General features: G+C 44.8%; 7 protein-coding genes and 1 non-coding gene across 12 annotated transcripts in view; 3 read left to right on the top strand and 5 right to left on the bottom strand.

Annotated features, from left to right (window-relative positions):
* Positions 1-12,552: 12,552 nt before the first annotated feature.
* LOC101779855 lies at positions 12,553-19,382 on the bottom strand. Of its 2 annotated transcripts, none has more exons than XM_004983517.4 (5): positions 18,662-19,382; positions 17,599-17,967; positions 15,390-17,517; positions 13,206-15,314; positions 12,553-13,114 (listed from the first exon to the last, which is right to left on the bottom strand). In XM_004983517.4, exons 1-4 carry the CDS (start codon positions 18,905-18,907, stop codon positions 13,255-13,257), a joined length of 4,803 nt encoding a protein of 1,600 aa, XP_004983574.1. In that variant the 5' UTR covers positions 18,908-19,382; the 3' UTR covers positions 12,553-13,114; positions 13,206-13,254. The 2 variants fall into 2 exon arrangements, with proteins under 2 accessions (XP_004983574.1, XP_022679064.1); XM_022823329.1 differs by having other exon boundaries at positions 18,708-19,382.
* An 11,823-nt stretch (positions 19,383-31,205) lies between these two features.
* On the bottom strand, positions 31,206-38,646 carry LOC101779192. The gene is made up of 5 exons (XM_004983516.4): positions 37,954-38,646; positions 36,260-36,628; positions 34,010-36,182; positions 31,801-33,928; positions 31,206-31,707 (listed from the first exon to the last, which is right to left on the bottom strand). Exons 1-4 carry the CDS (start codon positions 38,194-38,196, stop codon positions 31,848-31,850), a joined length of 4,866 nt encoding a protein of 1,621 aa, XP_004983573.1. The 5' UTR covers positions 38,197-38,646; the 3' UTR covers positions 31,206-31,707; positions 31,801-31,847.
* A 6,220-nt stretch (positions 38,647-44,866) lies between these two features.
* LOC101778784 (uncharacterized sugar kinase slr0537) lies at positions 44,867-48,799 on the top strand. Its single transcript, XM_004983514.3, has 5 exons — positions 44,867-45,289; positions 45,688-45,953; positions 46,068-46,185; positions 47,535-47,743; positions 48,114-48,799. Exons 1-5 carry the CDS (start codon positions 44,966-44,968, stop codon positions 48,541-48,543), a joined length of 1,347 nt encoding a protein of 448 aa, XP_004983571.1. The 5' UTR covers positions 44,867-44,965; the 3' UTR covers positions 48,544-48,799.
* A 1,017-nt stretch (positions 48,800-49,816) lies between these two features.
* Positions 49,817-52,018, top strand: LOC101778383 (uncharacterized protein At2g38710). Its single transcript, XM_004983513.3, has 5 exons — positions 49,817-50,093; positions 50,673-50,792; positions 50,951-51,065; positions 51,196-51,289; positions 51,529-52,018. The coding sequence occupies exons 1-5, from the start codon at positions 49,990-49,992 to the stop codon at positions 51,747-51,749; spliced, it is 654 nt and encodes a 217-aa protein (XP_004983570.1). The 5' UTR covers positions 49,817-49,989; the 3' UTR covers positions 51,750-52,018.
* A 92-nt stretch (positions 52,019-52,110) lies between these two features.
* LOC101760306 lies at positions 52,111-56,529 on the bottom strand. Of its 2 annotated transcripts, XM_022823581.1 has the most exons (5): positions 56,033-56,529; positions 55,782-55,868; positions 53,345-54,446; positions 52,292-52,378; positions 52,111-52,199 (listed from the first exon to the last, which is right to left on the bottom strand). In XM_022823581.1, the coding sequence occupies exons 1-3, from the start codon at positions 56,450-56,452 to the stop codon at positions 54,306-54,308; spliced, it is 648 nt and encodes a 215-aa protein (XP_022679316.1). In that variant the 5' UTR covers positions 56,453-56,529; the 3' UTR covers positions 52,111-52,199; positions 52,292-52,378; positions 53,345-54,305. The 2 variants fall into 2 exon arrangements, with proteins under 2 accessions (XP_022679316.1, XP_022679315.1); XM_022823580.1 differs by lacking the exons at positions 52,111-52,199; positions 52,292-52,378 and adding an exon at positions 52,408-53,091.
* An 8,657-nt stretch (positions 56,530-65,186) lies between these two features.
* On the top strand, positions 65,187-66,204 carry LOC101776342 (abscisic acid receptor PYR1). Its single transcript, XM_004983507.3, has one exon. The coding sequence runs from the start codon at positions 65,307-65,309 to the stop codon at positions 65,928-65,930; it is 624 nt and encodes a 207-aa protein (XP_004983564.1). The 5' UTR covers positions 65,187-65,306; the 3' UTR covers positions 65,931-66,204.
* Positions 66,205-68,210: 2,006 nt separating this feature from the next.
* On the bottom strand, positions 68,211-68,298 carry TRNAM-CAU. The gene is given in 2 exon segments: positions 68,211-68,246; positions 68,261-68,298. It is a non-coding gene; the product is annotated as a tRNA-Met (tRNA).
* A 267-nt stretch (positions 68,299-68,565) lies between these two features.
* LOC101776743 (mitochondrial carnitine/acylcarnitine carrier-like protein) overlaps positions 68,566-69,531 on the bottom strand; it is a 4,926-nt gene continuing 3,960 nt past the window's right edge. For all 3 annotated transcript variants that reach the window (XM_004983508.3, XM_004983509.3, XM_004983511.3), the window contains exon 3: positions 68,566-69,301. In XM_004983508.3, coding sequence (XP_004983565.1) covers positions 68,749-69,301 — 553 coding nt within the window. In that variant the 3' untranslated portion in view covers positions 68,566-68,748. The remainder of the gene's footprint in view (positions 69,302-69,531) is intronic.

Below are 69,531 nucleotides of genomic sequence, written 5' to 3'. Positions count from 1 at the left end.
TTTCTTTGGGACTTCGGGATCTCTTGTCATTCAGAACCAAAGAGAGGAGCTCGCAGGTCCTCCTCCCCTCTCTAGGAGTACTTGCTTGTCCTAAGCGTTAGTACTACTGGTAGTGCCAGTATTTCGAACCCGTACATGCATGGCATGCAGTCAGCACCTCCGCACACACTCGCTAGTCGCTCCACGCAAATGCAACGCTCAGATCTCACGCTCAGGTCGAAATTAAGGTGGTAATTATGTGTAGCAGGGAGTACTTTGCGCAGCTGATACCGGTTTTTACGCGCAAGATTTGGGCGATCCGTGGCAGCACTTGGTCTTGAATCCACACCTTCCTGCTTCCTGTTTCCACGAGCTCATGCTGTACGTACCCGAGCAGGGCGAGCGGCCCAGGCCCAGCGTAAATGCGTGCGGCTGCTAGCTCCATCCATATCCTGATATCCATGATCCATCCATCGTTTTATTACTCACGCCACAGGCCGTGTGCCATGTGGCGTGAGTGCGTGCCCGCCCGCCCGCCGCGCGTAAATGCCGTTGCCTTTCGCGCCGGTACAGTCGTACAGGTAGATGCACAGGGTACGTACCAGAGGCAGCCGTATGTAGGGCACGCCTGCATCCATGGCTGCCGGCATGTACGCCTGAATGTTCAATGCATGTGTGTAGTATACGGCGCCAGGGCCCGTGCTGATCGGCACTTCGTCATGGTATGTACTGCGCATGCATGCTCGATCTGTTACGCTGCAGCTGCCTGCCATTGCGTGTGCCTAACCCCAGGGTGAACGACGCTGGCATGATTGGTATCCTTCACAAGGCTGAGGCGCCATGCTCATTGCTAAAGTCGCGGAACTAGGATTTGGAGGTTGGTATTCCCATTTCTCAAGTTGATTTTTTATTCAAAAATATAAGAAGAAACGTTGTACAACAAAATAATTAAAGGATAAGTTGTTCAAATTAAAAAGTATTTCAACTGAAAAACTACAAAATTTTGAAGAAAATTACATTCCCACAAGGATTCCAAAACTTTATTTTCTTCTTCATTTTTCAAAGTTCTCCATCATCATAGCCTACAATGTTACATTTGAAACATACACACCACCAAGCAATTATTTCATGCGGTCGCGATCTGATGATCAGTCTTGACAGGTCTGGTACCGATCTGTTGCTAGCTTGCCGCCATGCGCACGAGGTGTGAGAGCATCTTCAGCGAATTACTCATTCTCCATCACCAAATACATTTTCTCTCTCCCTCATCAATAAGGTCGGAGAAAGCTTTATTAGCAAGGATTCTACACAAGGAAAATAGAGTTCATGTATCTTAATATTTCCTTTGTTTAGTTAAGATTTCAATAGTTAGCTAGTCATGTTTGGTTCGTACTCTGTTAGTTTGAGTGTATAAATATGTACCTGTAGAGCTTGTCAAGGATTATCTCTCAATCAATCAATCAATCAATACAACTTTTCAGTGCTCCGCCGCCAACTCTTAGGAGTAGGAGTAATGTAGCTTCTCGACGAGTTTTTTTCTAGCGTGCAGGGTTGTATCAATTTCAATCTCAGGTGAGCTTATAAGTATCGTCACCTGATCATTACGATCTCTATCAGAACTTTCTAAGTTAAGTCTTATATTCTGATGTTCGGTCATGTGGCTAGTTATCGAGTTAACTTAGATTGCAAGTAGAACTTTCTAGGCTTTGTCCAATATTCTCCTTGTCTTAAACGTTTCTCACAGTTATCGAGTTGTTTGGTTTTATTAAGTTGCATCGTATCGATCTCTTAGTTTTATCAAGCACACACAGTTATCGAATGGCTTAGATCTGGTTAAGTAATTTTCATCAGCTCCTTAACATTGTTTAAGCGTTCACCAGTTATCTGATCGTATCGGCTAGGTAGATCTTGCATGTTTTTATTGCTTTATATATGCTAGGTCTGATAGATCTTTACCCCTGCCCCTCGTATTGCTAGCCGTCGGATCCCTAACGTCATAACGCTACTGTTGAGAGCCAATGCATCAGCTGGGTATCATCCGTATCTCACAGAAGCGTGGTGGCGTCATTGAGCCGATAGGGGCGCATGCGAGGCCTTGCTGCCACAAGCTTGTTTGTTAGGTTGATGGGCTAAAGTTAATGCCCTCTCACCGTGTTACCTTGTCTAAGTGCAATTATATGGTCATGACATTGAAGGTTCCATTAGCTTAATTAGCTCATAAGTGGTAGGCAAGAGGTCCTTGTTGCTATGTTCTAATTTTTTAGGTTAATAGATTGACGTCAATGCCCTCTCATTCGTGTTACCTTGTCTAAGTTCAATTACACTTATCAAGACATTGACTAGTTGTGTTAGTCTATCTGATGTGCACATGGTTGGTGGTTGGTAGGCCTGTTCAATGGTGGTTTAACGCGGTTTAGGGTGGTTTCCTAAACCAAACTGTACGTTTGCGGGTTAGCCAGATTGGTTTGATGGGCTATGCGGTTTAGAACCAAAGGTAAAGCAGATTGTCGCGAGCGCTCGAGATCGCGACGTCTACACCATCGGAAGTTAAAGAAGGGCGACATCCACGATCTCTATCTCACAAGGAATTGAACTACCAGCGCTTGTGCGGCCTCCACGAGTTCGCCGTGCGAAAATTGAAGTCATGCCGCCAGATGGCTAGTGGCCTTAGCATCTTCGGCGGCAACGGCAGGAACAATCTCACTGCAGAAACAAATGACAGCATGCCCATCCTCCCAGGTACAACTTTGCTTGCATGCTTGTTCGACGACCTTGCTTAGTTGCCAATGCAAGAGGCAATGCAACGAAAGAAAGGAATAGATAAAAAATAGGAGAAAACATGCACTAATTTACAGGATGTGATGGGTTGCGAGCTTTATGAGAGACTCTTGTTGCTGTAGCTTGAGCATCTACCACTTCGCTTGCTAGACTATGGGGCGGTGCCGTAGCTGCCTTGGTTGCTGATGAGTTCAGCGAGGGACTTTCTCAGCGGGTTCACTAGTTTCAGACCGCGGTTTAGCCCAACCCAGTGAGAATCGCATAGCCAGTTTCTACGGTCTAGTTTGCCGGTTTGGACGGGTTGGCACCAAACCGGTGAACAAGCCTTATTGGTTGGCAAGGGCTCTCTTTCATGGTTGTTGTTTTACATTGCTTCTATCTTAGCCCGTCGGCTCATACAACCGATGGCATACGCCATTAATGCTTCTATTTATTTACCCTGCATGATTACATTGAATATATCTTAATAGTGTTTATTCAAAGAACGCCTACCTATGAGCTCGAAGGCTTCGTTTCCTACCAGCTCATGAATTTTATGATTACCTTGTCAATTGCATGTCAAATTGATTGGCACGCAGCGCACCTACAAGAGCTGATTTGGAGCCTGCACTGGAGTTAAGCAGATCTCCCAGGTCCTCCGTGTTGTTCAATGCAGAAGCCTGAAGTCCAAATTTTACGTCAACACGGCCAGGAGTACCCCTCTGACTAGCCCCACGTGACCACCTCATCCACACGCATCTACCCGTGCTATGCTGCCCAACTTCGGCGAGCCACCGGCGTTGCTCCGGCCAACCCCTGGCCTTTCCAACCACCCCAACAGCTGTGTCTAGCCCTTCTGGTCATGCCCGTGTCCTCGGCACGGCCTCAGAACCCTCCCAAGGCTAGTTTCCCTTTCAACCATGCCGCCGCCACTACTCTGGCGAGCAACACCGGGCACCGCGAGCCTCGACTCACCCCAAGACATACCATATCCGCTCCGCTGCGTAGCCCTAAATTCCTAGCCCCAGGTCCCACCGCGAATACCGCACTGTACCGGCCAGCGACGAGGACTCCGGCGAGCTCCTCTGCTCCGCCGCCATGCCTGGCTCCCATCTTGGGCAGCGCCCTAACGTGGTGCCTATGTGACAGCCACATTGGCACCAGCCTCGCGTATCATCTGCACTATCCCATCACCCCACTGCCCCATCAGCACCCTTCGCCACTCGGTGCACCCGGTCTAGTAAACCACACACACCGGCACTCTGGTCCACAAGTCCATGCGCTAGTCCATGGCACAGTGGCACTTATGCGCGCCCCACTGACCATGTTGACTTGTCCCCACTTGTCAGCCTCACAACCGATCTAAAGATGTTAGGTACACCCCACTAAATGCACACAAAATATTAATCTGCACATTCCCTTTATCCAAAAATTCAACAAAAATTTATAAAAATACTAGATAGATTTCTAGGCCTATTAAAACCATCCCATATTCTTTTACACACTATTAAGGTCTTAAACCAATTAAAACTATTATCAGCCATTAGGAAAGCCCCATAAGTGTACCCTAAATTCCTTGTTTTACATTTCTTAACTCCAACAATACCCAATAAGTTCCCAAAAATACTAGAATCTATTCTAAGCACATTCATAAGCTCACATCCCAAAACCCATGTCATATGACCCTAGAAAAAAAAGCTACTTAAATAAATCCATATAAATCCTATTTCCTTTATTCTAGAAATCAGATAAACCTCCCAAAATATTTGTCAAAGCCCTAAGAAACTCTTAGAAGGCACCCAAACCCCATAGCATGAAAACCACCATCAATTCATATCCTAACCTATGAGTTCACACTTAGAAACCCACATGAAACATAGGAAAAATCACTTCAAATATTCACACTTAGAAACCCACATGAAACATAGGAAAAGTCACAAGAAGCTTAGGAAAAGCCATCTTAGTCCTATCCTCTAACCCAACCTCCTTCATAACCCTCCTTGAATTATTTTCAATGAGCTTTGGAATACTTTCGATTGATGATTCATTGCATGTCTATTTCCTTATTTAATTTGCATTAAGCTCTATCGAGAACACGACTTCTTAACTCGGAATTAGGCATCCGCATAAAAATTCAATTTCATCACCCGACAAGCAAGGCAAGTCTTAACACCAACCCCTTGATCATGCTTTCATCCTATATTTTGTAATGCTAAAATTCACCAAGATGATAATATGATGTTGCATAGTCTCATAAACCCTTAAATATAAGGTTAGGCATACCCCTAGGGGCAAACTTCTTTCTCCTCCTCCTTGCTATAAACCCTAAGGAAAAGCCTTGTACCCAAGGCTTATTAGACTTCATATTTTCTACTTCCAATATTATCTTTCAGAGAATACACAAATGGTGTGAGTTTAGGTAAAGGAAACAACTATAAAACTTGACTAGCAACCAGCTAAGGAGGAATGCGAGGTAAGTTGGGTAGCCTCACAGGGAGCTCCTATCCAACGTTATCTCGATCATATAAGGACCAGTTCATTGAGGTAATCTTTCCAGTGTATATGTGCAACCATACGAGCTAAAAAGGTACAGCCTTCGGGAGTGCCTATTTATGTGAGGACTTGATTCACACCCCACTACTGAGTCTAGTAAACCATCTGAAGCGTCCCCACATAAGTAGAGACTAAATGTGATCCAATTTATCAGTCCCAGGAGGCTGATAACACATTTATTCAACAGATAGTTCAGAAACCGTACAGCTCCCGAAGGAGCGGGCGGGCAAGCCACACCCAAAGCAAGACTAAAGCGATAACAACACAAATCCAAGTTGCAGTCCAGTCGGACTCCGGGCTGCAATCGGAGCTAAGCGTCAGCGGAAGCATCCTGCAAAAGGGCCAACACCACAGGCAGCGTTGGGTGCAGACGCAACCTCCTACTCGAAGTCCTCGGCGACGAAGTCCGGATCCTCCTCTGAAGTAACAACACAAGGGTGAGTACAAAAGTACTCAGCAAGTCCAACCCCATCCACGGAGGGGGATACAACAAGAATATGCATATGAATAATCAAGGAATAAGCTATGGTTTATTTGCAGTAAAGCTGAATTTTTAGACACATGCGGGGTTCCATTTCAAAGAAATTTAATGAAAAACATTTTAGCAAACAACATATCAAGTGGGGTTGATCCTACACAAAGGATCCAAGTTTTATCGCTACCGGATTCCCCGTCCGCCGTAGCGCACGGCACACCTGCCGGACACTTCCAAAATTCCACACACCCACACACGCAGTAACATACCAGTCCTCCCCAAAAGCTAGTTGTGTGACCGAGCCGTAACTCGTCCAATGCCGTGGACACGGCTACCTGGATAGGTTTTAACTCTGCAGAGGTTGTACACTTTACCCACAAGTAGGGTACCGTATCGCGATCACCTTAGTGTCGGTACGGATCCTATCAAAGCCATTACCCACCTTAGCCAACACTGACTAGTCAACACGGAAGCGCTCAAGGGGTTAGCAACCCATCCACGGGGCCGAAACCGGGACCTAAGTCACCAAGAGCTTAGTCCTTTTCCAAGGCCTCCCGTTGCTCACCAGCACGCCTGAAGCCTAGCAGTTTAGCTAGTGGGATTTATGCTAAGCCGTTGCCCATACAACGGTCGAGTGGTTGCACGATGATGGAATTAGGCGGGATGACACATCAACTCGGTCCTTAGCCACGACAAGATGGATATCTCCCACTTTGCTCAACCACTGAGGTACGAGCCCAACAACCCGGCGTTCCACACAAGAAACACCCATCCATCTCATCCACCACCTCTCTTTACACCCGAAAACCCAACTCCTCAGTTAAACATACTCACACATTATTTTCCGAGTAAACAGGTGTAGTCATGTTTGAATTTGGATAATGAATTCCTAAGCATTCTAGCAGTATTTATCATCTAAACAGAGCAACTCATATTTAGAGATAAATATGGGACAACAAGGAATAGTCATAACAATCAAGGGGTGGCTATCCAACCATGTCTTGCGATAAAACAATATGCATTTTATAAAACAGGCCAATAGGTTGTGTCTGGAAAACTGGGTATTAAATATGCATCAAAGGGTGAGATTGGACTTGCCGTTCTCAAAGCCTTCCGGGAGCTCCTGCTCGCGGTACTGGTCCTCGGGCTCGGGCTCGCGGTCGAATTCCTCCTCGCGCTCCTCCTCGGGTACTCCGCGATCTACGGCACACACAAACGAGCACACAATAAATAAAAAATAAAAGGATTTTACCCGTTGAGCTCCGAACAGGAAATATGAACGGAAAATAGGTAGGAAGGGTATTTTCGTGGGATTTTGATATGCCTCGGCGGAAACATATGAGAGGAGGCTGTGGTCGAATTTGGGGTGGATTGGAGGAAATTTGGCGCATGAAATGACGGGTTAACGGAGTATTAGGGGCTTTAATACGGGGTTTAGGACTGAACCGCGAGAGCAGGGGCCTATCTGTAATTATTTTTGGAATGGTGGGAGGACTTATTCGCGAATCAGGAAAATTGGTGGGTTGGATCGCGAGGAGAGGGATTTACCCCTTCTTCTTCCTGGAGACAACAGAAGGTTAAGAGAAGGATGGCCGTCGGCGCTCTGGTGATGGTGGTGGAGGAAGGCAAGGTGCTCGTGGTGAGGGTGTGGAGGTGAAGGCTCGGCTCCCCCCCTTTTATAGGCGGCGCACGGGCGGGCGAGGGCCGAGGTAATGATGGCGGCCGGACTTTTGGCCGGTGGCGTGCCGGGGTGGTGAAGCTCGTGGACGGCGTGGCGGCGTGGTCGACGAGGCCACAGGGGCGGCGACCGGTGACCGGCGACACGACGCGACGCACCGAGCCAAGCGCTAGACTCCAAGGCGCGAGCGGGCGTGGCACGGGCGACGTGACGCGGCGCGGGCGCGCACGCGGCCCGACACGGCGCGCGGCCCGGCGCGCGTGCCGCGTGGGTGGGGGCGCCTGGCGCGTGGCGCAAGTGGGCAGGGGGGGTTGCCAGGGAAGTAAAGGAGGAGAGAGAAGAAAGAGGAAGGGAGGGGAGGAAGAAAGAGAAGGAAAAGGGAGAAGGGAAAGAAAGAGGAAGAAAAAGGAAGAAGGAAGAGAAAGAGGAGGAAAGGGAGGGGAAAAAGATGGCGGAAAATGCGGGATTTGACTGTGCGCGGTGATGGACTTGACGGGTACGCGGCGAAAATTATGGGGAGCTGGAAATGGAGAGTTGACGGGCCGGGGCTAGGACGGCGGGTCCGACGGAAGGGAAAGGATTTGACGGAGCTCGGCGGTCGGAAAAATTTTGGAAAGTATTTTTAACGGGTGATTTAACTGGGTGTATTTTACGGGCGTTACACCATCCCAAGGGGCCACGGTGCGCAATGGATAGACTCAAGTAGGACCTTTGCATAGTCCCAGGTCTGGTCAGCATGGGTCATTGGTTGAGGTCTGGAGGATCTATTTAATATCATGTTATGATGTGTCTTTTCCCCGGGTTGTCCCTGAGTGGACGTTGAATGGCCCCTGCTTAAGCTCCAGTGTTTTCTGTGGATGGAGCTAGAGGATGTCGTCCAGAGATGGACACCGGCGGGTATGGGTCTCGTAGGGTAGTACCGTCAAATGCCTTGGAATGGGCTACCTGATCGTATGGGTAAAGTGTATGAGCTCTGCAAAGTTAAACAATCTATTCAAATAGCCGAGGTTCTTGGTCATGAACTCACATGGTCGAAGCTCTCTTTGATTAGTCACACCCTTCTTAGTAATAGTAGAGATAAAGGATATAGGGTAGATGCCCGTACTTCTAAAATAAGTAGGATCCTAACGATCGCTGCCTCTAAAATATGGGAACTGGCAGGGGAGGCTTTGTTTCCCTCCTCCAGGGCCAAAACAACATCATCATTATCATAACTTCCTTTTAAAAGCCCAAACAGTGTTACACCTTGCATATAAATAACTTTCTGCATAAAACCGCCACCTTTCCTCAATTTACCTTACATGCCATTAATTTTTATATGTTAAAATACTTGCTAAGTACTTCTAGCAAAAGTATTCAATCTTGCTTGTTTGCCAGGTTTTCTAAGTAGCCAACTTTCATCTTTTCGATGCATATTGATTGCTGCTTGATTTTCCCTAAAGGTGATGATGACACCATCATAACTCCCTCTATTTTCTCTTCTTACTTTGATAATCATTCTGAATAACGCTGATGCCAGATGCTGATCTAGGGCATGGCATTGTATTGCTTAAGTGTGGACGCCCGAGGGGCGGTCCCCACAAAAGAAATAAAGGAAAAGACTCTAAACAGTAATAATATACAAAAAGGGTCTATAAGTTTTTCAAGATAAAATAACAAAGTGCTCCCTCAATATTATTTAAAGCATACAACATGTTGCAAAATTTGTTAGAGCAATGGTGCAATGTTACTTGATGGTTTCAATTGAAGAGCACAATATAGACCGTCATCTTAATGTAAATAAAAAATAAAAAAATGGGTTGCCTCCTGCAAAGTGCTTTAGTTACAGTCATATAGCTAGACTCCTAACCTTGCTGATGTTCATGCGAAGCCATGCTCCTTTGTGTGAGAATCCAAAGTGTCCATGTAGCTTGATGTCATCTTTTGTAATTCGTCATGGTCGCTTCTAACATCTCCATGTGTTGCGTGTTGCCTGCTTGTGTGTTCATGTGTCAATGCTTCGAAGATTTTTATTTTGTTCTAAGCTTTTGAATTTGATCATGTACGCTTAGTGAAAGTATTGCCCAAGCTCCTCTTCATTGTTGTTATCTTCATCTCCTCCGTCATGTTCTCATCACCTTGCTACTACCTCTTCATTGTGGATTTCCCCCTACGTCTAAAATAGAACATATACCAAAATATAGCTCTAATGAAAAGTTGATGAAATTATCTTTCCAATGAGTGGCCATTCATCTAAAATGGAGTTCAAATGAGAGAGTGATGCCCGTTTTATTTTAGCACTGCGTACTGTCCATAACTGATTTCAGGACGCGCGACGTTTGATGATTTAGCCATAACTTCTTGTAGGAATCTCTGATTGCCTTGCTTCTTGATTCGTTGGAACGTAAACTTCATGGGGATCTTGGAACGTAGACTTCATGGGGCTTCTTGATTCTGTGTGTTTTCTTCGGAGGTCACGCAAAAATTTTGATGACAAGAACAGCTTCTTGTGAATTGATCGGGAGATGATGATGATCTTGATCTTGTGGTCTTTGGGGCATTATGTCACGCACCCTTTGGCTTCAAGGTGATCACCATTTATGTGCCATTGAGTAGCATGGTGGCAATGATGCGTCTTCTGCATAATTCTTGCTTTAGCCAAGGTGCCGGGATCAGAGGAGGCTCCTGCGCTTTGTGATGAGGATCTTAGCAGTTTCCTTCCTTGGTTGCATCACTCAATTAGAAGCAATTGAGCATCCCACTGGAGAAGATTGGTAGTGTCATGGTGCTTCTGATCTTGTTGCCTCCAGTCTTGATCAACTCCAAATCATCATCTTCTGTGCAAAGAGGCCCTCCAATCATCCCTAACACCTGTTACTTGAACAAACAATTCTCCAAGAAACATTAGCTTTAAAAATAATTTACACAGTGGCATACCTTGTTTATCATCATTTGTATTGTCTTCATTAGTGTAGACTCGATAGCAGATGCTTCGCCACTAACAAAGTTAGCATCTACTGCTAAAAAGCTGAACCTTATGTTGTTATAATCGTATTAGAGTGAATCTGAACTTGATGATGCCCATCATCTAGTGTCTAGTATTTACCTGCTTTCAAGGACGCAAACTAGAAAAAAATGATATGTGCAATAGAAAAATTAGGGTTAGTCCAAAAAATTAGATAGATTGCCCCAGGGTTCGAGTTGTCGATCCCCGGCAACGGCGCCAGAAAAGCTTGCTGACAGCAATTAGCGCACCAATTTGTGAACCGCAAGCGCACGGATCATCTTAGCTTTTCCCTTAGAGTATTCATCCAAGGTTTATCAATTCGTGGATCGACAGCGAACTGACTAGGGTTTCCCATCTAATCTAACGGAGCAATCCTATTATGAAGCATCGATTGCATATAAAGGCAAACTTGTTGTAAAGATCGAAAGCATGAATAAGTGTAGATCACATCCACAAATATATATGATATAACACCACTAAGGGTAGCAAGAGTCTATTATCTTCTAGTTGTAGTTCTAGCCAATGAACAAGCACATCATGCATCTCATCCAAAGTAATATTTAAACTACTACCTCCGGTCAACCTCCCGACAACCCCCACCCTACATGGAAGCAGACCTCGTCATGATCCCCCCTATCGGCGCAGGCAGTTTAAGGGCACGAACAGATGAACATGTCTAGCTATCATGAAGGATCGACATACTAGATCTAATCACCATGATCACATAAAGCATGTTATGTAGCCTAAACTATAGCATTAGACTAAGGAACAAGCATATTCATGATAGATAGAAAGCATAAAAGGAGGCATTGAGTGACTAACAGATCGAATGACATGAAGAACATTGCTCACATAATAGATGTATTAGATCATCACCTCCGAGTGCATACCATCGATAATCTACTACTAGCTCTCTTGAACTCCACCATGGCACAACCGCGTTGGGAGGCTATGGCGGCTAGGGTTTGGCCTAAGCCATCTCCTAAACAACTCCAAAGACTTGCGGCGACCGTCAGCTCCCTCTGTGAATGCCCTAGGTTTTGTCGAGTTCCGGTGGATGGATTTTGCTTGCCGACGGAAAACGGGGATATTTATAGTTCAGAGGTGCCGTGGGGGCGAAGGGCACCCTGAACCGATCCAGAAAAAGGCCATGCCTGTCGGCTTGGGCCTCTTTGGGCCGATCAGCTCAGCCCTACAGGCCTCCGATGCCCAAGCACTTCATACTAAAGTTGTAGATTTTTTTGAGGCATACAATTTTCCATGTAAATTCGCTCCAATCGGAGTTCGGATAAGGAAGATATGGCCCGTACAAGTTCAGCTCCTCCTGCGGGTCTGTAGTTCAATGTTCGCATTTGGGCCTTCCAATGTCTAAAGTCCGGGTCTAAATCCAACTTGTAGAAAAACTCTTCATTTATGTCGTATTTCCTGTAGATTTTGCAATATGGTTCAAAACACAACACATATGCGAATATGAGGTTATTTCAGGTGCTAAGTGACATGTTAGTATAAGAATATGCGTGGAAACAACTATCAAAATTAACATTTTCACTGGGCGGTACGCCTGACCGCTCATAACCACGCGCTAGCTCCCAACCACGTGGTCAGCGACGGAGGAACGCCTAGGGTCAGTATGGCCATGGCCTAGGCGTTGTTCTCTACACTGTAGATAACTGTAGCAATGAAGGCCCAATCCAGCTAGTCCATCAACTCCACTGAGTGGCCCTAAGCGTTAATCAAGCCTAGCTCTGCCCCTGCGCGTGATGTTGCAGGGAAGACGCAGGCCATCAAAAAGTCTTGAGAGTACTAATTAGCGTGCCCTACTTACTTAGTTAACTAGCGTAGTACGCCTTCTACTTGGATTGCCCTGCAGCTTAGCCTGCTGTCTGCGAGAACCGCCTGCGGGTATCTCCTGCCTCTCCAATTCTCCACCACCCGGGCTGCAGTACCCAGAACTTGCAGTACAATAGCTGATGCCACTAGATAATAGAATTTCCAACATCTAAAAAACAAACGAGGGCATTAGATGAGGACAACAAAGCCAGCCAAAGGCATTAAGACAGGCAGCCGAAAATTCACCATGAAGCCAAATTGAAACAGGGCCTCTGGGGATCACAGAAGAAAAAGTGGATGTAAACCAGATGTTTATAAACCTGATAACAAGGAAACGGTGACATATTATAACTTGCTGATCTGTTTGAATTCTTATACATACAGCTGCAGCGCAACACAAGATACATGACGGCGCAGCGATATGCTACTTGTCGCTCCATAGTGTTGAAATGTCAGCTAAAGCCAGGTCACATCTAAATTGTTATGTAAAGCTGATGAATGTGCTCTCAAGACTTTTATCAAGAACAAACAGAGCGGGCTAATTACAGTGGCTCCCAGATCTTTGAAGAGGCTGGGCTGGGCTCAGGGTCACAAAGATTCCACCTCCAAAGCCACACCCTCCTGAGTAAATTAGAACCAAAAGCCTAACAGCTAAAGAAAAATCTAGCAAAGCAACTGCTCAAGTCGAGGAAAATTGTTTCAATGAGAGCATGAAATGTGATGAACATTTACAACAATTACAGCAGAGTGTTTGTTTCCTCACACAATCCTGCATCATCATCATCGTTGGGATGAATCCATGGGAGTATAGTCCAGCAAGGGAAGAATACACCACCTGTTATACGTCCAGCTACCTCTGCAAATAAAAGCACATTCCTTAAATATCACAAAAGAAAGTGAGTAAGAAATCAAAACAGGTCTTCTAAAGTCCGAAAAAAAGCACGTACATCCACACACGTGACATAAGTCAGTGTAAAGTGATCTCCTCCAGAGTCCTCATTGCCATGATAATTGCTTGTATGTAGATCTTTCTGTGTCCCAACTGCCATCAGGTTCCTTTCTTTTTGTTCCTACACCTGACATTTGGTAAATTCTTGCTTGCTCCTCTGCAAAGGCATGTGGGGGTGTGATCAAATTTTGCCTGGCAGGTAAAGGAAGCCGTTCATCCTTCCCTTCTATATCTATACTTCCAGGGCCAGAATTAAGATCTAGGACCTGACTGTCCCATTTACGAGTACTGTCGCGTCCACTGCTGCTGCTACCTTCAGCAAGATTTATTGCATACTGCCTTGAGTGCTGTGCAGCTAATGCACCTGTTGGCCCAACAAGCGATGGAGAAATGGCAGGAAAATACGGCACTCCTGATGGAACAGAGTTGGGAAATGTTGTTGACCCAATTGAAAATCCTGGCGTTTGAAGGTGAACACTGGGAGGAAAAGGGAATCCTGCATATGGATATCCAGGTGGGTGAAAAACCACCGTTGGTGATGTTGAAATAACAGGAGCCCTGCTGGGATCGCCTCCAAATTGGCCACCATCAGCTGTTGGTGCAACAATCCTCTGAGTTCCAGGTGTCATCTCAATCGGGTAAGGTTGTTCTCCTCTAGCAGGCAAAAATGACTGTATAGCTACAGGACCGCAAGGGTTGGCAGAGGCAAACCATGGTGATATATTACTCATGGTAGCGTTATTCATCCTAACACCAGGAACTTGTGGTAAGAATTGTATACTGCTTGTATTTTTAGCTGGTGGGTTCTTTGGTGCAGGTTCTGTGCCAGCTTCATCAATGCCTGGTCCATTATTGAGATCAAAGTCCCTGGAGCTACTCGTGCCAGTATTAGAAAAAACTTCAGGTAAAGGTCTTGCCGGTAACAGAGACACTTCAACTCTGTGGGAAGTATTTGGTGCAAATTGGCCATTCTCAGCAACTTCATCAGCTCTGTTCAAATCAAGCTCAATGCCAGCACTTCGTGAAGAGCCATCACGACTTCTATTATTTCCAGATTCAGAACAAGTTGTCTGTGCAGAACTCTGTGGGACATCGTCCTCGAGAGCTTGGTCATCAGCAACATTTAAATCAAAGCCAAGTGTGGGGCGAGACTGGCTCTCTGAAGCACCAGATCCTGAAATGTCACGTGGCACCTCCATAATCATTCTTGGTTCAGCAGGACGAAATGCACTAGTAGCTGCCGAACCTTTCCACCCAATCTCCGGCTTCGCTCTTAGAAGATTTTCAGGAGGAACAAATGGTCTTTTAACTGGAGCAGCTACTGTTATTGGAGCTGGCTGCAGACCACTTGTAACAGGAGGAGTGAATGGCGAAATACTAGGTACATGGATTGCCGAGGAGCACATAATAGGTGAGATAGTTGGCTCAGACAGATTCCCATCATCTCCAGGTATCCCTTCATTCAAGTCGAAGTCAAGCTTGGCAGCACCAGACTTGGTGTGAGGGGCCAGAGAAGAATCCTCATCTGATGAGACAAGGTCTTCTTTTCCATCCTCTTTAACACTCACAGCATCATCATATTTTTTTGAACACTGCTTTGCACCATGCTCGCTTTGCTGAGAATTGACACCTTCAGATTTTACATGATTATTGGATTCACTGGAACTGTCTTTTGATTCTTTCTTCTCCGTAATGACATTTGCCACACCAAGCAGGGCTGCTGCTGCTACAGCTAGTTTGGGAACATCAGCCAAATCGGAAGAAGGTTGTTCCTTCGTTTTGTTCTCTTTCTGCACTGTGCTAATATCTCCAATGTCATCAGTTTTTTTCACCTCTGCAGCCTTGCCAGTGATACTGTCACGTCTATCAAAGACTCCTGGGTGGTCCGATACACCCAGAAATTGCTTGTGATTAGTTGACTTTAACAAACCCTGGTCTTGTTTATCAGCAGCAGACAGTGAAGATTTGCCAGCAAGGATCGATCTTGAATTTCTATTGGAAATAACCAAGCTAGACTGGCTGCCCAATGCAGATTCAACAGCGCCATCCTTGTCTGCACAACTATCTTCAACTTTCACAGGGACAGTACAAGCATCCAGATTTTCACCTGCAGATGAATCCATATTAGACATATTGGCAACTTTAGTATTAATTGAATCGCACAAGTTAAGATCATGTTCACCTTTGGAATCGACTGAAGCAGGCTGAGAGTTACATTTGTTAGCACACCCTTCATGGATTTCAACTTTGGCTGGAGGTCCAACCGCTTTAGAATCCGCTATCTCAGGAGATGGCACAGTTTGGCGTTGTTCCTCCTTTGCAACCAAAGCATCATTTTCCAGTATTGTCGGCCCTGGATCCTGTACAGGCCCAACATCAGTTTCTGCTTTACACTTTCCAGTATTGTCACCCTCACAGACCAATTTCTTTGCAGATGAACTTCCGGGGGAAGAAGATGGGGAAACCAATTCAGATTTAGATATTTCTCCTGCAACACTAGCAAGAAGATTCATAGCTGTGTCATCCCCAGGTTGCAAGGAATGACTAGCTTCAGAATACTTAATTTCAATCAGAGCATTCATTGGGCTGAATGAGTTTCCCACCCTGGTTTCACTTGAACAGACACCTTTTTCGTTCATATATGACAAACATGCAACCCGTGATGCATGTGTGTCCTTTCCAGAATCCTCAGCTGTCCTGCTGTTGTCATCATCCAATATAGCACATGGTGATTTATCACCTTCCTCAGAACCTGCAGCTCCTTTAATACCATTGCTCTGCCAAGACTCCGTATTAGCATCAGAAGCTAAATGAGGTCGAGAAATTTCAGTCTTCATTTTCACTCTGCGATCAGTTTGCTCATGTCTATCTGCAACCACAGGAGATGAAGCTGTACCCCCAGTAACAGATGGATCCTCGAAAGATCCTCCACTCGTGCTTCTAGCAGGACTACGCCCAGGATTTGGAAACCGAACAATCAATCTATGATTATTTCCATGATCAGCCAGTATGTCAACTCCTTTTTCAGAAGCTGTTCCAGTTTGAGATGATTTATCTGGTAGCAAAGGTCGATCAAGGGAGGCAGATCTTCCCACAGAAGCTTCCTTCAGATTTCCTGAAACAAGACCATTATTTGCTCTTCGATGGCCCCGTGAAGAACTTCCAGAAGTTTTAGTAGCACCACCAGAAGCGGCAGTTGAACTTCTAGCATCCTTGGATGGCTCACTAGAGCATGACTGGCTATTGTTCGGTGATTGGCTTGAGCTACTGCTTTTCTCCTCTTTCACAGTAGGCAGTTCAGAACCGCCAATTGATTTGCAGGGCTGCTCCTTCGAATTGGCAGCAACATTTCCTGGTTGCATATGTTGTCCTTTTGAAGAGACAGAAACTACATGATTCAACTTCATAACAGCATCTGTGCCCCCAGGTTTATCAGTCAAAACCTTTGGTGATGAAACAGTTGATGCTGGATTTTTCGGGCTATGCTCACTTGAGCCACCTCGCTTGTTTCCAGCATTTGAAATTTCTTGGAACCCTGCTTTTCCTGGCCAGGAAGCAGATTGACCAGATATTAAAGCTTTGGCATCATTTGACTTCATTTCAGCATCAACACGCTTCTTCCAGTTCTCAACAAGACACTTAGCTTTCTTCTGAATCTCCAGATTTTTATGGCCGCGCAGATGATTGACAGATTTTCCAATGCTACAACTTTGCAGTGCACTGAGATTAATAGGCAATTTAGCTAGTGCACGAAGCAGGGACAAGAGAAGGTCATCAATAGGCTTATCTCCTTTACTCCCATCACCAGACTTCCCTTTATGAGCCTCCTGAAGCCAACTATCCAACACAGGAAGGCCTCTTGATTGCACAAATCTGCCAAGATAATCAGTGCTCTCTGTAGCTGCAATAACATCAGCAAGCATAATCCGACCAGCTAGGTCTATCCTCTGTTCAGTCTGATCAAGTTGCATAAGATGCACAAGCTTTTCAACTGCTTCTGCATTTGGAAGTCCACCTTTTTCAAATTTTTCTATTTCAGACTTCATATCGTCCAACTTGCTTCCAGGCTCACTGTCATCGACAAGCAGACGATCTTGATCCCGCTTATCTGGATCAATTCCTTGCTCACCTCTCTCTCTCTTCTTTCCTTTAGATAAACCACAATTCTGTGTACCATCCGGAGCAGCCTTCAGTTGTTGGGATGCTGACGGACCATTTAGACGCTTTGGAGACCGTCCACCTGACTGCACCGCAGCATGCATTTCTAGCCTTGTTCTATATAGAAGGCGATTTACTTCATCCTGCCGTTCCTGGTAGAGAAAACAGACATGAAACAGCACTATAAATATATATAACAGATAGATGAAAGAGGAAATAAATAATGGACCTACATTAATATAATCCCGATCTGTAAGCCACCATAAACACTTGTTGTCAATATCATATACGCGCCGACATACAAATGAAGAAATTCCAGCTGGGAGCTCAACGCCTTTACGTAAAAAGGCAACTTTGCAAGGATGCAGCAGGGAAACAGCAGATGCCTCGTCCTGGTGGAAAGAGTAGAAGATCTCGTTTGGTGCAGCGTTGAGTTGAATGCCCTTGTTAAGCTTGATGTCGGCAGGTCTATAAAGCCAACTAACGCGTAGTTTGGGATAGCCTCCTTCTTTTTTCTCAATCCAACGTATCAATCCGATGAATGGAGGAACATCAACAGCCCGAAAAAGAGCACAATCACCAACTTGAATCTCACGCCCGTCCTGAAAATTAAAAAGTAACTTATTATTTTCTGAAGGAGCGCAAAACATCCTTTCATGTTAGTTATGTCGTGCTCTTGTTAGTTTGAGTAGAAGTTTAATATTGCAACCTTCCTGTGTGGTTTACATTTGCAATCAAACAATGAATGAACAAACAATAGTAAAGCGAGCAATTTCAATGAAGACCAGCACAGGCAAGGTATGGCTTACACTATTTGCCGCAAGTAATGGCATCACTTAATCAATACGAAACTAAGTAATGTTTTACACCTTACACGCGTATTGACTGGATGCTACTTCTTCACAATCCATTGATTTTTTTTAAAAAAAATAAGCTGTACCACTCCTCAAACTAACAGGGAATGATGTCACGTGCCAAAATTGTCGAGCAGAGGGTAAGATGGCCACAGACTGAAACCAATGATACATAGTGAACTCCATTTAAATATATACATACTAGCATGTTACAACCGCAACCGACACATCAGTTACTCAAAACAATTTTCCTGATACATCTCACTCTACTGTCTCCAATTTCCCAGCTACAGTGAAATCTAGTCTAGTTGTACTTCATATAGCAGATATAGTCCAAGCAGTGACAGATAATAACGATTTGACAAAAATAGCATGCTCAAATCCACTAAATCTCATCCAGGTTAGCGAGCAAATTCCAAAGCGATTCCCAACATAGACGCACCTTTATAAAGGAGCCAGGTGACCCTGGACGGGGAGAATTGACGCACCCTTGCTCCCGTGCCGCCGCCGCTGCTGGCGGATAAGAAGTCGTTCGAGGGGGGAGAACAGATGAACGGGAAGGAGAAGTAGCTGGTCCTTGTGCCGGTGGCGATGGAGCTTCTGCCTCTACGCGTGCGGCTGGCCACATGAGCCGAACGAGACGCCGCCTCCTGCCGTCGCACCCCTCACCGCCGCGCCACCCATGCATAGCCGGCTCGCTGCATCTTCCACGCTGCCGCTGCCGATCCCTCCTCCTCGCCGAGCTCCGGCGCCGCGGCGCACCACCATCACCAGATCGCCTGGAGCAACCCTAGATCCGCGGGCCTCTGCTCTTCGCGCACCCGGAACACGCAAATTCGCATCGAATCAGCCGATTCAGGCTAATCGCCTCAGCGGCGGGAGCTCTAATCCGAATGGAATCGACGGGCTCCGGCCGCAGGCGGGCTCGGTTGGGGATTGAGGGATTTTAGGGGTTGGGGTCAGCGGAGTGGGCAGGGTGAGGACTGAGGAGGGGTTTGGTATCGATCTGAGGGTGCGGTGGAGGAGGGGTGCAAAAATCCTAACCCGATTCGGGGAACTCAGCAGGGAATTAGAGGTCAATCACAGAAATTGGAGCAGAATTTAGGGGCTCGGGGAAGGAGGGAGGAGGAAGAACACGAGAGATAAAGTTGTAAGGATTTGTCTATTTCTTCGTCTATGGTCGCAAATCAGCAGCCAGAAGTATTTATCCGGTTACAATAACGGGCTCAGCCCAACTCCACTAAAGCCCATGGGCCACATGCATTTGACCGCCACCCGACCCCATGAGAGCGAGCGCATGAAATCAAAAGAAAACGACGCCTGTTTCACTCGGGGGCAAAAAGACAAAGAAAGAAAACGACCCCTGTGTAATTTTTTTGAGGTCGATTTGTGCGTAAGTTGTCCTTCTTTTATATTGCTTTTTATTTTCTTTGATAAATATCAAAGTCTCAAAGATGAACCTTTTTGGGTGTCTTTCTTTAAAAAAAAGGAATAAAAGATGATTAAAGACAATAGTGTGTGAATAATGGCATTGTAGGTCGCTCAACCCGGCACTCAGATGATGCGATAATTTCGTTGCTTTTATTAGTAATGAAATTCGGGCATAGCGTGGAAAAAAGAAGGTCACTCAACCAGGCACGATACATTTGACATTGACCTTGGCAGTAGCAAAAAGGTGAACGTCAATCAAATCAAAACTATATATTTGAATTGACCTTTGGTGTTTAGAGCTCAAATGACATGTGCTTAAAACTATTATACACATAGGATGATTAGTTATTCGAATATGATGTGTTGTTTAATGAATTCTTGGTGCATACGTTTTCCGTGAGTATGATACGGCATCGACCTTCCCAAACCAATGTCAAATGTGAACACCAAAAATATATCTAGACTATATTCACGATTAATTTTGTCAATTTTGGCGATTAAATAGGTATCACATGCTTTATAAAATTAAGGTATAACTACTATAATTAGGATAATTGTGGTGTATTGTAGACGCTTTAGCATTACATCCATCTGAATCATAAGCGTGTGTCTCGTTCTAGACCCTGCATTACATACACGTAGGATGAGTAGTATCCGGCGTAAAACAACATTCACTCGGTAGAAAATCTAAGTGCTCTGTAATTCTTGCAGATACATGTTTCACTCTTATTGATCTTAATTTTCTGGAGTAGTAGATTTCTTGCGTCACTCTTGCCCGACTAGTCATAGCCCCCACTCATGACTCTTTTCCTAAGAGCATCTCTAACAATCTCCCTTTCCCCAATCCAACTTCTTACTTTTCCCTTTTCCCAATAATTATTGGGACAACCAGATAACCTAATAATTCACCCCAACTCTTCCTAAATAAAGGAGGATTTGTGACTCTCCCAATAAGGTAGTTGGATTGGGATGAGATTATTGGAAAACTGCAAAAGCAACTCTCTCAATAACGGTCCCTATTAACTACTTATTATGAAATATTTATTGGAAAACTTATGGAAATGCTCCAAGCATGTGTATTAGGTGACTTGAGTTCGTCTTTTTCATGGAGCAAAGCTTCACTACTCGGATTTTTTTCTACTTGGGTACTTTCGCAGTTGTTAAGGGAAATAACAGCATGTGCACCTATTATGTGCAGCCTTCGACTTATTACTTAGTGGGATACCAATCGATACTACAAAAAGCATGCTTACATCCATAATTGACTAAACAAGATAACAACAAGATTTAAAATACTTGGAAAAATATAACTCCATGGTTGATAGTTAGAGCCATCAAACATGAGAGGATCGGATCAAACATACTCATCTGTTGATACATTTTCTCACTACGGTTGAGCTTGATAATGAGACCAAGCTCTATACCAATTGAAAGGACCGATATGTCTCCTAAGGGGGGAGGGGTGTTGAATAGGCCTAACCTGAAATGAACTGAACATAGCGGATTAAATATACCCTGCATTATTTTGCAAAACTGGAAGCTCCGGTTTGAGCTGACCAGAGGCAACCAAAATGAATAACCCCACAAACGAGTTTTACTCCAAATCAAATTTGAAGAGTAAGATCCGGAAGTATTTCTTAGTAGGTTGACCAAGTCTCTACACTCACAAAACCTTAGTCGATCAACCAAATTCATAATAATATGGACAAGTACAACAGTGCAAGCAAGTTGGTAGGGAGAGATAAAGTTTTTCTTCTCGAAGTTTAGATTCACCACTATGAAGCCTACGTCTCCGCTGAGAAGCTCTAATTAAGGATATGAGTCTCTTTCAACTTCCTTCTTTGAGTCGGATTAGTTTCAACCGCTTTCCTCAATTCACTACTTAGCTTCTTCCCTTGCGAAGGCAAAGCAAGACGTGCAAAAACTTCCTGAGGCTCATCACAAGCTTGGGAACTCATCGGGGCTGTTTAACTGTCTAGGAGGCTTGGCCTCCAAAAGTAACAAATACTTAACTTGGAAATTAACTTGACAAAGCTCAATAGTGCTCAAGAGTTTGAGTGCTCTCTAATGCTCATAAACTTCTATCTCACATCCAACTCACTAGATCCCACAGGGATCACTCAACCTCACAAATAGGGGTTGATGAGAGCTCAACTATGCTTTCTCTTAGGCAGCAACAATAGCAATAGCAATGAGCCAAAGGAGTGGATGAGGAGTATAAATACTCAGCTCCACACAAACTAGCCATTAGATTAGTAAAAACTAGATCCTTTGGTTTGCCAAATTAGTTAGCCGTTAGAGTCATATGGCACCCAAAATTAGAAATCTGGTTTGGCAAATTTGGAACCTCTACTTTTGCCATATCTAAACCACCAAAAAGTGTTTATAAGGTTTTTATGTCTCTTTACAACTAGTAACGAACATAAACACTTTGAGTACGGAAATGTAATCAAAACACTTATTCCATCTTCAGTTGTCATGTCTGTTTGGTTGGTTCGCACAACCACGTTGCGCACAGCGTCTCCGCCAAAAGCATCCTGAAATACAATAATCACATACTTTTTTCTATTTCTGGTTGATCTTCAAGCTAACTTGTGTCTTTTCCGGTATTTATACTACATGCATTATAAATCATACCAGATCTGCTACAAGAACCAGTTTCCTCTTTATCCTCTCTTTGGCTTCATTTCCATCCACGTTTGCTTGTGCCATTTCCTGCTTCACATTGCGTCATTGATATTGTGAAAATCATCTTTCCTACTGTGTTAACTCGCCTACACCTATTATCTGATACAATACCACTTGAGTTACCTTTTTCGCCAATTGTTGATCATTTGCGTTCTCACCAGAGCCATCATTACTTTCGCTACATACTGATAACTCCTGCAAAATCAAATTGAGATGTATGTGGCTAAGTGCCTTGCCATGCAACCTAGACTTGATGCAACTTTTAGATTATTACCTCTCCAGGTGCTTCTTGGCACCCGCTTCTTGATCTTAGGCCGATGTCTGGGGGTATTTCTTTGTTTTCTTTGTCAAGGTTTGCCAACACCTCTCTTGATCTAAGGTGTGCAGACCTGACTGCGGCCATTGCTAGTGTCGTTAGATCCTTGATTCTGTACAACTGCATGATTCCATCAGCCCCAACTAGGAGCTTGACATTCCTGTCGAATCCCAACTCCTGTTGTGCATATTTTGTGTATCTACGGAGAATGCAATGTTCTGGTATTTTTTAGCTGGATCCTCACGAAGGCTCTCAACAAGTGCACACAGAACAAACCTAAATAACAGAGAGAGTATATGAACTGTAAATACGAAATTGGGATGTACATTATGAATATTGAAATATTTTATCATGTACCTGTATGCTGCCACTCCTTGCACTCGCAATGAAAGTCGCCATTTTCTTTGTTTGCATTGACTTTGAACTGGTGCTGCCCCCAAGATATTTTCGAAGACCTATTTGTGTGAGTTACGAAATAGCAATTTTCTCCCTCTATTGGATCGTCTTCTATATTAAATACTGTGCAATCGATTATCTTCTTTTCAAAGTCATTGAACACATTTCTAGTATAAATCCTTGAAACATGGATTTCAAATGGCCACATGCTTCTTGTGAGCCTCTTGCTCTGTCACAGTACAAGCACAACAGTTAGTTAATAAATTGATATTTAATCACACACTCTATAAATAAGTAATTGACAAGCTGGTTACATTACCGTTCCATGGTACGTCTCTTCAGACTCCTTCATCTTCCTTGAATGCACGAAGTCAAGCGTTTTTTTAGCGAACCTATGCAAAGTTGTATGCTTGTCAACAAAACAACTCTTCATCACAAAATTTGAGCTCTCGCTTCGCTGTGTTGATGCCATCCTGCCACAATATTGGTCTTTGAAATATGCCGGTACATACAATTCTCGCTGGCGGTAAAGGCTATCTAAAGTGCTATCCTTATGTAGGTCAAACTCATCCAGTAGTTCCGGCCAAGTAGCCTCAAACTCCATTGACGTGAGGGGGTGGTTTAGCATAGAATAAAATTTATCCTTAAAATTTATCTTCGCATACATCCCAAACAGGTTGGTCAGTTGTGGCATGTGCTTGTTCACCACATGCCATCTGCAAATCTTATGAACAACCCCTGAGAACTTTTTGGCAATAGCCACACCCATTGCTTGATCTTGGTCTACCACAAGATGCAAATTCATCAATGTTAGTTCTTTACTTGCTCTAAAATGTTGTACATGCTCAAGTATCAAATAATTTTATCCTGAATATCCATAATGAACATATTACCTGTGAGGATACACCTTGTTCTATTTCCTCCCATGCATTTTTGAATGCTTTGAACACCCACTCAAAAGTTTCAGCTGTTTCATCTCCCAGCAGTGCGCATCCAAACAATGTGTTCTGTAGATGGTGGTTAGATCCAACAAACATCTCTAGTGGTTTCTCATAAATATTAGTCTTATGAGTTGTGTCAAAGCTCATTGCATCCCCAAAATATGCATAATCCCCTTGCATGCTTGCATGACTCCAGAATAAACTGTGTATAACACCTTCAGAGTCCAACTTGCATTCCCATCGGAACTGCGGGTTCTGAGCCTCACAATCCTTGAAGAACTCAATAAGCTTGTTAATGGCGTCTGCGTGCTCTGCCTGTACATTCATAGCCTTCCTGTAAAACATGTATAACAAGTCAACATATCATCCTTCAAAATTGGAAGTCTATTTGATTAATGACACCAATGATCACACACTTTAGCTTCATTTTTCACTAAGCTGCAAATCAAAATCTTAATGACATGAACCTTTCTATCAGGAATAGATCCACCACCACATTTGTTTCACTCCATAACCTTGCATAATTGCACTATCCTAAACATATTAGCCATTCCAGGGGTTGTCTCATATGCAATTCCAAATAACATACTGTGTGAGGTTCTCTTACATGTTCTCTATGTCCCGCGCTGTTATCAGAACAAGTTCTACCCTCCGTGCATGAAGTACGTTCTTTATACTTTGCGTACTCACGCCGGCTACCTGCAATTCATCAATAATTCGATAAAGTATTGGCTCTGTGATCTTGTGCGACCTCATTTGCTTGGTCTTCAAAGGCGTATGCAGCATGTGGTTGTGAAATAAGTTTATCTTTTCTATAACCATATCTACTTTGTTGCCTTCATTGTCATAAACTCTCGTAAACTTCAGATGTGCATTGCACTTCATCTTCATTGTCGTCTTGTTCCGTACTCGCAGAGCCTCATCACCTTTATAATAATCTCATTTTCCTTCACAGCTACACCTTATCACTCTAGAGAATGTTTTCTAGTTGCCCATTTTCACGCCGAACCCGGCCAGTTGTGCATATCTCATGAAGAACTCCTTTGCTTCCACTTCTGAGTGGAATGACATCCCTTCTCTGGGAATCAATACTGAGTCCATGCTTTCCTTCTGCTTCAAATGACAATAATTTCAATTAACATCACATACTGAAAGCAATTTGGTGATCGACAACGGACAAACATAACACCACCACCACTAACGCACCAGCATACGAATCAATCTTAGGTAGAAAATTCGATTAGCATCACAGACTGAACATATGACATAATATATATTTTCATTGACTACTCACAAGCAGTCGTGTTTATTAACCATGCATCACTGCTTTCAAAAATTCAGAAAAAAGGTTAACCATGCATCACTTACTTGTGTTTGTGGCGGAAGTTCTTCTTCACTAGCATTCATCTGGATTGCGTTCAAAGTAGCCGGAGGCGAGAACACAACACCCTGGCTTCTAGTTCCAACGGTTTGACCCTCACTTCTCCCATCCCGACAAGCTGTCTATGTGGGTGTTTTGAATCTAGCGCTAAAGCTCTCCACCACCTCCGGAACGTTGATGCAGGAGTCCATAGTGCCTCGTCCTCCCAGTTTTGATGGTTCTGAACCACACGGTGACCTTTCCGGCACTTCTGAATGTTGCACGTCGACGGCAACATTCATGTCATTCATATCAAGCCTTGCCGGTGAAGGGCTATCAGCGGACTTCTCCCTATTCGGTTCTGCTTCTTGAAACAATAGCTTCCGACAACCCATCACTGTCTTGCTGGGCGTGGCTGCCGGCGGAACTGAAATGAATGGAGATCATGCTCGTTAACTGAGCAATCAATCTGTTTTCCTATTCTGGTTGGGAATTGAAAACATCAACTGGGTCTTCAAATTAAAAAGTGGTTACAACAGAAACAGGTTGTAAAATGTTGCAGCAAATGAAACATACACAAACATCATCAATTTCAATAGATTTATGTTAAACAGAGGTATACTCAGAAGCTTGAGTGAAGGCAATGACAGAAAGGCATAGAGAAGCAAAACCATACCGCTGCACAAGCTCCTTCCCAGGATACTTCGTAGCTAGAAGGTTGCTGGCAATTTTGGAGTCCTGATGGGGGGCGTCTTGCTCAGGGAGACGGCGGCGGGGTTGAATACGGGCACATTGATGCGGGGGCATTGTAGATGGCGAACTAGCGGCGTCCTACTCGGGGAGACAGCGGCGGGGTTAAATGCAGGCATGTTGATGTGGGGGCATCGTAGACGGTGAACCAGCAGCGTCCTGCTCGGAGAGACGGCGGCGGGGTTGAATAGGGCGCGTTGATGCGGGGGTCGCAGCGTCGTCCTCCTCCTGGCGTGGCTGCCGGCGGAACAGCGGTGGCGGTGTTCTGTTGGTCAGGGCGGCGTTCTCCACCGGAGCGATGCTGGGCCGTAGCGTCGTCCTCCTCTAGGCGTGGCTCCCGACGGAACAGCGGTGGCGGAGTCCTGCTCGTCCGGGCAGCGTTCTCCACTGGAGTGATGCCGGGGCCGCAGCGTCGTCCTCCTCCTGGCGTGGCTGCCGTCGGAACAGCGGTGGCGGTGTCCGGCTGGTCGGGGTGGCGTTCTCCGTCGGAGCGATGCCGGGTCGCAGCATCGTCGTCGATGCGGGGAGACGGCGTCGGAACAGCGGTTCCAATAGATGGACTAGTTCGCTCGCGTGTGCGGGGTTCTTGTCGCCCGTAAAAAAAACCCGGGTCCGGAAGGACTGGTTCGCTCGCGTGTGTGGGGAGGGGACAGGGCTCGGGTACGGAATAAACTATTATGTACCCTGGGTGTGTGTATATAGAGAGAGAATTCTTTTGACAATATTCTAACTGGCACGAAATTACACCGATAGTCATAGGTTAACGAACCTGCCGACCCAAAATTACATCGGTAGGGGTGGAGAAGTATTGCTACCGGCGCTTATCAAATACTGGTAGTCATAGGTAATTATCTTTCTTGGCATCGATTAGCACCGATTCCGTGCAGGTGTGATATTCCCATCAGCGAGTCGTTATTCATGCTAGATTCTACGCCGGCATGAATAACCTTCCCTATTCTCGTTGTGGTTGTGTTGCCTATCTGATTACTGGCACGAACGAGGTTTCCACGCTGAGAATGCTAACTAGTAATCACCAATCTGGCTCAGAAAACAGGTTTTCGGTGCAGCTCTGTGCTTTTCCAAACAAAAGGCCAGCACGTCGTGTACAACAACAGGTCGTTATGTGGCTGTTATTAATCGGGCGTGCAGAGCGTGCTACGTGTCCGTCTTTCCCCCCAACTTGCGTAGGTATTTCACTTGCACTTGCATCGTGCACTAATCCCAGCCACAAAAGGCCCGTGCATGTCAGCATGTGGATAGCTGGCGTCGTTTGGTTGGGGTTGCCGGGTTGGGGATGGGGATAGGTAGGCAGGCAACGATGGACTACGTGCTGACAGGACGTGGGTGCCGTGGTGGCGATGGTCTGTCTCTCGCTCGTGTGGGATGGACGGACGGAAGGGCCTGCTCGACGAACGGGACGGGACTGATGTGGATGGATGCCGACTGGCTCCGATCCATCGTGGCTCGGCCTGGGCCTGCGATCATAATTGAATGTCTCGATCGACAAGACTACCACGCGCATGCCCTGTCGCTCACTGTACGTAGCGATCTTATATTTTCTTACATTCTCTCGGAAATGCTCGTATTACGCTCAACTCTACTCCCATCAAAATAAATGTACGGTGGTTCACTAGCAGAGAACGCACCTTCCATATGCTCCTTTTATCCCGGTTTGAAGTTAGTCCGGGATAAAAGATTCACGAACCGGGATTAAAGCTCGGTTACTTGCGGGGGGCTCACCAATCGGGACCTTTTATCCTGGTTGCAAAAGCTAGTGGAAAAAAAAGATCCTGAAAGCTCTTTTATCCCGATTTGAAACACCAACCGGGATAAAAGATTTCATTTTTATACCGGTTGGTAACACCAACCGGGATAAAATAGTCCTCATGGATGGCTAAAAAAAATACTAAATCCCTCGAACCCTTTTATCCCGGTTTGTAATACCAACCGGGATAAAAGAGGGTCTTTAGTCCCAGTTGGTGTTTCCAACCGGGATAAAAGGGTCCCCCACGAGTTAATACAAAAGAATTGCATCTCCTATATAGTTAGATGTGCCGTGTAGGTGGGATGGCAATGAAGCTACACGCGAGGCTTGAGGTTGTGGGTTCGAATCCCACACACCGCGCATATTTCGCGTGAAAAACCGTGTGACTTGTGACTTGAACATGTAGGGGATCCTCGGGATTTCTTTTTTTATTCCGGATGGATTTTCGGGAGATTTGCTCCCTACCAACCGGGACTGAAGGTGAGTTTTCTACCAGTATTTTCGTTTCAATAAGATTGGACGACATTTAGACATTTCAATTAATTGGCTCCATACACTTCTCCATATGTTTTTATATTGATATGGTTATGCTTTAATTAGATGAGGTTCACTAGAAGTTAAAGATGCACTTTTTGTGAGATAAAAATCTGAATGCTAAAACGATCTTTACCTCTAGCCTAGTGGTTAAAGCACCTGAGTAGTACTCAGTAGACTCGGATTCAACTCCCTGTGGGAGCGAATTAAACGGGATTGGAATAAAAAAAATTAAAAATAGGTAGGGGCTTCCCTGCTGATTTCGGTAAAAAAAATTAAGATCATAGAGCATACAATTTGGTAGTACATGAAACCAGTATATTTGTAACAAACATTAATGATACTAGTTATACCCTGTGCGTTGTTGTGAAAAATTCCAACCATTATATTCTTACTCCACTTTACATTTGAATTGTGATTTTACCCTAATTATTTAGATTTTGTGAAACCCCACCCCTGAAACCCCCACCCACCACCACCACACCCGCACACATTTTTCCTAAACCGAAGGCTCGCTTTGCCCCCGTTAGGTGCACTGAGAATAAAAAAGGAAATAGTGAGGAAAAGGTCAAAAAGATGGTTTTGCCCTAGCTATAGTTAGGTGAATGCATAATTAAAATTTAAAAAAACGAAAAATGGTGAGAAAAAAGTTCAAAAGATTGTCTTGTCCTTCCTACCCTCATAGTTCACTACTACATATACCATTTGTAGAACCGGTCAAACCACTATTTCTTAGCCTCTTGGGGTGGTCATGTGGCCCACATCGACTTTTCGTAGCTAGAAAAGAGATATCCGTAGAGGCGGTTCAAAGATAGCCCTTTCTAGGGGAGGACAACGCGTGCGGGTAGCCTGGTCCGCTCCTAGTAAAAATAAAAAAAAGATGCGCATACAAACCGTTAATGTAATAGTGGTTACCTCCCGTGACAACCCTAAGTATAAAAAAAGTGACTTAGGACTCCTTGGCTCCGGCTCCGCGCGCTTATCGAAGCACGGAGGAGCCGGAGCCGCACCAAACGGCATCGATCGCGGAGCCGTTTTTTGGCACATTTGGGAGGAACCAGAGTCGTTCTAGGCTTGCATGGCGGATCCCAAAAAATGGCTCCGCGGCTCCAGCTCCGCACGAGGAGCCCCTCGCAAGGAGCCCTACCAAAGGAGACCTTGTAACCTGCTTAGAGCATCTCCAACAGCTTTCCCTTACCCCTCTATCACCTCTTTTACAATTGGAGAATTTCAAGGAGATAGGCTGCATTTCCCTTCCTTTTCTCCTGACACGTGGGGTCCATCTGCTAATGGGTAAAATGACCTTTCTTCTTCCTCTCTCTCCCTTTCTACCTTCTCTCTCCCTTCAACTCCGGTGGCTTCCGGCGGCACGCCCGCACACGGTCGGGATGAGGGTGCGACTGCACCGAGACGGACAGCGGCGGCCTTTGGCGCGGCCGCGCATGGCTGGATGGCGGCGGCGCGGCCGCGCATGGCTCGGACGGCGGCGGCCCTCGGCGTGGGATGGGGCGGCGGCCAGCGTCGGGCCCGTGCGTGGCCTGGGATGGGGTAGCGGTCAGCATCGCGTCCATGCGTGGCTTGGAGGCAAGCTGGGCAGGAGCGGGCGGCGGCCCCCGACGGCGCGGACAGGGCGGCGCGACGAGCCAGGCAGGGCCAGGCGGCGGCGCCAGGAGCGGAACATCAAGAGGCCAGGAGGCCATATCACCTGGGAGATCCTACGGTCGCAGAGAAAAAGAAGGAAATGGAGAGGAGTAAATTCCCCTTTAGAAAGGGGAAGAGGGAGGGAAGCAAAGGAGATTGAGAAAAAATAAAGAAAAAAGTAAAATTGAAAGGTGATTTGCTGGAGCACGTTTTTCTCCCCTAAATCCTCTTTATGGCTGAAAAGAGTAAAGAGAAAAATGAATCTGCCGAAGATGCTCTTACATGGCAAGTTTTCCTACTCGGAGGAGAGGTGCAATGAAAAAGAGAGAAGTCGTATCACATGCAACAGGCGGCATCTACACCTACACGTGCTTCAAAATGCATATATAGGAGAAAGAAAGAGAGGAGATGGGCAACCTAATAGCCAGGCTTAACCATCCAATTATATAAATAATAACTATTGATTGATGGCTCTAAATGGCATGGCAACGTTATATAACCAGAAGATGACTATGTTATTAGTCATGGTCTAGGGAGGAATATACGGCCAGCAGTTAGTTCGACCTAAAGAAATTTAAATATGAGCTCGAGAAACAGGCCCCCAAAATAATCGAAGAAAAGCATGATTACCTTAACAAAATAGTCCAGTAAAAGGAATTGATGCAATCATGCCAAACAGAAATCAAAATGCATGCTTTACAGCTCTGTGACTAGAAGACGCATAGTTCTTTTGTATGGCTGTCCTAAGTTCCTAAATGAATTGATTTTCTGAAAAAATCAGTTGTTTTGCACAGATGCAACTTCTCAAGGTGAACTTGCAAATATTTAGCTACGGAAAAGGGATAACCGAAATACATCAGCAAGTTCAAATGACAGTTAAAGAAGCTGAAAGGGTATCACGTGAGGGTGAGATATTAGACCAAATTGGTAACAATACGCAACAGCTAAGCAACATCTGAGAAGCACACCACTGGCAACATCAGTGCCATAGTAATCCACGAATGCATTACCGCAATAATAGGGTCATGTCACAATAATCTTGAGAACGACACACTGATTTAATTATTTGTAGCGGCCCCAACCAACTGATTGGGGCGCCAACAGGCAACAGACATGAGGTGCCTAGAAGAAAAAAGAAGTAAAAAAGAGAGAATCACTGGAGCATGATGCAAACCGGATGTCGATAAGAGTCGATGTCAGAGAAACAGCAACAAAATATAACTTTGCTGATCTGCTGGAATTCTTATACATACAGCTGCACGGCAACACAAGATACATGACGGCGCAACTCGTCACGCTAGACGCTGCACCAGTGCAGCAGTGCTTACATGGTCAGCTGAAGTAACGCTTCCCCAACAAAGTACAAAGTCACATCTAAATTTTTATGTAAAGCTGCAGCATGTGCTCAACAGTTTATCACCAACAAACAGAGCGGACGGTCTAATTACAGCGGCTCCAGAGCTCAGGATCAACAAGATTCCACCTCCAAAGCCATACCCTCCTGAGTAAATTAGAACCAAAAGCCTAACAGCTAAGAAAAATCTACAACAATTACAGCAAAGTTTCTTCTTTCCTCACAACCCGGCATCATCGTCGTTGGGATGGATCCATGAGTATAGTCCAGTGACGGAAGAACACCCAGCCCAAGTTCTACATTGCAGGACCTCTGTAAGTATGCACAATTCCACAAATTTCACATGATTAGCAACTTACAGTAAGAAATCAAACAGGTCTCAAAAGTCGAAATCAAACTACTTACATGCTCAGTGCAGACAAGTCGCTGCTAACTGATCTCCTTCAGAGCCCTCATTGCCACGATAATTGCTTGTATGTAGATCTTTCTGTGTCCCAACTGCCATCAGGTTCCTTCCTCTTTGTTCCTACAACTGGAATTTGGTAAATTCTTCCTTGCTCCTCTGCAAAGCCATGTGGGGGTGGGATCAAATTTTGTCTAATTTGTAAAGGTGCCCGTTCATCCTTTCCTTCTAGATCTATACTTCCAGGGCCTGAGTTAAGATCAAGGCCCTGACTTTCCCATTTACGATTATTGTCACGTCCACTGCTGCTGCTGCCCTCAACAAGATTTATTGCATACTGCCTTGAATGATGGGATGGTAATGCACCTGTTGGCCCAACAAGCGATGGAGAAATGGCAGGAAAATACGGCACCCCTGACGGAACAGAGTTGGGAAATGTTGTTGACCCAATTGAAAATCCCGGTGTTTGAAGGTGAACACTGGGAGGAAAAGCAAATCCTGCATACGGATATGCAGGCTGATGAAAAACCATTGTTGGAGACGATGAAATAACTGGAGCCCTGCTGGGATCACCTCCAAATTGACCACTTTCAGCTGTAGGCGCAATAATCCGCTGGGTTCCAGGTGCTGCCTCAATTGGGTAAGGCTGTTCTCCTCTAGAAGGCAAAAATGATTGCATCGGCACTGGACCACAAGGGTTGGCAGAGGCAAACCATGGTGATATATTACTCATGGCAGCATTATTCATCCTAACGCCAGGAACTTGTGGTAGGAATTGAATACTGCCTGCATTTTTAGTAGGTAGATTCTTTGGTGTGGGTTCGGTGCCAGCATCATCAAGGCCCGGCCCACTATTAAGATCAAAGTCTCTCGAGCTATTCATGCCAGTATTAGAGAAGACTCCAGGTAATGCTCTTGCTGGTAACAACGGGACTTCAACTCTGTGTGCAGCATTTGGTACAAATTGGCCATTGTCTGCAACTTCATCAGCTCTGTTCAAATCAAACTCAATGCCAGCACTTCGTGAAGAGCCATCACGACTTCTGGTATTTCCAGATTCAGAACAAGTAGTCTGTGCAGAACTCTGCGGGACATCTTCCTCAAGAGCTTGGTCATCTGCAACATTCAAATCAAAGCCAAGGGTGGGACGAGACTGCTTCCCAGCAGTATGAGATACTGGAATGTCACGTGTGGTGACAGGCATCTCCAACACCTTCCTCGGTTCAGCAGGACGAAATGCACTTGTAGCTGCTGAACCTTTCCACCCAATCTCAGGCTTCGCTCTTAGTAGGTTATCAGGGGGAACAAAGGGTCCTTTAGCTGGAGCAGCTACTGTTATTGGAGCCGGCTGCAGCCCACTTGTAACAGGTGAAGTGAATGGCGAAAGACCAGGTAAATGGATCGCTGAGGAACATATAACAGGTGAGACAGCTGGCTCAGACTGATGGCAATCATCCCCAGGTATCCCTTCATTCAAGTCAAAGTCAAGCTTGGCTGTAGAATTTGACTTTGTGCGAGCAGCTAGAGAAGAACCCTCATCTGATGAGACTAGGTCTTCTTTTCCGTCCTCTTTTCCACTCACACCATCACTGGATTTCTTTGAACTCTGCTTTGCACTATGCTCACTTTGCTGAGAATTAAGACCTTCAGGTTTTACATGAACATTGGATTCACTGGAACTGTCTTTTGATTCTTTCGTCTCCTTAATCACATTTGCCACACCAAGTGGGGACGCTGCTCCTACAAGTTTGGTAACATCAGCCAAAGAGGAAGTAGCTTGTTCCTTCTTTTCATCCTCATTCTGCACTGTGCTACTATCTCGAACAGCATCAGCCTTTTTCACCTCCGTAGCCATCAAATCTAATTTGCCAGCAATACTGTCACGTCTATCAAAGGTTCGTGGGTGGTCTGATACACCCAGAAGCTGCTTATTATTAGTTGACTTTAACAAACCCTGGGCTTGTTTATCAGCAGCAGACAATGAAGATTCCCCGGCAAGGATCAATTTTGAATTTCTATTGGAAACAACCAAGCTACACTGGCTGCCCAATGCAGATTCAACAGCGCTATCTTTGTCTGTACAACCATCTTCAACTTTTCTATGGACAGTACAGGCATCCGGATTTTCACCTGCAGATGACTCCATATTAGACATACTGACAACTTTAGTATTAGTTGAGGGGTACAAGTTGGAGTTATGATCATGTTCACCTTTGGAATCGACTGAAGCAGGTTGAGAGTTGCATTTGTTTGCACGCCCTTCATGGATTTCAACTTTGGCTGAAGATCCAACTGCTTTAGGATCCGCTAGCTCAGGAGATAGCACAGTTTGGCATTGTTCCTCCTTTGCAACCAAAGAAGCATCATTTTTCACTTCCTTCCCCACAATGACTTTCTTAGCATCTGTCGGCCCTGAATCCTGTGATGGACCCACGTCGCTTTCTACTTTAAACTTTCCAGTACTGTCACCCTCACAGACCAACTTCTTTGCAGATGAACTTCTGGGGGAAGAAGATGGGGAAACCAATTCAGATTTAGATATTTCTCCTGCCACACTAGCAAGAAGATTCATAGCCGTGTCATCTCCATCTTGCAATGAATGACTAGCTTCAGAGTACTTAATTTCAATCAGAGCGTTCATTGGGCTGAATGAATTTCCCACCCTAGTTTCACTTGAGCAGACAACTTTTTCGTTCATATAAGAACATGCAACTCGTGATACATGTGCATCCTTAACAGAATCGTCAGGAGTCCTGCTGTTGTCATCATCTAACATAGCACATGGTGATTTATCACCTTCCTCAGCTCCTTTAATATCATTGCTATGCCAAGACTCTGCATTAGCATCAGAAGCTAAATGAGGCCGAGAACTTTCAGTCTTCATTTTCACTCTGCGGTCAGTCTGCTCATGTCTATCTGCGACCACAGGAGATGAAGCTCTACCCCCAGTAACAGATGGGTCCTCGAAAGATCCTCCACTTGCACTTCTAGCAGGACTACGAGCAGGATTTGGAAACCGAACAATCAATCTATGATTGTTTCCGTGATCAGCTGGAGTATCAACTCCTTTTTCAGAAGCCGTCCCACTTTGAGATGATTTATCCTGCAGCAAAGATCGATCAAGGGAAACAGATCTTCCCGCAGATGCTTCCTTCAGGTTCCCTGAAACAAGACCATTGTTTGCCCTCCGATGGCTCCGTGAGGAACTTCCAGAAGGTTTACTAGCACCACCAGAAGCAGCAGTTGAACTTCTCGCATCCTTTGATGGCTCACTAGAGCACGACTGGCTGTTGTTCGGTGATTGGCTTGAACTGCTGCTTTTTTCCTCTTTCACAGTAGGTAGCTCAGAACCACCAGTCCCACCAGTTGATTTACAGGGCTGGTCCTTCAAGTTGGTGGCGACATTTGTTGGTTGCATATGTTGTAGTTTTGATGAGGCAGGTACCACAGGATTCAACTTCGCAGCTGCATCTGTGCCCCCAGGTTTATCAGTCAAAACTTTTGATGATGAAACAGTGGGCACTGGATTTTTTGGACTGCTCTCACTTGAGCCACCTCGTTTGTTTGCAGTATTTGAAATTTCTTGGAAACCTGCTTTTCCTGACCAGGAAACAGATTGACCTGAGGCTAAAGGCTTCGCATCATTTGACTTCATTTCAGCATCAACACGCTTCTTCCAGTTCTCAACAAGACACTTAGCTTTCTTCTGAATGTCCAAATTTTTATGGCTGCGCAGATGATTGACAGATTTCCCAATACTACAACTTTGCAATGCACTGAGATTAATAGGCAATTTCGCTAGTGCGCGAAGCAGGGCCAAGAGAAGTTCGTCAATAGGTTTATCTGCTTCTTTAGGACTGCTCCCATCACCAGACTTCCCTTTGTGTGCCTCTTGAAGCCAACTGTCCAACACGGGAAGGCCTCTTGATTGTACAAATCTGCCAAGGCAATCAAGACTCTCAGTAGCAGCAATAACCTCAGCAAGTACAACCCGGCCAGCAAGGTCTATCTTTTGCTCAGTCCGATCAAGTTGCATAAGATGTACAAGCTTGTCAACTGCTTCTGCATTTGGAAGTCCACCCTTTTCTGTTATCTTTGCTACCTCGGACTTTATATCTTCCAAGTTAAAGCTTCCAGGCTCACTGTCATCGACCTTAACAAGACGATCCCGATCCCGTTTAGCTGGATCAATTCCCTGCTCACCTCTATCTCTCTTCTTCCCTTTAGATAAACCACCATTCTGAGTACCATCTGAAGAGGTCTTCGGTTGTTGGGAAGCTGATGGGCCATTTAACCGCTTTGGAGAGCGTCCACCTGACTGCACTGCGGCACGCATTTCTAGCCTTGTTCTGTGTAGAAGCCGATTTACTTCTTCCTGCCGTTCCTGGTCATAAATTTCGTGTGTGAAGCAGGATATATGAATATATAATAGATAAAACAGGAAAGAATTAATGTACCTACATTAATATAATCCTGGTCAGTAAGCCACCATAAGCACTTGTTGTCAATATCGTATACACGCCAACATACAAATGAAGAAATTCCAGCTGGTAGCTCAACACCTTTACGTAAAAAGGCAACTTTGCAAGGATGCAGCAGGGAAACAGCAGATGCTTCGTCCTGGTGGAAAGAGTAGAAGATCTCGTTTGGTGCAGCGTTGAGTTGGATGCCCTTGTTAAGCTTCACGTCAGCAGGTCTATAAAGCCAACTAACGCGTAATTTGGGATAGCCTTCTTCTTTTTTCTCAATCCAACGTATCAATCCAATAAATGGAGGAACATCAACAGCCCGAAAAAGTGCACAATCGCCAACTCGAATCTCACGCCCGTCCTGAAAATTAAAAAGTAATTTATTATATGTTTTTCCAGCATGAAACATCGATCATGTTGCTCCATTCTCTTGTAAATTTGGTGTACAAGCTTAGCAATTGCAATTTCCCTGTGTGCATTAAATTAGCAATCAAACAAGCAATGAACAAATAACTGTAAACTGTGTGATTGCAATGAAGCCCAGCAGAAGCAAGGTATGTATTGTGCCATTTTGAGCAAGTAACAATACCACTGTACCATGAAACTACACACTTTGTTACACCTTACACACATTCACGAGAAGGCACTTTCCCATGATCATTTGTTAAAAAAAAAGAGTGAATTTCATCAGCGGTCCTTAAACTTGTCCCAGGTTCTCTTTTCTTTCAAGCAACCTCCGAAGAGGGCAGGGAGTTCCTGCTATTCACTATAGGTACAAAAAGAATTGACCCACTTCATGACTGGGAAACCAGGCCCAAAAACCATACAGGCACACAGTTTATTGAAGGCAAACCAGGTTGTCATGCAGTCCGCAAACTCTCAAATTGTATATCCAAGGCCTTTAACTTGTCCAGGTTTTCAGGGTCCGAGCCAGTCCAAATCAGCCCCATCTGCCTCTATGTAGTGTGCCACCAGCTACCATGGCGCCTGTGTGGAAGTCTCAACTCTAATGCATATGATTTGTGGTTATAGAAGATGCCCTCCTAATACTTGGGTTTTTTCAACGAATTCCTTAAATGTGACTTTCTACTAGATACTATATGCAGGTAAGATTTGTGTGACCGCCAAGCCAACTACCTGAAAATACGGGAGAAGTTTAAAGTCACAAAAATGCAATTTGAGAGTTGGTGGACCTTGATGAGAACGCAGGACATGCTTAGGGGCTGCTGATGAAATTCACTAAAATAAGTTAATTAGTTCTTACCACTCCTCAAACCAGTAGGCAAATGATATGCAGAAAACCTTTTCTCACAAGCGTGCAAGCAAGGAGATCCTTACATATATAGTATGCCAAAATTGTCGATTTGATAGCAATTCACAGAATTCAATACAATCATGCCAAAAGGAACTCCATTTAAATATGCCCATACTAGCATGTTTGCAGTTGCCAGTACTAGTAAGGCATCGAAACTAGTTTACTCAACAGTCAACACAAAACTTCATGGCACGTCTCAGCCTATTGCTCCAGTATACCACCATCTAGACAGGGAATATATAGCAGGTATTGCCCAAGCGGAAACAAAAAGGAAACATAATGATTTGACAAGGTTAGCATTCTCGGTTGGACTAAACCCGTGAAGGTTAGCAAGCAAATTCCAAAGCTATACCCAACAAAAAAAAACGCACCTTTATAAACGAGTCGGGTGACACGGGGCGAGGGGAATCGACGCAGTCCTGCTTCCGCGCCGCCGATTCCGGCGGATAAGAAGTAGTCCGAGACGGGGGAACAGATGAGCTGGAAGGGGAAGTAGGTGGTCCCTGTGCCGGTGGTGGTGGAGCTTCTGCCTCTACGCGAGCGGCTGGCCACATGAGCCGAACGAGACGCCGCCTCCTGCCGTCGCACCCCTCAGCGCCGCGCCACCCATGCATATCCGGCCCGCTGCATCTTCCCTGACGGCGCCGCCGATCCCTCCTCCTCGCCGAGCTCCGGCGCCGCGCCGCGCCACCATCACCAGATCGCCGGGCGGCAACCCTAGGCCCTCCGAAACCCTAGATCCGCGGGCCTCCGCTGCGCGCGCATCCGGAACGCCCGAATTCGCGTCCAATCGGCCGATTCAGGCGGACCGCCTCACCGGCGGGGGCTCGAATCCGGCGGAATCGGCGGGCTCCGGTCGGGCTCGATTGGGGGGATTTGGGGATTCCGGGGCGGGGTCAGCGGAGCGGGCTGGGCGCGGGGGGTTGGACTCGATCCGAGGTGGGGTGGAGGAGGAGGAGAGAGAAAATTTCGGCGATTCGAGGGGGGGAGGGAGAGAGAGAGAGAGATCGCGGCAGGGGCAGGGGCAGGGGGGTAGGGGGCAGAGCGCAGCAGAGACGGCGAGCGAGGTCGGGTCGAGAGGTGGGGAGAGAGAAGGGATGGATGTCTCGTCTCCTCGTCCAGTCCTTGCAGAGAGGAGAGGAAAGCAAGGAGGGGCAGTTTCGACCATGCACAGTGACCGCAGGCGCAGGGGAGCTTCTGTCTGTGCGGGCCCTGCCTGCGGGACGCCGTTTCCTTAACATGTGAGGTCACGGCACATTTACATCACACGATGCGAAAGTCAAGGCACCATATCGAACACGGCTTGTGATATGACACTAGTTGGATTTTCTATATTTTTTTATTTTATAAACCTTTTATATTTTAAATAATTTGATTCAACCTCCAACGGAATATGTTATATCCATAAATAAACTAACTATTTTGGTCATAGCCGTTTCGAGGGTGACAAATTACTACTATCACTCCACCCACATTTCTTGCCATGGCAACCAAGAGTGGTGTGACAGACATTGTGAAATGGAATGTGCAATGATATATTTTTACATGTTTTCACACCCCTTTACGATGGCGTGATCAAAGTAGTGAGTTCCTGAAAATAGTGCGATAAGCTAATATTAAATATTATAATAAATAAAAAGGCACAAAATTACATGATTTTTGCATCGGTTGTCAGAAATTTGCTGTGTCATATTTCTGTGGGAAAAGTAGAGGTTATACCCCAAAAAAAAAAGGATGAGGAGGTTCTAGCAATTACTCGGAAAATAAAATTCCAATCTTGAGCAATTAGTTATGTGATATGACCCTAATAATAACCATATTCAAGTGAATTTTCAGCTATGAATGAATATATTGATGAGCTCAAAGGGGAGCTTGGGAATCTGTATATGATTTGGAATCCGCTAGATTATTAGGAGCTTGGGAATCTGTATATGATTTGGAATCCACTAGATTATTAGGTCCTTTATTCTTTTCATATTAATATATCAATAGGTTTCTTCTAGATTAGGATCGTGCCTGTGCGTTGCTACGGGCAAAACAAATTCTTTCCATAAGATTAATTTTCATTGTATAAATTTTTTGTAACAACATATCATATACTTTGTTGCTACGGGCAGAACAAATAAATAATTTTAATATGTTATACCATCGCACTGAAGTTGACCAATATCAACGCCCGTGCGTAAACATGATTAAACATACAGTATATGTTCACCAATTAAGAAAACCAAATTTGTTTAGTGCTCAGCTTACCAACGATCATTCCAGTGGCAGGTTGTAATGAGGAAACAATTGAACACTGCAAATGCCCCATAAATAATTAGTAGGAGACACCAGGGCATAACAATTACCGATTGCAAGAAATCCACACAACACACCATGTGTAAACACCTTATGACAAGTTAAATGACATAGCTTCAACCATAACACCATGGCAAAGGAACAATGCTTGATGCAAATAAACTTAATAAGAGATTACTGGTCGCAGCTTCTTGTCTTGCAAAACAGTATAATTTTATATTGTACATAAATACAAAGATTTAAATTCATGACAAGACACTGTACACGAAGGCAACAACCTGCCACAATTCACATACGTTGAGCACCAATCGTATAAGGGCCTGTTTGGCTCCACCCTATTAAAGTTTAACACCCGTCACATCGGATGTTTGGATGCTAATTAGAAGTATTAAATATAGACTAATTACAAAACTAATTGTACAGTTGGAGTGTAATTGGCGAGACGAATCTATTAAGCCTAATTAGTCCATGATTTGACAATGTGGTGCTACAGTAACCATTTGCTAATTGTGGATTAATTAGGCTTAATAGATTCGTCTCGCGAATTAGCACAGGGTTCTGCAATTAATTTTATAATTAGCTCATGTTTAATTCTTCTAATTAGCATCCGAACATCCGATGTGACACTGTTAAAGTTTAGCACCTCGTATCCAAACACCCCCTAAGTTGAGCACCGTAAGTACAAATCAAAGGCAACCTTGAGGCAACAGGCACCCTTCGATGATCTTTCCTAGCAGACAGAGGTACCCATCGTCACTTCTCTAGCTGCTTTGGTACACACCCCAACGCCACCTATTCTGTTGTAGCAACATGAAAATAAAAAATTAAGTACTGTAAGGTAGCAAGAATTAACTATAAATTCAAAGAGATAAAGTGATTCGCTTTTGGCAAAAAATTCAAAGTAGAATCAACTGAATTGGTTCACTACATAGTCATCATAAAGTGTTCATCACAGAAAAGCTCAAACCTAAATATCTTTTATGTTTTTGGAAACAAAGATGCAGGCCCTGCATAATATACTCTACAAGCCTCCTCTTCCCTAAGATATGTGCATGCATGCCAACATAAACATACGTGTGAGCCCATGATCAAACTTAAAAGCTCACGGTTCATGCTGTCCTACCACTATTCTAGATAGCTTGGCATAATGTCAATGTTCATAATACATGGCGTACTATTGATCATTTTGTAAGACACAACTTGAAAAAATAGTATGACCCAAATAGCGCAGAAGGACACAATAATTGCTAAATAACAGACTGAACACCATGAACAGAGCAACAGTGAACCTTTTTTCCACGACAAAAAAAAATCACTGACTAAAGGTGCAAGGCTCCAATGCACATACCCAATCAGCAAACATGCTATCCTTTCTATTTGTCTTAAACATGGCTAATTGGAATTTGTCCTGCAGATAAGATGGGTGATAAGATGGGTGACAGAATTGCTACCATAGGTGTTAGAATTGCCATGTACTGCCACTTCACGCTCAAAGAAATTAGCAGAACTTACAAACCTTACTAATCAATAATCCATCATCAACCGCAGCGCTGCTAATCTTCTTGAACAGCTGGTACAAAGCCTCTATTTCATTTACATTGAACTGCAAAATACATGATATTTGCTGCTGAATAAAGGCAATAAATATGAAACAACCATCTGACAGAGTAAGTGAGTAAAAGAGAACATACAAACTATTGCCGAGATAGGAACGATTTTCTGAAATAAATGTCATACATTTCGTATCCAAAATTTGGTCGAGTTAATACCATTGAAGACCTATATAAATAAAAAAATGCTATGTTTTAAAGTTTACACAACAAATCAAATTACCCTCATATGCCCCATACAAAGCTGATGCAGGTGTCTGATAGTTAGACTTTTGTTCAAATGAGCATCTATACGGACCACTTGGTGCTTTGAAGCTTGCAGTGCTAGAATTAGCTACATTAACAAGAGTATATAGCATCAAGACTTTTATAGAAATTTTAAATATAGAAAATAAAAAAATTGTGCCACAAACCATTTTTTGATGCTTAGCATCATTTGATCGACCAAGAGCCTTTTCCTCTTCAGCAAGCTAAAACTCATAATACTTGTAGTCTGGACAGTGTTTGTCAAATAGAAATCTGCAAATAACCCAAGATTTATATCAATAATTTATTAAGGTCATATTCTAATTTAAAATTAAATGAAACTATCCGTTATGTGAAGCCAACCAAGGAGATGGGAAACAATGTCAATTATCAATGGTTGCAGACCACAAGTATAGTCCACTAATGGTTGTAGATCACAAGTATCCCCTGTCAAATAAAAAAGCGTTAGACATACAACATTGGATGGAAAAGGTTAGTATATATAAGCCTCTGCTTCCTTCAAGGCTTCAAGCATAATGAGAACTAATCACCAAAGATACAAATGTTGAATGGGAAGCCACCTACATTTACACGCATTTCAGAGCCCAAATCAGCTCTGGGACCGAGCCTCATATGTATGTGTCCCCTGTTATTTAATGTGAGCAGCTCTCACCTTGGCTGAGATTTCTTCTTGATTTTCCTGCAAAGCACATGCTGACGTGAGATTACTTCTTGATTTTCCTGCCGATTAGTAGATGGGTTGCCCATCTCTGGAAAACAATTTGCTGGCGGAATGGATTTTAGGGAATCAAGATGATTGCCTGAATGGTGCTGGCTCCCTGGTGTCTTGAGAACAAGAACAGAAAAATAACCTGCTATTTGAGTGCCCATAAGTTGCATATGTTAACTGAAGCAGAAGTATTGATAATATTCACATGTCACTACCTAAAACTCCTAGAATTAGACTGCAAGAATCATATGACTCAGTCTGCAACATCATCTCATATTACATTCTATCTAGGTCTGGTATGATCTAATTACCATTGGAATCACTAAAAAAACAAAACAAGTGACCAACCATTTGTCAAGCAATTTCACAATACTGATAATGAAGAAGAACAGGAGAATAAATGATGGACTATGTTGCCAATCAAGCAAATCAACTAATCATTATCCTTCTCTATGCATTCGAACCACCAGATCCGCCTTAATAAGGATGCATAAAAATGGATTGTCATGGAGATGTGCAAATGGGCGGAAGAGGTTACCATTTTCGTAGGGGCGAGCTTGGTGGCGGTGCGGCCGGCACAAAAGTAGCCAGAGGCGTCCGTCTACCAGCGCGCCGGTGTGGAGGGGAGACGGGGGGCGGGGGCGGGGGCGGGGGGCGTCGTGGAGAGAAGGCCAGGAAGGGGGGTGCTGGCGCAGATGGGCAACCGGGCAGGGGATGCGCCGGCATTGGGCGTCTGGAGGAGGCACGGTTGGGCGGTGGACGGAGGAGGAGCGGTTCGGGAGTATCAATTGGGTGCCCGGAGGTGGCTCGGTTGGGCAGTGCACGGAGGCGGCGCAGATGGAGTCCTGGGGCGCCTCCACCGCGGATCCGGCGTGGCAGCGCACGGAGGTGGCGCGAATGGAGTCCCCGGGCGGAGGAGAGCGAGGAGGAGGGCGGGCGGCGACACAAGATGAGCGAGGAGAGGAGGAGGGTGAGCGGTGGCGGTGCAGGGCGCGCGAGGAGGAGGGCGGGCGGCGGCGCAGGGCGCGCGAGGAGAGGAGGAGGGCGAGTGGCAGCGGCGGCGCAGGGCGTGCGAGAAGAGGAGGTGGAGGGACGGATCGGAGGGGAAGTTGCGGGATCGGACGGAAGGAGACGCTCGGAGCGAGGGTCACGGAGCGGAGCGGAAGGAGACGTACGAAAAAAAAATCCCCTTTTCACTTTTTTTAAGTAGAGATATATATTATTTTTCAAACTTTTGATGAAGCCATATCGGGACAACTTAGTTGTAGCTTTGTTCCTTTTATTATTTTATAGGCATACTAAAAAGGTTGGATGGAGTTCAAGTCAGCGTTCAACGAAACTTATGTACAATCTAGCAATAGAGAAATATTTGCAATTATTAAGATAAGGTTCTACCGCAGTACCGCTCTAGGAATAGCATAAGAGAGAAGTCCAGCACAAAAAGTACAATGGGACAGAACGTTCAAAATGCATGTTAAAGATAAGAAAATTGCATCATATATTGTAAACTTAGCGTGCGTGATAGATTTATCAACATGAAACCAACGAAGACAAATAGAGGGTACGGTTGTGGTTGTGCAGATGCTTATCCTTGTGAAGAATCAGAGGGAGCCCGAGATGCACACCGAGCTTTGGAGATAGAAGAAAATTGAGCTTGGGCTGGAAGTAGAAGAAAGTTACCTTGCTAAAACTGTAGAGGTTGTTCGGTTCCAGACCGTTACCTGCCAAGCTGTAGCCTATAGGTGTGGCGGCACCACAGCCGTGGCGCCGAAAAACAACACCACACTTTGTGGCGAGATCCCTGCAGCAAAACACGATAAATCTTGTAGTACGCCAAAATTAACTAACGAAACAACCACCAGCCTGCAGATAACTGTAGCGTGACTGGTTGTAGCGGAGAACTAAACATGCCCAGTGCTCATATAACATCTTATTCATGTGTACGTAGATTTGTTTTTTTAGAGAGAAGAGAACACTCAAAATCTTCTTGTCATATTTAGCCAATATGCGCAGATGAAAAGGAGCCCTGATAAATCGAGGATGGAGAGCCGCTTGAGCGGTAGAATGCATTTCTCTCTCTCCTTTTTCGCTTTCTGGGAGAGAAAGAGGCTGCTGAACTAACAGATGATGGCTCCTAAAAAAACAAATGATGGCCCATCATTCGATATGGGCGTCGGCCCATCGAAAGGACAATTTCTAGCCCATCGACAATGAAGCCCAGAGAGAGAGGGAAGCCCTAAAAAATCACAGTGACGCCTTAGCCCCCCGTGGCAGAGACTGTAGAGTGAGCCCCACATTACCTTATTTTCTATTCATCCGTTATTTTTCTCTCTGCTGGCTTTTTGGTGATGGGCAGCGAGGCAGCGAGGCGGCAGCCTGGTCGGCCGCGCCTCCCATCCAGACTCTTCCCACCTTCACCCCAATCCGTTTCCACCTCAAATACGGCAGGCCACGTCGCCACGGCACGGCACGGCACGGCGCGGCGCCCCACCCCCGATGGCGCTCGCCTCCGCCACCATTGCCGCCGCCGCCACGGCCTCCTCCCCCTCCCGCCTCATCCGCCGCTTCCCTTCCTCCCCACCTCCTCCCTCGCTACTCCCCCTCGCCGCGCGCCCAGGGGCCCGGAGCTCCCCGCGCGCCTGCAGCTACCACCGGTTCGTGGTGCGTTGGAAGGGCCGGGCGCGAGCGCTCCTCGGGGGATTCTCGGACGCCGGCGTCAGCGAGAGCGACGACGATGACGAGGACGAGGACGCCGTCGAGCCCGCCGCGGCGGCCGCCGCGCCCGAGAGATGGGACGTGCTCGGCCTCGGCCAGGCCATGGTGCGAGCATCTTCTTCTATCCCCTTCTTTCTGTGCGTTCTCTAACTGTTTCTTGTTATTCGTGCGATTACGGAATTAGCAGCTGTTGTTGACGTCAAATAGCAAGAAGGAAGTAGCTGCACCCAAAACAAACTTGGGTGCTTACACAGTAGAAATATAGAATATTATATGCTTTAAATGAACTGTCGTCGCTGTTTGGTAAGTTGTGACTGGTATGCTTGATGATAATAAGGACTCAGTGTGCAACAATCAAACATCAGCGGTTCTTCATCTGTATTTTATCTGCCAAAAATTCTAGATAAAACTTCAAAACTGTAGCTCAACATTCTGCCAGTACCCAATATGGATGTGTTATTGAGATCAATGCTGATTGGTGACTGGTTCGTGGGGGCAAACAGGTTGATTTCTCAGGGACGGTGGATGATGAGTTCCTCGAGAGATTGGGCATAGAGAAGGGCACGAGGAAGGTCGTAAACCATGAGGAGAGGGGACGGGTCTTGCGCGCCATGGATGGGTGCAGCTACAAGGCTGCAGCCGGAGGTTCCCTGTCCAACTCACTTGTGGCGCTGGCAAGGCTTGGAAGTAGCCGGTCTGCTGGCTACCCTGAGCTTAAAATTGCAATGGCTGGCAGTGTGGGCAGTGACCCACTAGGTAGTTTCTACAGGTAATTCGCTAATTTGGCACTATTTCTGTCGCAGCTGATCCTGATGTCCTATTTCTGCACAAAGCGTTAAAAGCATTGGCTGACATCATGCTTTTTGTTCAATCACTCTATTAGGGCGAAATTGCGTCGTGCTAATGTGCATTTCTTGTCTAAGCCGGTCAAAGATGGGACTACTGGAACTGTCATTGTCCTAACAACACCGGATGCTCAGCGAACTATGCTTGCATATCAGGTCAGTTCCTTTGCGGACAGCTCTGTATTTCTGAGCTTGGTAGATATTACTCCAATTTAAATTTATTTGCTTATGCTGCGCTTCTCATCCCTCCTACTTTTGTTAGATACCTCAGGGTAGCAAGTTGTGTTTGGTAATTAAGCAGTTCAGTTTCTGTCCGCTATGAGTCCATCATATCTAAATCATATCTTACTATTACTAATTGGAGACTCCTTTTGAAGCCTTCAGGTGAAGCCACCTAGGATCCTAGGTGGACACTTTAGAAAAAGAGAGAAATCCTAGAAATTCTCATAAAAAAGCAAAACATTTGGCCATTAATCAGTAGACTCAAATCATCATAGCTATTGGATATATTACATTTTCTAAAAATTACCCACCTATGCCATTATGAAAATAGCCTAAAGTAACCCCCGAAATCTATATCTAAATTACCCACCTCTGCCATTATATAAATTATATAAAATAAACTGAAGTAACCCCCTAATCTTCGTCAAAATTATCCACTTATGCCATTATAAACAATATTTAAAATAACCCCCTATATTTGCAATCAAATTGCCCACAGCTAAATACTTAAAAATAACTTAAAGTAACCTCCTAAATTTGCATCTATATTACCCACATATGCTATTATTAATAAAAATCATAAAGAAATGTTACCCACATCTATCTTAATCTAATTATCTTCCTGTGCATCATAAAGAAATGTTCAAAATTAAACTAATATATGTTCTAAATTACCTATTTATGTTATTGTTAATATAGAAATACTAAGTTAAGGTATATACGTATCATGAGTGTCAACATGTATGCGAGGAAGTGATGAAAAATATTGATTTTTATGCTAAACACAATGCATAAAGGTGCGATACAAAATAAAAAAAAAGTGTGAATGTGGATTGAAAAGTGTATAGAGTAATTACTAATTAAAAATCAATCACAACTGGATATAGATAAGTACACATCTATATGAGTATTATTTTGAAGTATTGAAAAAAATGAGAGAGTAGTAGGTAAATAATTTTGATTATTAGTTAGGAGTTTAATTTCTAAATAATTTTCAAATACAATAGCTTTTAAAAATATTAGCCTGTGCGGAGCACGGGTTGATGGACTAGTGCATATTAATGTGCAATGCATCAAGTGAATTTTCCAGTATATTTTTTTTGTCATTGTACTGTTTGTAGTGTGAATATGGAAGCAAGGGCTAACATGAGATTTTAATGATACATCCTTTTGTCAACCTGTATTTTGGTCAAGAATAATTCATTTGACAATCATCTAGATATGCTGTTGCACCTGCAACTAATATATGCTCTAACAACACCGTGCGCTTTCTGTCTTTGCAGGGTACATCGTCAACTCTGAGTTATGATTCAGACTTGGCCAATTTAGTGTCCAAATCAAATGTACTAATTGTGGAAGGTTATCTATTTGAGCTTCCTCACACAATTGAAGCTATCAAGCAAGCGTGTGAAGATGCTCACAAGAATGGTGCACTCATTGCTGTTACAGCATCAGATGTATCTTGCATCAAGAGATGCTACAATGATTTTTGGTGAGGCTAGCCTCCTTTCAAAGAATTTCCTGTCAGTTTCACATTTGCGACCATCTGGGCCCAGTTACACAATTCTCAAATCTCCATGAGCAATCTTTTACTTGCTTCCATTGATAGTGCATGTCCACTCTAAAAAGATGACTGCTACGCATCTAAAATCGCTTTCATGGCCTACACAAAGCCCACCTTATTCTGCATCTGGTCATATCACTGAAAGTAGCAATAGAATATTAGGGCATAATTGTTCATCGCATAGTACCATTAAATTCATTTTTGTTTATGGTCCCAAAACTATTTTCTTTTTACTGTAATGCATCTATACTGTGGCCTCATTTATAATACTAATGATCATGAACCAAACCATTTTCAGGGACATTGTAGGAAACTATGCTGACATTCTGTTCGCCAATGCCAACGAAGCAAGGGCATTCTGCGAGCTACCTTCAACAGACAGCCCCATGTCAGCCACAAGATACTTAAGCCACTCTGTTCCGTTAGTATCCGTGACCGATGGCGTGCATGGCTCCTACATTGGGGTGAAAGGTGAAGCAATATACATCCCTCCGCCACCCTGCTTGCCTGTGGACACCTGTGGCGCCGGCGATGCATACGCTTCTGGGATTCTGTATGGCATCCTCCGGGGTGCTTCAGACCTGAAAGGCATCGGCCTGCTGGCCTCACGGGTAGCTGCTGTTGTTGTCGGGCAGCAAGGCACGCGCCTGCGGGTCCAGGACGCCGACAGATTGGCTGAATCGTTTGCGCATCACCTGGATAGCTTGGAGTTCTGTTCAGATGTTTGAATTGACGAGTTGCAAACATCTGATTGTTTCTGGTTTAGTCCGAACCCTAGACATCTATGTGTACATACAAATCCCTGCCCTTTTCAGTAGGTCTAGTACATTTGTTCAGGGCAGGCAGCCGAGCTGGATAAAGCCTGGCAGCCCATTTGATATTCCTTACCACCCTCATTGCCCATAATTGGAATTGAACAGATTTCATTGGACATGGAAATTACAGTGGTATAGAGTTCATAAAAATGCGCTCGGATGAATGCTATGCTGGCCTTTAGGTGAAGTGAGCAACATTCTGCGATCCACTGAAAACCGCAGCCAGAGTGAGACTATGAAGCTGAAGCTGCAGTGATGCGATCCGGCGTTGCTGGATCGGATTCGACCTGGTTGGGTCAGACATCGCTATCGCCCGCGAAAGGTTGCTATATATAATATCTTTGGCCCTGGTTGGTTCACCTAAAGCAGCAAATCTCTCCCTATGCTGTTCAACTGATGCTCTTACTTTGTTTCTATCAATTTTTTAATGGATAAAAGAATTCAGTGGAGATGCTGCTTGCAGCATACGCAGTCCTTGACACTGAAGAGTGAGAATGGAGGGACTAAAAGAATCAAGAGATCAATGAATCTACGCAACATGTCGTGATCGAAAGCCTTCCATTTTCGACGGAAAAGAAAAGTTGGGGAACGGTTGATATTCGGTGTCCGATCTCAAAGTTTTCCACTGAATCCAAGTAACAATCTTTGAGGAATCATCAAGAAATTGTACTGCTAGAAACGTTGACGTGTCGGAGTCATGTGCGTTTGGTGACGAATCGGAGTAGTCAAAAACTGAAGAAACGTGTCAGTTCTCATCTAGTACCAATGAACTCGGACGATTAACGTCGTGATTGGTTCAAAGGCCTGTTCGCTTCAGCTTATTCAGTCGGCTTATCAACCATCGAACAGTATTTTTCTCTCATAATAAATCAGCCATTTCAACTTTTCAACCGACTTATAAGTCCAGCCGAACAGGTCCTAAATCAACAGCTAATGAGGGGTTTGTGCTATGATGATGCACCTGAAAGTTTGAGGATCATAAAATGGTTCAGTACTTCTACGCTACTTTGCCTAAATTCTATCGCTGCTGAAAGCGAGTTGGAGACGAACACGAGCAAAAAAAAAATGAAAATAAAACACGAGCAAAATCCATTCCAGCAATGCAAACGAACAACAAGTAATGCAGACGTAAATACCCACACCCCCAGGGGCAAAATCGTCCATAGAAAAGGGAAACCCCGCAAAGGCAAACGCCCAGAAGCGAGAGAAGAAACAGACGCATTCGCTCGCTTCCCCCTCCCAACTTCCTCTTCCTCACCACCGCCCGATTCCCGCGGCGGTCGCCGCCCCCGCCGTGCCCCCCACCCTCGCGGGAGACGACGTAGCCCGCCGCGGCAGGCTCCCCCGGCGATCGGCAGGATGGTGGTGGCCACGGAGGAAATGGCGGTCTACTGCTTCGACACCCTCGTCTCCCACTTCACCGGCGACCAGCCGCCGGCCCCCGCCTTCGAGGACGGCAACCAGTAAGCCTCCTCCCTCCGCGATGGAGCGTGGGCGCGTGGTCCGCGCTGCCCCCGTCACAATCAGGGTTTTTTACGGTGGTTCTGATGTTGGGTTTCGGTCAATTGTGGTAGATTTGGGCAAAAGGCGGCGCCTTGGTAGATTTGGTTCGGCTCGGCTCTTCGCTTGGCGATTGCATCATCTGATCATATCGCGTGCCGCTAGTTTCTGCTGCATGGAAGAGGGGAAGCAAAGTAGCACACTACGCTCGTCGCCTCTGGACTTTCGTAGAGAGTGCAGGTTTCCTGCCTCTTGTGATTGTCTGTCCGAGAGTAGGGGAGGACAAGGAATCTCACTGCTGCACAGCTGATATTATAATTTAAGTGGGAGAAGCAATTTAATCATAAGGCTTTTCGTGTTCGACTATAACCCTCTAATGTTTCGTTAGTCTAGGATTCAGAATGTTAATGAGTTCCTTTTTAACCATGTAGTGCTTATCAAGGTTGACCGACAGTTATATTGTAGTCTCAGATATACGGAGTAGATATTGTTATTCTAGCATACGATGGCTTAACTTGTTTGGTCAATTTTTGTAACTTCAGCCCATTGTTTGTGACCTGGAAGAAGGCTACCAATGGTTCAGAACCACGCCTCCGAGGATGCATAGGAACCTTGGAGCCCCGTCAGATTGTCAGTGGCTTTAAGGACTACGCACTAACTAGGTAACTATTGTTTCAGCAATAAAATCCTGTCTGATTTTCTTACCGAGTTGTATTATCAGTCCTCAAAACATTTAGTGGACTTGTGCTAGTAAGTAGCAATTATGCATTTTGTATTGAATAATGTTTAGGCATATAGTAAGCTTGGTATCCTCTCGCAGTGCCCTGAGGGACCGGCGCTTCCCCCCAATCCAATCAAAGGAACTGCCAACCTTGGAGTGCACAGTGTCTATACTGACTGATTATGAAACTGCAGAGGGCTACCTCGATTGGGAGGTCAACTTCCACGTTCTCAGATGTTCCTTTCCTTTCTGCATGTTCTGATCGTGAAATGTTCTCACTCACCATTAGGTATTATTGTTTCACCAACGTTTACATCAAAGTCAATTTCTTGTTGTGAATGCAGGTTGGAAAGCATGGTTTAATTATTGAATTTACAGATCCAGACTATAACATAAGACGCAGTGCAACCTATTTACCTGAGGTTGCTAGCCATGAAGGTGAATGCTCCATCATCTAATGCATGCATTTTCACTTTACGTAGAATATTTTAGTTTCTAAAACTGCTACAAGGGATGGCCAGAAGTTGAAATCAGATATGAATTTCACCATCTTTCATATCCATATGGCTGAAATACAGTCTAATGAGCAATAAAGATTAAATAAAAAGTCAATTGACCAGTACATTTCCCATCTATCTAAAACAACCTGTAACTTAAGGTTTGATTATCTCTGGCAGGATGGGGACACGTAGAGACTATTGACACGCTGATGAAGAAGGCGGGTTACCATGGTACCATCACTGAGTCCTTGAGGAAGAAGATCCGTGTCACCCGCTACCAGAGCACCCTGTACACCATGCACTATGGTGAATATGTTGCATACGTCAAGAAGAATAGAGGTGCAGCCCCAGCAATTAACGGGGTGACTGTAGTTAATGGCTTCAAGCCAGGCCATTGATTTATCCGTATTGCAAAAGCTGAAAAGAACTGTTTATAATTTATCTAGGAGCAATTTGGGGGTGAGAATTTCTTAGAAGAGTTCCCACCCCTCACAGCTCATTGGTCTAGCATCATCAAATTCCAAGGAAAGGGGGGCACCATACCAACAAGTCCCCAGAATAATGTCTTCCTGTGATGGATGGTGCTTATGTATCTCGGAATACTCTATGTGCTACAACAAGTGCAAATTATGTGGTGAAATTGATCGATTTGAGATGATCGTTCCTATTAATCTGTAGTTTGCCTCAATTCATATTTTTTTTCTTTATCTGATCTTGCATCAATGTCAAAGAGGACTAACAAAACATAGTAGCAGCTTACATTGCCTGTGTGTAGCATGGCAATGTCCTCCTATTCCTTTCCACTTGAAGCAACTGGAAGCAGGCACATCGCACAAAGAACAGTAGCACTGCATTGAGCAGAGCAGTTGGTGTACATCTGATGTTATAGACACGTGCCAAGAGATTTAGGAAAATATAATGGGATGACTGATCTGATTACCTTGCCGCAAAGGCTCTCATGAGGAGTCTTGTCGAAGGGGAAATTACCACACAAGTGCCTTGGATGAGGATAGTCTCTCAGTGCCACCTAGTTAATTCGCCATCACCAAGTAGATGTTAAGATTTAATTATGCCGTGTATTTGCAATCAAATCATAGAAGATGAAACAATAACAAATTATAATCTCTTGCTTCGGTATTAATTCGAAGAAGATCAGACAGTTTAACACGTCGGTTTTTCACACTGGGAACAAAGGTTAATACTGACTGAATACATAGTGCTGAGTTGGTAGAATCATGCAAGGGATCAAACGCTCACGGACGGAACCTATCTGACTATAACGACGTCCTCGTCATCTTCCTCGTCAAATATCCTTATCTTAGGGGTCATCTCAAGGCAGTAGTCATATGAACCTTCTTCATCAGCTTCGACGCCATTGTCGCCAACAGGTTCGCACTTTACCACCGCCTTGTCAGGAATGACTTCAGCGCCGATGTTGTCGAGCTTCACCACCAGTTTGCCAGGAATGATTTTGACAGTGTGGCTGCTGAGGTCATCTTTGTCTCCACGGAAAAATTGGCCGACGTTGTGGTCGACACCGTGGAGTTTGGCAGAAGGCTTGTCAAGCGCAAACCTGTCCACATCAATCTCGACCTTAAGGAGACTCGTTCCAACTTCATCTATCTTGTATGGGTTGTCGATGCAATCACCAGCAGCATCATGTTTATGGTTGGCCTCACGGCCACAGCCATACAACGCTTTTGCAACGCCCTCCGGTTGATCCACTTCCACCTTAACGATCTACAGGTCATGAAAGGAAAGATGTGGCAGTTTATGATTTGATCACAGATGACTTTACAGTCTTTTAGAGTGCGAAATTTTCTTTAGATATCGGTTTTAAAATTTCCCGAGCGCCACCAATTGATAAAGCAATGCTTACTCCAAAGGGATTGCCTACGACTTATAAGCAATAGACGCAATCGTTGTACAATTTTTAGCCTACAGGGAGATTAATGGAGAAGAAAATGAGAAAGGGATTAGAAAAGGGGCTAACCTTCCCTTTTGCAGCGACAAGAATCACATCATCAGTTTCCTTCAGATTAAGCTTCTTGGCGAACTCCGCAGGGTCTATCTCGACGCAGTCGTCCTCATCACGGCTAACATCAGGCTCTTCTCCGACATCTACTATCTTCACCATATTTTCCTGGCAGACCTTTTCCCGTGTCCACTTTGATGGGAAAACAACCACATATCATGCCCGTTTATATAGCAGAGGGCAGCGAAACTGATTTATCTCTGCAATAAAAACAGGTTGCAGAATTCCAAGTGGCATACCAGGCAACGAGGAGTCTCGCGTGGGAAACAAAGGGACGCAAAGGTACTCATAAATGCAAGCCACTCAAAAAACAACTATGGGCACTGCAAAGTCTCGACGAATTTGCAGGTCCCAAGGGGTTGGAGTAGACGAACTGAAATTCGTGACCGTTCATTTAGCCCTTCAAAATTTATCCCATAAAGAAGTGTCCATAAAACTTTCTGACAATCCAACAAATACCCTCATAATACTTGCTGTCCCAGTTAACGAATCGATCATTTAGTTAGACTTGCTAAATAAGGAAGGTTAATAGATTCAACAAGCGTGCATGCATAATTAATTATACTCAATAATCCATCCGATTAAGAAGAGTTATTAGGGGTACTTTAGACTTCTAGCATTGGTACTATCTTATCTAAATTTTTTTAAATAAACAGTCTTTGTGGGACAAAGAGAGCAGGAGATACATAGATGCTGGAATTTAATGTAACACAACACTGATGACACTCCGAAGATGTTCTTCTTATATAGGAGTATCATTCAGTTTGTGATAGGCGGCACACAGATGCACCAAGCATTGGGACAGATCTATTGCCGGTACTAACCCTCTGTACAAGTTGCTGCAAAATAACCCTCCTATCAGAACAAGCTGACAAGCGCTTGCAAAATACTGATTGCCAGACCTAGAGTTAGGATTGACTTAACTAGGCTTAACTTGCGCCCTTTTCTTGATCAATCTCATAGTCTTCCACTTCTTGTCTTTATCTGAAGCATGACAGTGCCCTCCGTGACCCTTCCAGGACACACATGGGGCAGCAATGTCGCACACGTAGCAGAAACACTGCAAAAGATGAGCACGATATCAGCCAAGTCTGATATATGCGATGGCAGTAATGCAACTCTAACATTGTGGGATTTCCGGTAGCAATCAAAATCCCGATTGCCATTTTAAGTTCTGGAAGCAGGCAAGGTTACCTTATTGCTATTTGAGTCCTAAAAAACAGGGCAAAGTTACCTTGCCACAATAACACATCAAGTACTAAACAAGGCAGTAGTCCATTTCAGTTCTCATCCAGATAAATGACCAAAATAAACAAGACCACACTGAGCTAAGGCCTAAAGCAACATGGTAATCTAGCCAATCGACCATGCCATTCGAAGAATCAGTTTTAGAATACTGTTATTGGCATGGCAACCAACAGGTATGCGTTACACATGCAGATTGGGAAACAAATTAACTGATCACCATACAGCGAATAACTACTTAATGATACAATATTCGCACAAATATTCAATTTTCTTGCTTGAACTTAAATAAAGCAACATTAAATAAAGCAACATTAATTAATTCATATAGAAAGAACTGCGTTGAAATGCCTTAACAATAGCTCACAAGACCCATCTAATTTGTGGCAAGCAAAGATTTGCAAATGGCTTCATTTTCATCCCTTGAACTTAAATGAACAATGCAAGCATGAACACAGTATGCCTATGCTGTCAGCAACTACTGCTAAGTTTGAGTGTAATGTGGCAAAGATCATGAGATCCTTAATGATCTCATGACATTTCACTTTATCTCCTTGTAAGAAGCACAACAATGCTTGCCAGGACCCTTTCAAAAGCACACATAGGACTATGATGTAGCATGTAAAGCAGGAATTCTGCCACACAAGATAAACACTACTTCGTGGCATTCTGATAAGTGATAAGCCTTAGTGGTAATGCAACTGTAAATGTGGAGCATTCAGTAACAAGCAACAACTTATTTATCATCTAGGACTTGGGAACTAAGCAAAGCCACTGGTTTACATGGTGTAGTAATTTATCATAATAACACGCAAATTCATCCCTATTGGAATCCAAATAGCTAAATAAAGTGAACAAGGCTGCAATGAGCCAATGAGATAAGGAAACATGATAAATGGGTGCCGTTTGGCGTGAAGAGCAAGCTCTTGCAGCCAACTTATATTGGCATGAAAATCATAAATGTATGTTATACTTTGCAACTTTAGCAACTAATTTGCATGTTACAGTATACCAAGCAGTTATTCGTTGTATGATATTTACAAAAAGCTTCATTTTCATCCCCAGACTTAAAATGGACAATATGTGCAATAAGCCTAGCCTGTCTGTAAAATATCATGAGCAAGGAGTGGAAGTCTTGGCGCGACAGTACCTTGTCACAGTGACGCTCATGAGGCGTAGTGCCAAACGGGTTCTTGGCGCAAGCAGACCTCGGATGCGGGTAATCTCTGCACGCCACCTGCAATACCACATCAGAGACCACACATTTCAGAGGGAGGCTCGGCTTTTCAACACCCCATCAGAATGATCGCACATTTCAGATCGACGCCTTGGCCGCTCAACCGCTCCACCGCACAAACAAGAAACAGAGCCCGTGTTCTGGGAGTCCGGTCGCGCGCGTACCTTGCCCCGCTCGGCGACGACCGCGATTTCGTCATTGGCGGTGGCGGGCGAGGAGGCCACCTCGCTGGTGGCCGAGAACGGATCTCTGGCGAGGATCTGGCAGTCCTCGTCGCGGAGCATCTTCTGCCGCGGGGTCCACATTTCGATCTCGTCGTCGAGATCGAGCTGCGGCGCGGGCCTCTTCCGCGCCTTCTTCTTGGAACCGCTGCTCCCCTTGGAGCCTACCCCCACGGAGGGGTCGGGGGACGACGGGATTTCGATCACAATTGGCGGCGCCGCCGCCGCCGCCGCGGGGCTCTTCGCGGCCGTATCCGTCGCGCCCGCGGACGCCGAGCTCTTGGCTTTCGCGGCCTTCGCCGTCGCTGCCGGGGCCTTGGCCGCGGGCACGGGGGCGGGCGTCGACCTCCTGACCTTCGCCATGGGGAGGGAGGGCGCGGGCCGAAACCCTAGACGGCGGGGGGCGGCTGCGATCGGGTTGGGGAACGTTGGGTTCGGCGGGCGAGCGATCGGGCCTGTTTGGCAACCAAGTGTTAAAATTTAACACCTGTCACATCGGATGTTTGGATGCTAATTAGGAGTATTAAATATAGGCTAATTACAAAACTAATTGCACAGATGAAGTGTAATTCACGAGACGAATCTATTAAGCCTAATTAGTCCATGATTTGACAATGTGGTGCTACAGTAACCAATTGCTAATGATGGATTAATTAGGCTTAATAGATTCGTCTCGCGGATTAGCACAGGGTTCTGCAATTAGTTTTATAATTAGCTCATATTTAGTTCTCCTAATTAGCATCCGAACATCCGATGTGACACTGTTAAAGTTTAACACCTCGTATCCAAACACCCCCGAAGAGGGGAGGGTTTTTGAGTTTCGATTCGAAATGCGTAACGCCCGAACCGAACGACGGCGCGTCTGATCGCCGAATTCGGCGGCAGCGTTTCTGACTTGTGGGACCCATGAAATGGTTGGGCCTTTTCGGGCAAAGCTTGTGTAAATTGGGCCTACTGCATTGATCGGGCCCGACTGCACACACCTGCGCATGGCCTGCATTTCCTCTTGTCCGACAGAAATCTCTCTCAAGTAAAAAAAAAAGGCTGACCGCCCTAAAAAAAAGTTTGACGGAAGAACTCCATTCATTCCAAATTATAGGTCGTGGCATTTCTAAGTTCGTAGTTTTTCTTTACATCTAGATATACAATATGTCTAAATACATAGTAAAATATATGAATCTAGAAATGCTAAAATAATCAGCAATTTAGGATAGAGGGAGTAGCTCCTATACTTTATCTCACTGTTTTTGTCCATTGTGATTCCCTATCCTTTCTGAAAAATTCTATCACGATCACATCCCCAACTATATTTCTTAGAAAGCGTGTATTAAACATTTACATTACACTTGGCAAATGGCAATACAAGGTCGCTCGGCGGAGGCTGGTAATATAAAGCTTGTGTGAGGCTTGGCGTCAACATTTTCCAATATTGTAGATTTGTAGCCAAGCTCTATTCCGAGCTTGTCAAAAAAATTCAACCACGGGCGGAGACTCCCCGGGCTTTGTTTTAGGGGGTGTTTGGCAGGGAGGGGCTAAATTTTAGCCCCTGTCACATCGGATGTTTGGACACTAATTAGGAGTATTAAACATAGTCTAATTACAAAACTAATTGCACAACCCCTAGGCTAAATCGCGAGACGAATCTATTAAGCCTAATTAGTCCATGATTTGACAATGTGGTGCTACAGTAACCATTTGCTAATGATGGATTAATTAGGCTTAATAGATTCGTCTCGCGAATTAGCACAAGGTTCTGCAATTAGTTTTATAATTAGCTCATGTTTAGTCCTCCTAATTAGCATCCAAACATCCGATGTGACACTGTTAAAGTTTAGCACCTCGTATCCAAACAGCCCCTGAGTTAAAAATGGATTGAGGGAAGAAAAACATACTCTAATAGATCCCCTTTCCATTTCCTTTTTCTTTTTTTCTCAATCCCTTTTATCCTCCTCCCTCTCCCCTTTCTAAAGGGAAATTCACTCATCTTCCTTTCTTTCTCCCTTTCTTCGATTCATTTTTCTCTTCAACCGTTCAATCTACATGCGTGCGAGAAATGCTGGCCGCTCGATCTGCCTGCTGGTCACCTCGCTGTGCGAGAAATGCTGGCCGCTCGATCTGCCTGCTGGTCACCTCGCCGTTCACCAGCACCACCGCTGCCCACCTCGCGATCTGCCATCCGCCCATGCCCCTACCGTCCGCAGGCCCATTCAGTCGCCCCTAGCATCCGTGCCACTAACGGCCTCCCTTGCTGGCCGCCCTCACCTTCCGCCCGCACCTTTGCCCGTCGTTGGCCGTGGTTTCCGTGTGCCAACATGTGCCCCGCTGGCTGCCATCGCTGTCCGCCACCATTGGCCACCTCGCCGGCCGCCCACGCCACTACCCGCCGCGGCACCCACGTGTGCCGTCGCCCGCTGGCCACCCCGCTATACGTGGTGCGTGCTGTCATGGGAGGTCGTGCGTGGGAGAGAAGAGGAGAGAAGTGTCACTAACAAGTGGGATGAAAAGGTGAACGATGAAAGAGGTAAAGAAAAAAAAGGAGAAAATTAATCTGCTAAAAATGCTTTTAGTATACGAGTTTGCGTTGCATTGTATAGATGTTATACGACGAACTCGACATGCACATCTGGGTTAATTATCTGGCCTGGCTTCATCCGCAGCCGGAACCCCTTTTTTCGTTGTTTCGTTCCCAAACCGACCCCTTGTTTACTTCACCCCCAACTCCCAACTTTGACACTATGCAAAAAAGAAGATTCCCCATCACATCAAACTTACGGTACATGCATGGAGTACTAAATGTAGACGAAATTAAAAACTAATTGCACAGTTTTGTTGTACTTTGCGAGACGAATCTTTTAAGCCTAATTAGTCAATATTTGGATAATAATTCACAAATACAAACGAAATGTTACAGTGTGCTACAGTGCTGTAACAGTAATTTAGCACCTCTCAAATTTGCTAAGTAAACAAGGCCCGAGGAGCGAGAAGGGAGAAGGCCACGAGGGCGTGGGCAAAGAAACAGCAGGGAGGGGCAAAGCAGTGGGAAAGGCCCCCTGGTATTTGACGGCTGGGTTGGTCTCATGTTGGCTCAGCCGCAGCAGCAATGGTGGGGACCACCCATACAGATCGCAGTGAGCAGAGAGCAGGATTACTGCTGCCAGGCTGCCAGCCTCGGTACGTGTAACGCGTACCCAATCCATCTTTAAGTGTCGTTTTCGTTTCCCAAGAAACAAATTTAACTATATATATAATATTAATATTTATGATACGAAATTAATACCATTACATATATATTTGAATCTATTTGAATCTAGTTTTTTAATAAATTTATTTGAAGATATAAATAGTGCATGTATTTCCTACAAATCCAATTAAATTTATGGTACGGAAAACAAAAATGATATTATTTAGGGACGGAGGTAGTACAACGACAGATGGTGACGGGGAAACCGTATATGGGGTTGTTTGGATACAATGTGCTAAACTTTAGCAGTGTCACATCGGATGTTCGGATGCTAATTAGGAGGACTAAATATGAGCTAATTACAAAACTAATTGCACAGATGGAGTCTAATTTGCGAGACGAATCTATTAAGCCTAATTAATCCATCATTAGCAAATGGTTACTGTAGCACCACATTGTCAAATCATGGACTAATTAGGCTTAATAGATTCGTCTCGCGAATTAGACTCAATTTGTACAATTTGTTTTGTAATTAGCATATGTTTAATACTCCTAATTAATATTCAAACATCCGATATAACGGGTGCTAAATTTTTAGCACCCTGAAACCAAACAGGTCCTCAGATCGATCGGATGACACAGTGCAACAGTCGCAGATGCAGATGCATATCCGTCCATCCATCCGGACTCCGGAATGCAACATGGTACTCTACACATATACGGGACGCTCGTCGTATTTATGGTGGGGTAGGTGGTGTCATGTACATGAGCACTGAAATGTGCATGGGAGCAACAGATTATTTGGATGGCGTTTGGATCAGCTAAGAAAGTGGTAACGGTAATGAAATCGATTGTCCGTGCTTTTGTGCATGTATTAGTGCTTCGAACATGTTGCGGTGACTGTGTACTGGAACATGCACGGGGCAACCAAATACTCAGTTCTAATTACCTCATTCTATGTGGGATCTGAACCAATTTTATAGTGGTGTACTATTTTAAAACGATGGAAGTACGTAGCTTTATCGATGCTTGTTCTATATTTATATATTTAAAAATGAAGGGAGCACATACTCCCTCCGATTTATTTATAAGGCATACACGTATATTAAGGTTCAAACTTTGCAATCTTTGATCAATAATTTGACTATTAATTCTTTTATTTTTACAATGTAAACTTTATATGGTTGGATTCGTAATCAAATATACTCTACAGTGATTATAAATTTATAATTATAAATAATATAATATAAGGTAAATGAATGATCAAAGTATTTTTTAGAAGACCGTACAAGTCATGGCATGCCTTATAAATATAGATGGAGGGAGTATAAGGCAGTGGCTTATGACAAGTTCAACTATTTTGTTTTCTCCGTACTTTTGACATTACCCTGAGCCCTGCAAGAAATAAGGAAAAGCAGGCAATAAAACTTTGGCCAAGTTGGCTGAAAAGCTGTGACGATATCTGATTTGAATGTGTGTGAGGTTTGGTATGTTTCGCCGTCCAAATCGCAACTGTCCTTGCTACCAAATTCTCGTCGAGGGGCCTCTGCCCTCTGCGCGCGCCTGCTAGTCTTGCTGGTGCTGTTGGTGACCTCCTGGACCTTCGTTAAGGCGGGCCCAGCCCCAGGATTAGCGGCACGCTGATTGGAGAGCCCGGCGGGCCCACATGCTCGTCGTAGAAACAAAAACGTCTCCTCCGGCCCCCACCCCACATCATCATCTCACGGCTGCTGACCCTATACGGCTATACCCCGCTTCCCCAAATCATTTCGCCGTAGCCTTGTTCTAGCAACCTACAACCACTCTTAAATTCGGCGAACCTAGATACTCCTCCGTTCCAAATTACAGATCATTTTAATTTTTCTAGATTAATAGATATTATTATACATCTAGACATACATTATATTTAAGTGCATACCATAAACTAAAAAAGTCAAAATAACCTACAATTTGGAACGGAGGGAGTATCTTTTTTGGATAGACTAGTGTTCGACAAACTTGGATGTTTGTCTTGTGAACTCATGGCGATAATCACGATTACGGATTACCACTGACCCATTGTATTAGAGCTCACCCTCAAGTTAGAAATCTGAGAATTGTACAATGTTAGAAATCTGAGAATTGTACAATTAAAAAGAATACTATCGTGTTTACAAACTTGCTACCTTTCCTAATTGGCAGCTCACATTGCTCTAATACGTCCATGATCTTTAATGCCAGAAAAATATACATATGATTTTTTTATAACTTAGCACGTGTTTGGTTTGGACACGAGATGGGATAGGTTGATCCTGTCCTAAGTTTTTGGGATGGGGCGGTCCCAACTCGTGTTTGGTTGAGAAGGACAGGTTCATCCTCATTTTTTGTTTGGTTGGAGGTTTTACGGTAGAGGGGACGAGCACCGTTTGCAGCTTCTGTTAGCTCCCATCAGCGGACCCCATCAGTCATTCTAACAACTTCATCTTCTTCCTCGATGTGACGGCAGCCCGCAGGGGAGCTCGTCCCACCCGCCAGGGACCACGCCGCGTGCCGCAAGTGGAGCTCCAGCCCCTTGTCGCGCCGCCAGGGAACCTTGCCCCCGCCCCCACCGGCCTCGTGCCCTGGCCGTGCCGCCTGGGGAGCTCGTGCCCGCCGCCTGCACTGGATCTTGTCGCCCGAGCTCGTCGCTCTGCCTCGCCGGCGCCGGATCTTGTCACCCGAGGACTTGCGACGGAGCTCCTGCTCGCCCTGCCGGCGGCGCAGCAGTCGCCCCAACGACGGCGCAGCGGTCGTCTTGCCGCTGATCCCCTCAGGACTCCCGTGGCTGCCATCCCTGCCGCTCGTCCCTGCTGGTGGCCGGCCCGCCGCTCATCTTCACTCGCTCGCGTTGGTAACGGAGAGCCGCACCGTCGAATCGGGATGACCCCGTCCGCTCGATTCGGAGGGACGGGGTTGTCTCGCATATTGGAGGAATATTCCTCCTAGGCGATGAGCCCATCCCACTTGACTCCCATCCAAACACCTCTAAAATTGGAACCATCCCATTCTGTCCCGTCCCGTCCTTGAAACCAAACACACCCTTACATTTGCTGCTTTGACAATATCATGACCCTTAGGCTAGAGAACTAGCAATAATATCATTACCACTAAAGAAACTATCGCTTTAACAAACTCACGACCCATGTGTTAGAGAACAACCAATTATTACGACTAAAAAAGATCATTGCTTTAACAACCCATGTCTTTTATGCTAGAAACAGATAATAGTTACAGCTAAAAGAGTTACGGCTTTGAAAAACTCATGGGCATATGCAATAAACCCACTTGGTAAAACAATATCATGTTGTATAGAAAAAGATGATAGTTTTAATAAAATGCCTACCTTTCTAATTGATAACTCAAAATACCTCTCCCATAATTATGACAACCCTAAAGGTATTTGCTTAAACAAACTTGTTTATCTGTCTCCTTCACTCATGTCATTTATCGATTAAAATAATAACATGAGTTTTATAGGCTCAACAAACATACTTTTTTTGTCCATAAATGTAAGAGATTTTGGGTTTGCCTTAGGTCGAACTATTCTAGTTTGACCAAGTTATAGAAAGAATAATAATTTTTATAATATCAAATGAGTGTCATTAGCGAAACATATTTTCACAATTTACTTTTTGATGTGGTAGATACTAATAATCTTTGAGTAAATTTGATCAAACTTAGGATAATTTGACTTAGAACAAACTTTGAACTCCTTATGTTTGTGGATGAAGTGAGCAGTAGCTATCCTTTACATCTAAAAAGTAGCCCCCAACTTCAAATAAATGGCATTGGTATGGCTCTAGTGTTGGTGAGTACTCCCTCCGTTCAAAAAGAATGTGATTTAAGCTTTGTCCTAAATCAAACAATTTAAAATGTCCAAGTTTATTGAGAAGATTATCCAATTTCTAGCATGAAATAAGTATCATTAGATTCATTAAGAACTTACTCTACCAATTTGTTGCTATAAATGTGATACTATTCTTTACAATTTCAATCAAAATTTAGATAATTTGACTTATGGCAAAATTAGAATTGAATTCGTTTTGAAACAGAGAGAGTATGCCAAAAATTGACAAAAGTTATGAATTAAACAAAACCATGTTTCATGAGCACACCAAAAACAAACAATTTTCATGCAAAACAAATAACTTTGTGTGTAAAAGTTACAGGTTAAGAAAATTTTTTGTTTTCGAGCAATTAGAAACTAATAAAGAACCCCTATCACTTTTGTGGCTTAAACATTTATGGTTTAACAAACTCACTTGTTTCACCATTAAAATTAGCAAAGAAGCTCCAAAGAAATTGATAGCTTTTGTGGTTTAAAATTGGTGGTAGCTTTATTGACTCTCTTGTTCTCGAGCCATTAAAATAACCAAAGGTTCAAACTGCTGCAACTTTAAGAAACTTTCTTGTTCTGGAGACTTAGGTTATAGACAACCGTGTGGCATTTGCGGCTTTAAGGTTGCAATTTTAAATCAAACAACTTTCTTGATTTCAAACTATTAAAATTACCAGATAACAACTATGACGTTGATGGTTCTTGTGGCTCTAAATGATCACAACTTTAGCGTATATATGTATAAGCTAGAAACTAACAAAGTACATACACATAGAAACTTAAAGCCTTAACAGCTTACATGGTGGCACGTTTTAATAAACTCTGTTTGGTTTCCAACCATTAAGATTATCAAAGTACTATTACGATTACTTTCGTGGTTTAAATAGTCATAGATTTAATAAACTTGCTTATTTTTTCTATCCATGAGAATTACTCAAGAATCCCTAGGATAAATGATGACTTTTGTACCTCAAAAGATCAAAGCTTTAACAAACTCACTTATTTGATAGCTTAAACAATTCTTTCTTTAACAAATTCATTTTTTTTTGAGCCATTAAAATTGCCGAATAACCCCTAGTAAAACCGGCGACTTTGGTAGTTTAAACCGTCACCTTTAACAAATTTTTTGCGTTGATGATAAAGTTAAAAAAACATTTTGTGGCTTAAAACAGTTTGAGTCGTTAAAGTTAGTAACAACCTTGTGCGAAGACGTTACCTTTTGCGGTTTATTACAAGATGTTAAAGTTAACAACAAAAACTTTTTGTGAGATGCTAAGACATTTTACTGCTTAAACAATGATATGCTAAAGGTTAATAGAGAACATTTTATGTTTTAAACAACACTAAAGTTCACACAAAACCCCAAAAAAAGCATTCAAATATTGTGGTATAACAAATGACAGTTTGAATAAAATCTCTTATTTTTTGAACCAATAAAATAATAGAAACTACAAACAGCTCTAGATTGCAAAAAAAAAAAAACCAATTCAAGAGAACAAGCATTTAAAATCCAAACGGGGAACAAAAGAGCGTGTATAAGAAAAAAACTTTACTATAAAAGGTAAAGCCCAAAGTAGAGGGATGACACGATCGGAGAAGGATTCCATGCTCCTCCAAAAGTGGAAGGTGGGGGGAGAGAGGGAGGGAGGGATGCATGGAGAGAGACGAGGGCGAGAGTGTGAACTGAAGGCAATTAGGCAAGACAAAACAAAGAAGGGGAGGATAAGGTAAGCAAGAGGGTAGAAAGCCCAAATCCCAATTCCCCTTCACGCTCCCCAGTGTATTAAGGGTCTGTTTGGTAAAGCTTCATCTAATTCTGATTCTCTACGGGAGCTGATTCTTAGAGAGAAGTGATTCTATGGCTGAGTCTCTTTAATTGTTTAGCATAAACTCTTGCAATCAGGATGGAGAATCACTCCACATAACTAGAAGAAGCTACTTTTTTTCAGTTTTTAGCTTCTTAATTCATTTTAGAGAATCACTAACTCGAATCAGCAGAGAACGACTCTGCTCCTTTGTGAAAAAACTATTTGTTTGGTAGAACTCCTTCTAGATTCAACGCATAATCATCTCGGGAGCTATGCCAAACGCACCCTAAATATACTCGCGCTCCAGCTCACCGGCTGTCCTCTCCCTTCTCTTCCCAAATCGCCCCAGCGAATCCAATCGAGCCCAAGGCGATGGACCAGCAGGGCGCGGGGGCGGACGGTGAGGTTCCGGCGGGGCTGGGGTTGACGGCGGCGGAGTACGAGCAGCTGCGGTCGACGGTGGAGGCGCACCACCGCTACGCCGTGGGGGCGGGCCAATGCTCCTCTCTGCTGGCGCAGCGCATCCACGCGCCGCCGGCCGCCGTCTGGGCCATCGTACGCCGCTTCGACTGCCCGCAGGTGTACAAGCACTTCATCCGCAGCTGCGCGCTCCGCCCGGATCCTGAGGCCGGCGACAACCTCCGCCCCGGCCGCCTCCGCGAGGTCAGCGTCATCTCCGGCCTCCCCGCCAGCACCAGCACCGAGCGCCTCGACCTCCTCGACGACGCCGCCAGGGTCTTCGGCTTCTCCATCACCGGCGGCGAGCACCGCCTCCGCAACTACCGCTCCGTCACCACCGTCAACGAGCTCGCCGGCCCCGGGATCTGCACCGTCGTGCTCGAGTCCTACGTCGTCGACGTCCCCGACGGCAACACCGAGGATGACACCCGCCTCTTCGCCGACACGGTTATCAGGCTCAACCTCCAGAAGCTCAAGTCCGTCGCTGAGGCCAACGCCGCAGCCGCCGCCGCCCCTCCGCCGGAGCCGGCGGAGTAGCGACGGCTGGAGTGGGAGCAACAGCAAGTTTTGGGCGTTTCTGTAATTTCGCTTCATGGGGACAGGGTTTCTCTGAATTGAATCGGATCATGGATGCACTTCTGGACAAGGAGGGGTCAGCTTGAATTTAGGTGTCATTGCAAGGGTGCTGCTACCTGTAATAATCTCTCTTTCTCCTGCTGGGATTCCTTCCATTCTTCTTTACTTCTTCCGGAATTTGGTTAATTTCAGCTTTATGTGATTGGAATGGTTCCTTAGGAATTGCGGCTTCTCATGTGTCTTTGCATTGCACTGCATATTCGCATGCGCCTATCTTCATTAGCGTGATCCACTCATAGTTTGATCCTCATAGATTGGCAAGTACAAATGCAAGAGAAGCCAGCTATTGCTAGCACTACTGAATTAATCATAGATCAATTGTGCTCATTAGTATCTTAGAAGTTGTTTGACGATGATGACTACGCATGGTTACATGTTGTGGTTGCAACTGAATTTGTTCAATTGTTTGAGAATGCATGAATCATTTTTTATTCTTTTTTGCCAAGATTCTGGAGGAGCTGGCAGCCTATATTTTGTGCAGGTTGCAGGCACCTTGGACCTGGAGTTTTCTTTGCCTTGTAGGGGTACTGTACACCATAAGTTTGAGTAAATCTCAGGTTGCTCCAGCTTAGCAGTACATGAGGAAATAGTAAGTGTCGTCGATTCCTTAAATTGTACTTGTACTATATTTGATGATTTGTCTTGAGATGCTCGCTTAAGTACTATTGCTGGCAGTGTTTTTGTCTCTTCTTGCCATATTTTCCTGCTCCGTGAGCAGTATACTCCCTCCCAAGGCCAGTGTTTTGGAACAAGCGTCATATGTGCCATGGCGACGCTTGTTTTGTTTCACACGGAATGGATGTCACCATCTTTTTTGCTGCAGTTCAAGCAATTTAAATTTGTAAGCATGTCAGTGTACTGAAGTGAATGTATATTCATCCTGCACACATTTTCTTGTGCCTATCTTGAGCTTGGCATGTTCTTGGACCCGTTTGAATGACATGATCGTTGAATTTTTTTTTTGGTAAAATTCTTTCCTTCCCAAATGTTTTCGGACTGGTACGAAAATTGAATTGCTCCTTGTAAAGTCCATGCAACTATTTCTTGTAAAGTTCTTTTTGTTCCGGATGCCGCCGCACCTTCTCGAAGCCATATCTTGCATCGCCTTCGAAAAGCGATGGAAGATTCAGACAGCGAAGGGGGGAAAACCAATGGGCATTTCCTTTCCTATTCAGCCACACAAGGCCATTACCAGAGGGGTACTTGCCACAAGTGAAAAATCAAGAGATTCCGGGGGAGCAATGTCGTTGCTCGATCAAATGACTGGAAATAAAGCCTCGGAGGGCACTTTGGAATAATAACGAGTGCTCCACTTCCATCTCACCAATCCGCTTTTGCTTCATCAGCAATTCGACATTTTCGTAGCCTTTCGCCCCATCTTCCTTGCCGATTCAACCCCATCGCCAACTTGTTTAGATTCCTTCTGCTTTTGCAGCCACAGCTGAAATAAAAAAGCTTGGTGGAAAATTCACACACCCCTCCCCTGAATAATGTTAATGGGCAGTGATCTTATCGTGGTCCCTAGATCAACAACAAGAAGCCTAGATTTCCGGCGATGAAATTGGGCGCCAACTCGCATCAGGCCTGACCGCCTGAACGACATCAATCTTGGATTTGTCCAAACAAGAACGAAGCCTGAAAGAGACCCGCCACATTCCTATGGTCCCATCCTATATCTCATAACATGCACTTCCAATATTCAGTGCAGCATAATTATTGGTTTTTTACATGGCAGAAGGCAGAAGCAGAGTTGTCCTGGTACTTAAAGAAAAAGAAAAGAAGAAGAAGAAGAGAGGTGTGCTGGTGGTGGCTGCCGTGCCGTCGGAGATGATGAGAGAGAGAGAGAGAGAATTAAAAGTCCGGGAGGCAGTTGCACTCTTGCACACTCACATGGCGCTGTCTTTAGGACACTGACCTCCCCTCGTCAACTTGCTCAACTTGCCCTAATAATCAAAGCAAGAAAAGACTCTTCTCCTCTGGGCCCCTCGGGCTCAGCTGGCCAGGATACCATCATGTCAAGCTCAACTCATACAGTCATGCGATTAAATTAATTTTTCTCAAAAGTCCAATAGCTAGTGATCACTGATCACCAAATCACATCAAGTGGGGAAAAAAATTCTTCAAACTTTAGGCGCAAAAGGTACCTGATAGACGAAATTTAAATTGGAGAAAAAAAAAAGTTGGGGTGAGAGAGGCTCGAACTCTCGACCTCAGGATCACTCACGTTTAGCTATGAGACCTACGCGCTAGCCAACTGCGCCACCACCCCATTGATGTCTACGCTCCTTTCTGTGGATAAATAAAAGTATATTTGTGAGGTCGTGACAGCAACAACAAAAGTTGGAATTCGGCAACCGCTGAGACCGCAATTGTGCAGCCGTCAGAGGTCACTATCATCAGCTCCTAAAATTTGGGACGGACGCTGTGACGTCACTGCCAACGCAAAGTCGCCGGATGCTTCGCATCAGCAGTACCTTACCAGCTTCATAAATCCCATGGCGCCAAAGCGAGGCATGAGCAAAGCTCCAATCCAAGCAAAGTTAATGCAGATTTTGTAAATAAACTCTCCTTCACAGGGGAATTGACCTGATCTCGACAATCGACACGATCATCATTATCATCAATTCATCATCGCCATCATGACATGGATCAGTAGAGGTGGGAAACAAAGATCACAAGGCATTGAAACGGTGCCATCAGTCTAGCACGCAACCGATCATCACCCTAGCGCGGACCTGGTCACCTCGTACGCCAAGAAGCAGGCGCCGTTGGCCGGCATGCTGCGCAACATGGCGGGGCCGAACCCCTTGTAGAGGCCCTTCACGCCGTCGGCGGCGAGGATCTTCCTGAAGGCGTCCATGGAGCCCGAGTACTTGGGGTTCTTGTAGTCGTCCACCTGGAGCACGCTCTTGACCACGTCGGCCGGGTACACGGGGCCCCAGAAGGAGGCGCCGGCGAGCCCGCCCGCCAGGATCAGCGAGCCCCGGCCGAGCTGCGACGTGTCCTGCCCGCCGGCGAGGGCCTGCTTGATCGCCTCGTACATGCCGAACATGATGGCGTTGCCGGGCACCTCGCGCGCCAGCGTCGGGAAGAGCCCCTTGAAGAGCCCGCGCGTGCCGCCCTCCGATCTGAGCACGTGCCTCGCGACCTCCATCGGGCCGCCGTACTTCACGGCCACGGCTGGGGCGGCGACGGTGGCGGCGGCAGCGCCTCCTGCGCCTGCAGCGGCGGCGGCGGGAGCGGCCGCTGCCAAGGCGCTCTGGGCTTGAAGCCTAACATGATATAGGAACATAAAAGGATCAGTGCTCCGCTTGATCTGAAACTTATGCATATTTCTGTATTGTCATTTGTCAAACAACTTTGAACAAGCAGCAGCAAGAGATGCATTGCGCCTTCGGAATTTCTGATGTATAATATGGTCTAGCTGAGTGAAAAATTTAGATGGGATTATGAGACAAAATAATCTGCGAGTTATAGTACACACCAGAGTATATCTGCTAGA

The sequence above is a fragment of the Setaria italica genome, chromosome IX (genome assembly GCF_000263155.2).
Source record: "Setaria italica strain Yugu1 chromosome IX, Setaria_italica_v2.0, whole genome shotgun sequence".
NCBI lineage: Eukaryota > Viridiplantae > Streptophyta > Magnoliopsida > Poales > Poaceae > Setaria > Setaria italica.
Note: the sequence above shows the minus strand (reverse complement) of the source record. Positions and strands in the feature narration are given on the sequence as shown.

What these genes read in the sequence shown, in the direction of transcription:
- LOC101779855 (XM_004983517.4), bottom strand. Translation starts at nt 18,907, where the DNA reads ATGCATGGGTGGCGCGGCGGTGAGGGGTGCGACGGCAGGAGGCGGCGT. An exon ending in CAGATCGGGATTATATTAAT is followed by an intron (nt 17,518 to 17,598) that starts GTAGGTCCATTA and finishes TTTCTCTACCAG; the next exon opens with GAACGGCAGGATGAAGTAAA. An exon ending in TGCTTCAGTCGATTCCAAAG is followed by an intron (nt 15,315 to 15,389) that starts GTGAACATGATC and finishes ATTCATCTGCAG; the next exon opens with GTGAAAATCTGGATGCTTGT.
- LOC101779192 (XM_004983516.4), bottom strand. Translation starts at nt 38,196, where the DNA reads ATGCATGGGTGGCGCGGCGCTGAGGGGTGCGACGGCAGGAGGCGGCGT. An exon ending in CACCCGACTCGTTTATAAAG is followed by an intron (nt 36,629 to 37,953) that starts GTGCGTTTTTTT and finishes TTTAATTTTCAG; the next exon opens with GACGGGCGTGAGATTCGAGT. An exon ending in TGCTTCAGTCGATTCCAAAG is followed by an intron (nt 33,929 to 34,009) that starts GTGAACATGATC and finishes AGTCATCTGCAG; the next exon opens with GTGAAAATCCGGATGCCTGT.
- LOC101760306 (XM_022823581.1), bottom strand. Translation starts at nt 56,452, where the DNA reads ATGGCGAAGGTCAGGAGGTCGACGCCCGCCCCCGTGCCCGCGGCCAAG. An exon ending in TCGTCGCCGAGCGGGGCAAG is followed by an intron (nt 55,869 to 56,032) that starts GTACGCGCGCGA and finishes GTGGTATTGCAG; the next exon opens with GTGGCGTGCAGAGATTACCC. An exon ending in ATGAGCGTCACTGTGACAAG is followed by an intron (nt 54,447 to 55,781) that starts GTACTGTCGCGC and finishes CATCTTTTGCAG; the next exon opens with TGTTTCTGCTACGTGTGCGA.
- LOC101776342 (XM_004983507.3), top strand. Translation starts at nt 65,307, where the DNA reads ATGGACCAGCAGGGCGCGGGGGCGGACGGTGAGGTTCCGGCGGGGCTG.
- LOC101778784 (XM_004983514.3), top strand. Translation starts at nt 44,966, where the DNA reads ATGGCGCTCGCCTCCGCCACCATTGCCGCCGCCGCCACGGCCTCCTCC. An exon ending in TCGGCCTCGGCCAGGCCATG is followed by an intron (nt 45,290 to 45,687) that starts GTGCGAGCATCT and finishes GGGGGCAAACAG; the next exon opens with GTTGATTTCTCAGGGACGGT. An exon ending in CCACTAGGTAGTTTCTACAG is followed by an intron (nt 45,954 to 46,067) that starts GTAATTCGCTAA and finishes TCACTCTATTAG; the next exon opens with GGCGAAATTGCGTCGTGCTA.
- LOC101778383 (XM_004983513.3), top strand. Translation starts at nt 49,990, where the DNA reads ATGGTGGTGGCCACGGAGGAAATGGCGGTCTACTGCTTCGACACCCTC. An exon ending in AGGGCTACCTCGATTGGGAG is followed by an intron (nt 51,066 to 51,195) that starts GTCAACTTCCAC and finishes TTGTGAATGCAG; the next exon opens with GTTGGAAAGCATGGTTTAAT. An exon ending in TGAGGTTGCTAGCCATGAAG is followed by an intron (nt 51,290 to 51,528) that starts GTGAATGCTCCA and finishes TATCTCTGGCAG; the next exon opens with GATGGGGACACGTAGAGACT.